Source organism: Cyprinus carpio, unplaced genomic scaffold (assembly GCF_018340385.1).
Source record: "Cyprinus carpio isolate SPL01 unplaced genomic scaffold, ASM1834038v1 S000006768, whole genome shotgun sequence".
Classification (NCBI taxonomy): domain Eukaryota; kingdom Metazoa; phylum Chordata; class Actinopteri; order Cypriniformes; family Cyprinidae; genus Cyprinus; species Cyprinus carpio.
Genome location: NW_024879362.1, coordinates 375135 through 447223, shown reverse-complemented (window position 1 = coordinate 447223; position 72089 = coordinate 375135). Strand labels below are relative to the sequence as shown.

The window sequence follows — 72089 nt, the reverse complement described above, 5'->3', positions numbered from 1 at the left end:
AGAAATCTGAAGCACCTAATGGTGTTCCCCATGGTTCATCCATTGGTGCTTCAGTATGATCTGTATTGAACACAGATTTGCGGAAATACCACTACACATTAATCTACTTGAAAAATCAGAATAAATCAAATTTAACAATTTATTATTTGTCAGGTAAAATTGTATTATGCCAATTACATAATGAAACAATTAGAAGCCAATTTAGAAAAGATAATGCAATTGTGAATCACATTGTAGCCAGTGGCAACCCACTCCTGTACATAGACAATGTAGCCATATGGGAAAACTGCCAAGAGTTCCACGCAGGAGACAAACAAATTTAACAAATTTAACAAATTTAGCTTGTCCTCAAATACTTATTTTGGTCACTTGTAGTCACTATGTGCTTTCAGATCTCTACTATCACTACTAACCCTCGGAGAGCACGCTATGTACATTGAAGGAAGGCCTGCCTGACAAATCTACAGTCTGTCCCTCTGACCTCTACTACTACGCTCTCTATTCCAGTTGGTCTCTGGAACTGCCAGTCTGCTGTTAACAAAGCAGATTTCATTTCTTCTATTGCTACTCATTCCCGTCTCAACCTCATGGCACTGACTGACTCCTCTCTTCACTCTGGAACATTTCCCTCAGCATTTAAGCAGGCTCAGGTAAGCCCACTGCTGAAGAAACCATCTCTAAATCCAGCACTTCTAGAAAACTACAGACCGGTATCACTTCTTCCATTCATTGCAAAGACACTTGAATGAGCTGTGTTCAACCAGCTCTCTATGTTTCTTGTACAGAACAACCCCCTGGACAGCAACCAATCTGGCTTCCAAAGCGGCCACTCAACTGAGACTGCCCTGCTCTCGGTTACTGAATCCCTGCGACTGGCAAGAGCAGCTTCAAAATCCTCAGTACTCATTTTGCTGGACCTGTCTGCTGCTTTTGACACCGTTAATCACCAGATTCTCCTGTCCACCCTCAGAAAGATGGGCATCTCTGGAACCACACTCCAGTGGTTTAAGTCCTACCTTTCTGATAGATCCCGTCTTGGAGGGGTGAAGTTTCTAAGTCACAACAACTTGCTACTGGGGTTCCTCAAGGCTCAGTACTTGGACCACTTCTCTTCTCCATCTACATGACGTCATTAGGATCTGTCATTCAGGAGCATGGCTTTTCCTATCACTGCTACGCTGATGACACTCAACTCTACTTCTCATTCCAACCAGATGACCCGACGGTAGTTGCTCGCATTTCAGCCTGTCTGAGTGACATTTCTAGCTGGATGAATGACCATCACCTTCAGCTCAACCTTACTAAGACTGAACTGCTGGTGGTTCCAGCTAATCCATTGTTTCATCACAACTTCTCTATACAGCTGGTTTCGTCAACCATAACTCCTTCCAGGACAGCCAGAAACCTAGGAGTTGTGATGGATCATCAGTTAAGCTTCACAGACCATATTGCTACAATGACCCGGTCCTGCAGATTTGCCTTATACAACATTAGGAAGATTAGACCCTTCCTGTCAGAGCAGGCCACCCAACTTCTTGTCCAAGCTCTTGTTCTCTCCAGACTGGACTAGCAGAACACAATTCTACAAAAGTTCTCAATCTTTCTTATAATACAAGTGACTACTGTGAAATTGAGACCAATTTACCAATCGCACAAAGACCTTAAAAATGACACCAAACATGAAAAGCTTACGATCATGAATCCTGAAGATATAGTAAATGTTTTATGTGAGCATAGAACTTTTACTTTTAGTTCCAACTTTTAGTTGCCTGGACCATGTGCCCAGGGGGGAAGGATGGGTGGAGGGACCAAAGAGCAAATGGTCTTTCTTCCAGATCTTCCTATCTGTTGTCTTGTGGCATGGCATTTGCATTGCGAGAGTTTCTGAGTGTTTGGCTTCACGAGGAGATCAAAGCCCATTGTTTTGCTGCATTTGCATTGCGAGAGTTCCTGAATGTTTGGCTTCACAAAGAATTCATTTCATAAGGAAATAATTTCACTCCTTTCAATCCCTTGTCTCCGCCTCCAGCGTCTGAGTCCCGAACTCCGCCTTGGCCCATCGACCCAGGGGCTCCACCATGACTCCTAGCTCCTTCCTCTCCACCGTAGCCCGTTGGTCCACCTGCTCTGCACATACACATATTACTGAGTCTTTTGTGGGATTATGTACACACAGCAGTGTTTGTGAAAAGTGTCTAGTGCGCATAGAGGAGAGTGTGTTACTACAGGTGGTTTGTACAGCCCCACTCACCCGTGTGTAGCACACTTCAAATTGCACAAAAAAAAAGTTTCAGACAGTTTTTCTGTGATGTTGTAAGGTTGGGGGTGTTTGGGGGGTGGAAGAGGTGAGATGGTCCATGTTTCAGAAGGTAGAGGGTTTGTTTGGGGTTTCAGAGGAGGGTGGGGTGATTTGAGTTAAGGGCTCTCACAGCCATGGGGAAAAAAGCTGTTAAGCAGTCTTGCGGAGCGGGCTCTGATGCTCCGGTACCATCTTCCTGATGGTAGGAGCTGAAAGAGACTGTGGGAGGGATGGGTGGGGTCCTTGACAATACTGTTGGCTTAGGAGCATCATGTAAGGAAAATGTCCAGGATGGATGGGGGGCATCGATGATCTTTGAAGCTGTGTGATGGTGAGGATGGGTGGGGGGAGACTTGCTCTTTTCAGCCGGCGGAGAAAGTGTAGGCGCTGTTGTGCCTTCTTGGAGAGTGACATAGTGTTGGTGGTCCAGGTGAGATCCTTTGTGATGTGCATCCCCAGAAATGTAGTGCTGCTGACTCTCTCCACAGTCGAGCTGTCGATGGTCAGTAGGGGGTGATCAATGGAGTTTCTCCTGAAGTCCATTACAACCTCCTTTGTCTTCTCCATATTGAGGCACAGGTTGTTAGTGCTACACCATTTAGCCAGTTGTGCCACTCCACACATGTACTCTGTGACCTAGTACTTCTTCAGGAACTCGAGCTGCATCGGAAAACGCTATGGGAACACCTTCAGCGAGACCACGCTCTGAATCACATGTGTAATCCGTCCAATGGAAGGGTGAGACGTCATAGGCGGGTGACGTAGCGACCAGGAAGCTATAAAAGCACGTGCAGTGGAACCGGCATGAGCTTTTTGTCATTCAGCAAGTGCTATGTGTGTGTGTCAGTCGCTTTCTGTTTGTGAGTCTCATTTAGTGTTGTTTGTCCACTTATAAGCTCCATTAAGTCAAAGCATTTGGGCGAGCAGGCAGCGTTCAGGCTGTGTGTTCCTCCCTGCCCATGCTTTATTTTGGGTGGGGAGACACACAGTGTGTGTGTTGTCTGCTTTGGTGTAAGCACGCAGAGTCAGCTCTCGAGGGAGCGAGCATTTTGTTACTGACTTGCAGTATAAGGACATCATATAAGTGATTTATTTGCGCACTAGAAAAATACAATAAGAATAATTTGAGTAATAAAAATAAATAAGAAAAATAAAAAAATAAAAGAATTAACTATGTCAACTACACTAACTGTGTCAACTACAGTACATCCTGAGATTGCTAGAAATACAGCATTTACACTGATAGATGCTCATATAGTCAATTATCACGTGCTGATGGCCAGTTATAGAGATGGTAATCATATTTGATAGCTGTGATTACACAGTAATAACATGCTGATTTGCGCTCAGATGGTAAACATGCAGATACAGCCACATTCCCCACAAAACACACACACACACACATATGAAAAATGTTGAAAAAGAAAAAAAGAAAGTATTATCGCCAATCGCTAAGTTACGCCCCCATCATATGACGTCACAGTGCACGTCATGAGCCATCACGAGAGAGCACCAGAATTCAAATTAACAATCTTCTGTCTATTGTTGGCTTTTTTTTAGTGGATAGTCTCATTCTGTTTGTGACACTGTATGCTACAAAACGATGCTGTTTTTTACTACCAAGACGCATTTTTTTTGAGCGTGAGTTATTCCATAACAGACACAAACAATACTGTCCCTCAAGAACTGAAATGTAAACAATGGAATTGCTATCCATATAACAACATTATTGCTTCGTTGGACTAAACATGCTCTTTGGGATGTCGTTCAGTGGACCCTTACCTTTCTAACTAAACCAGGATTTACAACTGTGGATGCATTCATGACTCGTTATCACGATGAATCTGGTACGTACTGCTTTTTGATTCTTCATGTTTTGATGTGTTCTGCTTACACAAATTTAGCAAATACATTCTTTCATCAGCTTTCCATTTAAAAACAGCGATATGTCATCGATGCTTGAGGCTTAGATCTTTATAATGATATATAGTTTTCAAGATTAATTTTATTTTTAATCATAACTAGTTTTTAATTATAATTATTTAGATCTGCTGTAAGCATTTACTTGACCTCTCAGTGTCAACTGTCTGTCAATTCTAAGAACGTTACTTTCCTGTTTAAGGAAAATAACTTTCTTACTGTACAATACTACTCAGAGCATGTAGCTAAAATCTGCATGATTAGGTACTTCAGTTATGAGCAAACAATGAACAACCTCAAGTGTGATACAAAAAGACTTTATTAACTACATAAACACTTAAACTAGTCCAACTTACACACACACACGCATACAGTGGGCATAGGAAAAAGGGTTTCAATTTTCAATTTCAATTTCAATTTTATTTGTATAGCGCATTTACAACAGCCTCCAGGCTGACCAAAGTGTTCTAAAGGCAGGGTATTCCAGAGTCGTGGCCCAGCCACCACAAATGCACACTCCCTTCTACGCTTTAGCCTAACGCGAGGGACCACCAACAGAGCCTGGTCACAGGATCGTAGGCTTCTTGATGGAGTATAAGGATGAAGAAGTTCAGATAAATAGACAGGAGCTTTGTTATGAAGGGATTTATAAATGAAGAGGAGAATTTTAAAGTCTATTCTCTGACAAATCAGCAACCAGTGAAGGGATCTAAGAATTGGAGTGATGTGTTCATGTTTACGACAGTTTAAAAGAAGTCTGGCTGCAGCATTTTGGACAAGCTGAAGTCGCGCAATTTTAGATTTAGATATACCACAATATAAAGAATTGCAGTAATCTAGACGCGATATAACAGATGCATGAACAGCCATTTCTAGAGTTTTTGGAGTGAGAAAGTTTTTAATTTTGGACAGTAAACAAAGCTGATAGAAACTGGATCCAATAACAGAGGAGATATGTCTATCAAATTTTAAGTGTTGGTCAATAATAATAACTAGGTTCTGCACCCGTGAGGATCTAAAAACGGATAAACTTTCTAGCTCAGGGCTTATACACTGAGAGTTCTCATTAGGACCGAAAACAATAACCTCTGTCTTGTCCTCGTTTAAGAAGAGGAAATTTTGGGCTAGCCATAATTTAACCTCCTCTAAACATTGGAGAAGAGAAGTGATTGCAGTGGAGTTGTTTTTCTTAACTGGAAGATAGATTTGAGTGTCATCTGCGTAGAAATGAAAAGACACACCATCTTTTCTTAGAATAGAACCCAGAGGTAGCATGTACAGAGAGAATAGAGAGGGAGCTAAAATAGAGCCTTGTGGAAGGCCACAGGTCAGAGGAGCAGGGGAAGAGAAAATTTTTCCCAGTTTCACTAAAAACTTTCTGTCAGATAGGTATGACTGAAACCATTTCAGTTATACCTATTAAAGCTTAAGCAGTAAAGAGATGAGAAATAAAGACATGAAGCTATGATACAATTTGATATTACGCAGATCTACAGCCTGAAGGAAACATCAGTTTCTTAGTTCAAACACACCTTTGTAAAAGGTGCATATGATACGTAATGTATCAGTTAATTAGACTAAGTTTGATACTTGCACGTCTTGGTTGTTTGAAAAAGAGTCCTGATGCACTTTGGGGCTCCAGTTGGTCTCTGTTGAATGAGAGAGACCAGTTCGAATCAGAGGATCTTGATGAATGAATAGTCAAGGCCGAAGCCTGGCACAAGCTTAGCATGGTTTTTAAGGCTCTTAGCTCAGCATCTTCTCCTGGAATTCCCGAATCTAAAAGAACTGCCTGATCTGGTGATCAGTGATCTATACAGGGGGATGATGTCACACCCTCAGGATTTGAGTGAGCCAATGAGGAATGTTACCTTTTGTAGGGAAGTTTTACAACTCTTTGTTCCTAGTATGGTGTCTTGCATATGAAATTAGATTGGGGGGTCAAAGAGAAGAATCTTTAAGATTCTTATAAAACTAATGTGTTGCAATGGCATCAACATATAATATACACTCTCATTTAGATCATGAAAATACAAACTCATAGATACCAAACATCTTATATGTAAGGTTATATTAACTAGTGATCCATCATAAGCATGTATAAAACATAAACAATACACAATATACAAGAGCAGTAACAGCATACACAATGCCCTAAAATATATGTGAATTAATTCAAAGAAAGGTTTTTCTATGAATTAATTAGAGAAGAGTCCCTTTTTATGTGCATTATGTGTCTGTTTTTTAGAGACTTGAGTTGAGAGTTGCTTAGCCACATTCCTGGGCGTCGAAAACCTAGTGTTATCAGATAGTGTGCCTATGGTTGCTATGGAACCAGACGCCTGTTCTGTCCTTTTTGAGGTGATAGTTTCCTTTTGGGGGAAGGGTCCATAGACTCTTTGGTTAGATGAGGAGGCGTTAGATATTATTTGTTAAATGTAACAAATAGTTGTGTGTCTGATTGGTCCAAATGCTACATAATTCCCCCTTTCGAACGTTGCTGTCCATCTTATAGACAACAGAGAGTGACGTCAAAGGTGCAGAGGAATTGGACACGCACTTGCCACTCATGGCTGGGAGACAGTGATGGCTGTCTGGCTGTTGGTGCCTCCAGGAGTGGCCTATGCAGCAGGTGTTAAGGCTGTGTCATCTGTCATCCTGAAGTGAGTTGGTCTAGGTAAGATGGTTGTTTGTTGATGTTGTTAGCCATGCTGACTGGTTTTAATGGATGCTCCTCCCTTGGAGGGGTCTGATGCTGTGTTGCGTCAGTCAAGGAGTCAGAAGTTTGTCCTTCCCAGTACTCCTCAGTTGACTCCTCTTTTGCTAGTGTCAGCAGCTCCTGTAACTCAGAAGTAGGTGTGTCCAGCTGTCCTTCTGTAGCCTCTGTTCGGCACCTGTGTGAAGGGTGTGGAGGAGGATGTTGTGGTGGACTGCTGTTGGACATACCGTGGTGTTTGCAGGATGAGGATGCCCTTTTCCATGGCTTCTCCCAGTGGTTGGTCTGGAACCTGGGTCTGTTGTCATGGTGATGCTCTGTCCTCCGCTGGCTAGTGGCTTTCTGCAGAAGGGCCTTGCATTATGGCAATGCTGGGTGCCTTCTGGTGCCTGCTTTGGATTCTGGGATGTGTAGTTCAGAATCAGTGGAGTCTTACAAACACCTTTAGTGGAGGCCTTGTGCTTGTTAAAGGCCTTCTGTGTCAGGTCACGCTGTTGTTGCATAGGCATTGTGTGTGGCAGGCCATAATGCTTAAATGGTGACTTACAATAGGATGGAGGTTTTGGATGAAAAGGCTCTTGAAGCTGGTGTCCTCCTCCATGCCAGGGTAATTGCGAGCTCCGAAGTAAGCTTGTCGAAGTCTGTGGTAGTAAGCATGGGGATTTTCTTGCCTGCCCGGTTTGGTGTGTAGGGCAGCGATCAATCCATGTTCAGGGTCTGAGAATTCCTTTATGATGGCTTGTTTAAGCTGCCGGTGAGGCCATTCTCAGGATCAGTTCCTTTGATGTCCTCAGGATCTCTGATGTTAAGCAAGGACTTGGATTTCAGCTCGGGCTGCTTACAGATGGCATTCACAGGCATTATTTCGGTTCGCCTGAATTAATTTTTTCATTATGCTGCAGAGTTTTTCAGGGAGCTAACTTGAAGTGTCCAGCAGAAGGCTTCGCAGCTGTTTACGGAGGGGAGGGGCTTGCACTGCTGGTGGTGTGATGTTCAGCAAGCTGTCTTTTACGTGAGTCCATGCGCAGTCGGCAGGACTGTTTCAGTTCTCTCTGAACCATGTCAAGGTCCTCTTTAATGTTGCAGAATTGCTGAGTCAGGGTTTGGACTTTATTTCTGGCTGCGTGCAGATGGCCTTCTAAGGCCCCAGCTCTGGTGTCTCTCTCATTAAGTTCCACACAGTGGCGTGTCCACAAGGGTGGCCTAAAAATTAACTTTGCCACCCCAAAGCAGCTATGGGATCGAAGTGCATTGAGAGCGGAACGGCGTGATTTTGACTGAAGTGGGGATTTTTTGAAAGTCGGAGAATTCTGGTTTTCGCTCGCTCTCAGAGTGCTCCATTACCGCTAAATCACTAGCACAATTAATGCCGTAACTATAGCCATTCTAAACTAGTTCTGCCAACAAGGATTGTACTGCACGCACACACGTACAGACACATAACGCATCACTCACACACAGAAACAAACAATATTGTCAACACTGCCCTGTTATTTGTCAATAAAAATGCTTAGAAACAGAAAAGTTATAGCGAAAATTTATTTGTGTTTTGAAGTAATCAAAATCCACAGCTTCACTATTAGTAGAGAGACGCTGCACTGACGGCAATGACTAGTTTACTCGTAATCACGCTCTCACAAATGCATTCAAATAAATGTAATTTTACTGTGCTTCTCTGTATCTGATTTAATAACCGATAAAACTGATGAAAATGTAGCCTACTATTATTTCATCCTTCCAAACAAATTTGCACTTCAAAAAGCTGCAATGACAGATTTTACTTTTAATTCTGATAACTTTTGAATCGTTTAATTCACACTTAGCCTACTTAAAGAAAAGAAAATAACACATTCTTTTTTTTTTATCATTATCATTATTATTATTATTATTATTACTATTCATTCCTTCATTCATTCATTTGGTCTTATCAGATCTGCTTAAGGGCTCTTAAGTTTAGGCTACTTTTATCCAGAGAAAACTGCACTGCATTTAACATACAGGCCTACATTTCTCGATCGAACCCATGATTCTGATGAGCAACATTTTACATATTTCTTTAATAAAAGTTTACAAATAAGCTTTGTTGTTGTCGTTTAGAATTTTAAATGAGCTCAAAATATTATTAAGTAGCTACATAAATCACTCACCCTGACATTACTGTTATAGACAGTTAATGCATTAAAATGAGGACAGCTCAACTCACATTTTGTAGAAAATTTAACTCTTCATACTCTTCATAATGTCTAATTATAAATCCAACAGCATAAGGTGAAAATAACTATATACATAAGGGAGTGAAAATGGCAAGTGAATACGTGAATCTTTGACATTTTTTCACCATTGATTTGCAGAATATTTTCTGTGAAGTTATGGCGCTTTTCCACTGCATGGTACGGTACGGTTCGGTACGGCACGGCACGCTTTGGCGCTTTTCCACTGCATGGAACGGTACGGCTCGGTTCGGTACGGCTCAGTTATGGCGCATTTCCACTGCATGGTACGGTACGGTACGGCTCGCTTCGGCACGCTTTAAATGGTACCACCTCTGTTGAGGTTCCAAACGTACCGTACCGATACTAAAATGTGACGTAAAAACACTGCAGATCACTGATTGGTCAGACAGAATCGTCACTACCAGCGTTGTATTTGCGACACGAGACACTAAAACCCGCTAGATTTAAATAGCCAGACAACAGCCAACGCGGTAGCACCTGTTTTTAGAGTATTTACTTGATAAAAGAATTTTAAAAATTTCAAAAAAGAAATGGCTGAATCGTGGTCAGTGGACGAGGTGCAGACGTTCCTCTCGTTGGTTGCCGAGGAGCGGATCCAGCGAGAGCTGGATGGGGCGACACGGAATGAAAAAAGTGTTCCAAGAAGTAGCACAGCTCTTAGCCGCACACGGCTACCACCGAACCTACAAACAGTGTAGGGACAAATTAAAAAAACTAAAAAGTGACTACCGAGCCATAAAGGATCACAACGGCCGGAGTGGTGCAAACAGAAGAACGTGGAAGTGGTTCGACCAAATGGACGCTATCTACGGTAGTCGACCTGCGAGCAATGGGAGAGAGGGTGCCCTGGACTCGGCCACCTCGTTGTTGGACAACACAATCGAGGATGGTATGTAAAGTTGTGTACAATATATTAAGTTTGAAAGCTTCACTTTATTGACCATCTATACTGTAAAGCTTTATTTTTTTTTTTTTTTTTACATGTATGCCTATTCTATTATTATGTAAATGTTCTGGATTTGTTATTGTTGCTAGTTTGATTTGTGTTGCTGTAATTTGTGCATTAACAAACATTGTACAAACTTTTTGTTTCAGATGCACTGTCTACGATTGACTCGTTAGCACTTTCTCTGTGCAGTGATGCCTCAATGTCCCAACTGGTGATAGCAGCGTCACCACCAGCAACCTCCAGCAGCACCAGCAGGACACCAGAGCGTGTGGTACCAGGTATGAAATACAGTGGTGGATTAAATTAATGAGTAGACAGACATGAATGTTTATTCATAACAGTACTGAAAAAAAGTAAATATTGTTAGCTGATGCTAACTGTCTAGCTAACAAGCTTGCTGGTGCTAAGTTGAGGTCATTTTTATAAATGATGTCCAAATATTTTTATTCAACCACCTATATATAGATATATACATATTACATCTGGGGAGAAAAAATGTGAAAGGATGTGATGTTCAGAACATGGTAACTACAGTAATTATCAAAGTGGGAAGAGATGCACCCTGTTTGGACAGGGGTGTTTTTAAATTATATTATACTAACTTCAGGCCTTATTATCATGTCATATATAACTGTGATGTTCTGTAAAACAACCAACAAACTTTAAAATAATTTTTTCTTACTGGTGAAAATCAGATGGTCATCTCTGTTTTCTCTCAGGTACATCACAGTGTAAGCTTCACAGTGAACATTACTCTCATCAACGTAGTCCATATCAACAACAAAAATATATCTTGACTCCATATAGTGGTTTATTTTGAAAAAAATCCCAGGTATTTTGAGCAGTAGGATTATAAAAAAAAAAGTATGTGCTAATATAAAATTAAATTAAGTAGCCTATATAAAATTGCAAACATCTATCTTTCAGTACTTTTTACTTAAGTACATAAAAAATTGAGTACTTTTGTACTTTCACTTGAGTAACATTGAAAAAGGAGTACTTTTACTAGAGTAATATTTTATTATATGTATCTGTACTTTTACTCAAGTACTTGATTTGTGTACTTTGTCCACCACTGATGAAAATATGACTAAAACACTTAATGTTACAGATCATATATTTAGACTAAGCTTACCTAATCCTTTTCTTATGTCGTTTTGAAAGCCTGCACTAAAATTGGATATATCATGAAATCCTGTTGCTCACCATAAATACATTATTGCTAGCTACTGTAACTTTGATTAGTTCACACTGTAGATCATAGGGTTGTTAATGAACAGTTCTTTCATAAATTAATCTATGATATGTGATAAGCTTTATTTTAACTCTCTTTTTTTTTTTTTTTGATTTTAGCAAAAACCATTAGAAAAAAAAATCACAATTATAACTTTTCTTTCTTTGTGTCCAAGCAAGAGGAAACGGAACATGCACCATCAGGAGCATCTTGCTGTTTTAAGAGAGATGCAGGTGGCTGATATTCAACAGCAGGAACTGAACCGGGCACAGAGGGAGCTACATTTGCAGATGGCAATAGATGAGGCCCGGCAAGCAAGGGAGCAGGAAGCGGCCTTAAGGAGGGAGGAAAATGTACAAACGGCTGCATTCAATCAAGCCTTTCTCAACGTCATGGGGATGCTTGTACAGGCGATGAGTAACAGAACAGAACAGTGACAGAACTGACAAGAACAGAACTCTCTGCCCGACTAAAACCTCCCTAGTCCATACTTCACGGAAATAGTTAATTTTTTAACTTGTTTTTCCTGTGAATTTCTACTACATCCGTTTGTGCACAACATTTAAAGTTTGTTTAGTGTAAATTTTTTACTTTTAAATTTGTCTTTATATATGTCTTTTATATTTTCTTTATATACATTTTTTCAACAAAAACATATTCACATTTAAAGTTTGTTTAGTGTAAATTTTTTACTTTTAAATTTGTCTTTATATATGTCTTTTATATTTTCTTTATATACATTTTTTGCACTACATACATTAGTACTTTGTTTAACGTTTGATCTGTTTACATTTTTCTTAAATAAAATTTACTTGTCAAACGTGTACTTTCCTTTTTTATGGTGCATGTGGATAAGAGCAACAGGTTTCATCACAATTTAAAAGATTAATAGTACACTTTTACTTAAAACTCACTTTAAACGCTATTGAGTATTTGTATCATATACTGCTCGTGGTTTAAAATAGTGTTTGGGCATAAAATGAACAAAAATGCTATTCTGTATGACAAAATATTTAAAAGAACATGTGATAATTATTTCTCCAAATGTGCACACAATTGGATAAGAGTCCTGATGAATGCTGTATATTGCATGTAAGTGAACACAAACCTGAGAAAACATGATTGAGTGCATTATGAGTGATAATTCCTATTCAAAATATCAAATGTTACAGATTAATAACTTTTGCACTCCTGGAATAAATTAAGAATTTAATGTCACTGCAAAGCAGATTTATCATAAACAGTGGTCAAATATCAAAGCTGGAGTCTTACATCTTTATAATGATGCTATTTATTATTAATATTATATTTATAATAAATGGGTAAATAAATATGCAAGGGGAACTTTTTCAAATACTGCACAAAAGTTTATTTACAACACACTTTACAGAACAGACAGAGTCAACTATTCAAGTAACGCATCAGAGCCTCACGGACATCCCTGCCCTCCTCCTCTACAGGCTGAGCCAGTCCCAGCACAGGCTCTGCTGCTGAAGGTGGATCCCATGCACTCTCATAGGCCTCTCCATGACTCTCACAAAGGTTATGTAGAGCACAGCATGTCAGCACCAAGATTTCACAAGGTCGACCGCACAGTCATTTCTTTTCATAAGGCAACGCCATCTTCTTTTTAATCTACCAAAAGCATTTTCAACCACTACACGTGCTCTGGAGATTTTCATGTTGTAGAACCGCTGTTCCGCTGTTAGCCGTCCAGTGTCAATGAATGGTTTTAATAGCCAGTTCTGCAAGGGATAGGCAGAGTCTCCAAGGATGTAGTAGCCAACATTCACCCCAGCAATGTTTTTGGTGCTAGCTGGTATGTGGTTTCCACGGCTTGCCACCTCCCACAGTGTGGACAGTCTCAAAACCCGAGCATCATGCAGGCTTCCAGGCAGTCCTGTGAACACATTCCAGAAAAGTCCCTTTCCATCCACAACACCTTGAAGGATGATGGAGTGCCAGCCTTTACAGTTGAAATAGACACAGTGATAGTCTTGTGGTGCTATTATGGGTATGTGTGATCCATCAATAGCACCAATACACTGTGGAAGTCCCCATCTGTTCTCAATGTAGGCAGCCATTTCTTTAAACCTCTCCTGATCTGGAAAACGAATTTGTTCTGGTATCAACAACGTCTCTGCTGCAGCACAGAACTCCTGAACACACAGACACACAGTTGAAATGCTTGCTCCAAAAAGATGTCCAACACTTCTGTACTCAGAGCTGGTAGCAAGCTTCCACAGTGCAATGGCTACTCTCTTCTTTAGAGGTACACACACGCGGAAGTTTGTGTCCCGTCTCTCCATCGCAGGACGCAGTTTGTTGCACAAGTAAATAAACATTTCTTCCGACATTCTAAAGTTCTCCAACCACTGCGTGTTTGTAAACCCAGGAACAATCACACCCCACCACTCAGAAGCTCTGTTAAATGTCCAAACAGATGGTCTGTGACGGCGACTTTGCAAAATATGATACATCTGAAAATACAGAGAGTACACATTTTAATACCTACAATTGTCAGCTAAATCCATTATATGGCTTTGTGACAATATAGCGATTGAGACCCTAAACAAGATTAGCTTACCCTCGTGCGCCGTCGGGCAAATCGAGTGATGTCGTCATCTTTGCTTCGTTGTAAGAGTTCCCAGACTCGTTTGTTTTTTTTTTGCAGTAATTTGTTTTGCTGCCATCAGCCTCATTTTAAACACATTTCTCCATCTTGAAGTTAAAAACATCCACATGCCGAGAATCAAGAACACCATTCCCTCGATAGGCTCCATTGTTTCTGTGTTGTGCGTTTGAAATATGGCACGTTTAGGATGATGTCATGACAGTAGAGGCGGCAACTATTAACGATCAGTCCCACCCACTTTGAAGCGGTACTAACTGCAGTGGAAAAAGCTAACGAGCTAAAGCGAACCAAACCGTGCCGTACCAAGTCGAGTCGTACCAAGCAGTGGAAAAGCGAAGCAAGCCGAACCGTTCCGCGCCGAGTTGAACCGTACCGAGCCGAACCGAGCCGTACCATGCAGTGGAAAAGCGCCATTACTGTTAGGCAGTGCTGGGAAGGTTACTTTGGAAATGTAATAGGTTACAGTTTACAGGTTACACTATTTAAAATGTAATAAGTAGTGTAACTATTTCAATTGGTTTATTAAAGTAATGTAACAGATTACATTTGATTACTTTTTGGTTTCTTTTCTAAATGTAAAATATTTTCAACTGTTAATTATTTTGAATCATTTAAAGCAGGCAGGGTTAAGCTTACAGTAGAACTCAACACTGATTACTGGTAGACTTTCAAAAGCCTTCATCACTTAAATTAAGATTATAATAATTTCATTTTAAACCATAGCCACCACAAAATCAGACGTTAGCACATTTTTTACTTTGAGATCAATCTGATTCTGATTAAATTATGATCATTCTGGTTAAATACAGGTTTAAAATCATAACAAGAAATAGTTTGATAGCTATGATACTGTTTTTAAAATCAAATCTTTTCACAGCTATGACAGGAAACACAATGCCTTGGGGAGGAAAAAACAGTTCATCTTAAAGCATATGCATAAACCCAAATAGGAAATAAAACAGTGTCTGAATAAGCATGTTCTGTGTACTAAACTCCTGAAACATTGGTGCCTCATATTTTAGAGCAGTCAATGCAATTAAGAAATCAATCAATCAAATCTGTATGTGCGTGTTTGTGTGAAAAAAATCAAATGTAACCCCCTTTGTAATTGTTAACATTTTCACAAGTAACTGTAAATTAATTTCACTCTCATTAACCATAAAATATAACACATTGCACTTTTCATTTATTTTGTAATTACGTAATTCCGTCACATGTAACTAGTTACTCCCCAACACTGGTGTTAGGGAATAGAGTATATGGAGAGTACAAAAACTGATCTATATTTGCCACCCCTCATTCTGCTCTTGCCCCCTCTTTGCCACCCCAAGTATAAAATCCTGGACACGGCCCTGGTTCCACATACACTGTTTTTAACAGCAACTTTGTGTGAAACAGTTCTCTTTCCAAGCACTGTCTGATGGCTTTTCCAGCTGCACTTGGTGTCTAGCAGCCGTTAGAGCCTCCTGAAGACTGGTGATTTCTGCTTCACCATCACCAAAATTTAAATTCATCCGCACACTTCCATCTCTCGTTGACCATGAGCAAGTTCCATTTCCCTGTAGAACTCTATGACTTGCAAGTTCAGTTCATTTACCTCCTGTCTGAGGCCTGTAAGGCTGTGGGCCAAGGAGTGGATGATGCTGGTCAGGGGGAGCTAGTGAGGTAGGTTGCTGTGTTTTTTGTGTTTGTGAACACATAGAGAGAGTTTGAGTAACTTTGTTGATGGGGCTGTAAGCAGGGGTCATCTAATAACCGGGCCATACATGTGGTCAAACTATTACTCAAAGCACTGATGGTTCACAGGTTTGGTCACTATGAAGGTATCAAATAAAAAAAAACTGAAATAAAATCAGAAAGAGACAGGGAAAATGACAGGGCTTTCCTTATTTAGTTAAAGCTAGGAGATATGACTACGCGGTTGTCACTTGTTCAAAGGAATGTAGCATGGTCATGAAACCTAGGGAGACTGTTAGCTGCGCTAGCAGGGACACATCAAACACCTCAAGGTAATGAACAAACAATAGGAAGTTTTTCTAGTTTGCTCAGGGGCCTGGTGTAAGAAGGGTAATAGAAGAGACAGGAATTAGGCTACTAAAACCTGTACAACTCATTAATGGGACAACAGTTGCTAGAACTGCTCTAACCTATACTGAGAGGGAAGATGGTGATGGTCAAATAACTAAAAGAAGGAAAAGGTAAAATGAAAATGTTCTAATAGCTTTAGGAAACTAAAAGGAATGATAAAAAATAAACAAATTGATTTAATTAAATCTCAGATTTAATTAGAATCAACTTAGCTGAATCTGTACCTTCAAGCTAAAAAGTAAATAAATGAAATGGAATCACAGATTGGTAGAATAAAGTCAAAATAAAAATAACACAAATAGAACCAACATATGTGAGGAGGGACAAACCTGAGTCTAAACAGTTTTTAGCACAAAAAGGAAGTGAAACCAAGAATGAGAGGGAGAGAGAGAGAGAGAGAGAGAGAGAGAGAAAGAGAGAGAGAGGAGTGGTTTGAAAGTTACACTTTACACGCACACCTATCTAAGTGTCAGTCAGATGCTGACAGCTAGCAGTTGAGGTAAAGGGCTTAGTTTGGTCTGTATGGCTGCTAAAAGAGTTAGCTTTGGCTACACACAGTTCTTTGTTTACACGAAGGTCCGTGAAGTGAGTGCTGTTATCAGCTTAACCCAGAAGAGTCTGCTCACACTTCAGGGGTCACATGTTGCTAGGAGACCAATGCAAGCTCACATTTCATTTCATTTCATTTCATTTTATTTTATTGCTCCATGGTAAAACACAAAACATTTCATTTTCTTCTTTAGATAATTTAAATTCCCATGTGCAAAAGGGATCAGAAAGAAGATAAAATCTTATAATATCTGTCCCCTATTCCAAAAGCAAAATAACCTTTCTGAATGAGAATTAGTAAACTGTTTTTTGGTTTTACACATCAATGTTGGTTTAAAAAATCAGCATTCATGCAGTATAATAACAAAACAACAGTAATCCAATACATACATACTGACCAATATTACTAAAGCCAATATATATAGAGCAAAACAAAACCAAGCAAAAACCAAAAACAACATAGACCTCACCATATTAATACTGACTGAATATACTCTGTTTATACTTATACTTAAACTGACCAATATTACTACAACTTTTAAGATTATCATGCAAGGAGTTCCACACTTTTACTCCCATAACTGAAGGGCACATTTGTTTTATTGTTGTACGTGCAAATTGATGTTTAAAATTATACCTTCTCCTACTGAACTCTTTTTCTAACTGATAAAGGTGTTGTATTTTCTCTGGTAACATTTTATGTCTTGCTTTAAACAAAATTATTAATGTTTGAAACTTAACCAAATCTCCTAACTTTAATATTCTGGATTTCGCAAATAATTACTTGTATGTTCTCGATAGTTAACTTTATGAATAATTCTTATGGCTCTCTTCTGTAGAATAGATAAAGGTTTGATATTTATCTGATATGTGTTCCCCCAGACTTCTATGCAATAAATAAAATATGGTACGATGAGTGAACTATAAAGTATTTTTATTTGTTTCCTTATTTAATACCTCCTTCACTTTGTTTAAAACAAAAAAATGTTTTGGCAGATTTTTCTTTTAATGTGTGCTATGTGAGGTTTCCATGATAACTTATCATCCATAATTACACCAAGAAAACGAAACTCAAACACTCTCTCAATATCAACTCCATCTACGGATAAGGCAACAGATTCATTTATTTTCCTATTTCCAAAGACCATAAATTTTGTCTTTTTTAAATTCAATGACAACTTATTTACATCAAACCATTTCTTCAGTTTTGTCATTTCATATTCAATAGATTCTACTAATTTCTGTATATTATTTCCAGAACTGAAAAATTAGTATCATCTGCAAATAAAACAAACTGTAATAACTTGGAAACATCACAAATATCGTTAATATATAAAAGAAAAAGTCCAAGCGGAGCAGCGATTGATCTGAACTGTCAGCGTGCATAGGAAACTCACATGTGGTCAGATGAGGTGGGCTCAGTCATGACGTCACATGCAACTCATTCACAAATCAAAACAGCACGTTCACTTTACAGGCAATGATGAATTCATAGTTAGCTACGCTAGAATAACACCATTAATTTGACGTAAATGTTTCACATGAGCGGGTCACTATGAGTACAATGATACGTAACACATAATAAGGCCTTAAATCGGTGAAATGAGGAGCATTGCTCAGATCACCTATGACAGTGCTGAAAGTGGGGATTTCTTCGCCCAAGATCAGACTGATTTATTCTGGTATCATTTATATGGGCTGCTAATCTGAGATTTCTTTGTCAGAAAAGTCATACCCTCTACTAAAAACAGAAATTAGGGTTTCTTCGTTAAAATCAGGTTAGTTACTTTCTTTTTTTGGCTCATTGAAGACAACCCTCGCTGCTGCATCCTTGATCAGTTGTAGAGGCTTGATAGTACAGTCGTGGCCAAAAGTTTTGAGAATTACATAAATATTAGTTTTCAAAAAGTTTGCTGCTAAACTGCTTTTAGATCTTTGTTTCAGTTGTTTCTGTGATGTACTGAAATATAATTACAAGCACTTACGTTTCAAAGGCTTTTATCGACAATTACATGACATTTATGCAAAGAGTCAGTATTTGCAGTGTTGGCCCTTCTTTTTCAGGACCTCTGCAATTCGACTGGGCATGCTCTCAATCAACTTCTGGGCCAAAATCCTGACTGATAGCAACCCATTCTTTCATAATAACTTCTTGGAGTTTGTCAGAATTAGTGGGTTTTTGTTTGTCCACCCGCCTCTTGAGGATTGACCACAAGTTCTCAATGGGATTAAGATCTGGGGAGTTTCCAGGCCATGGACCCAAAATTTCAACATTCTGGTCCCCGAGCCACTTAGTTATCACTTTTGCCTTATGGCACGGTGCTCCATCGTGCTGGAAAATGCATTGTTCTTCACCAAACTGTTGTTGGATTGTTGGAAGAAGTTGCTGTTGGAGGGTGTTTTGGTACCATTCTTTATTCATGGCTGTGTTTTTGGGCAGAATTGTGAGTGAGCCCACTCCCTTGGATGAGAAGCAACCCCACACATGAATGGTGTTGTCAGGATGCTTTACTGTTGGCATGACACAGGACTGATGGTAGCGCTCACCTTTTCTTCTCTCCGGACAAGCCTTTTTTCCAGATGCCCAAACAATCGGAAAGGGGCTTCATCTGAGAATATGACTTTGCCCCAGTCCTCAGCAGTCCATTCACTATACTTTCTGCAGAAGATCAATCTGTCCCTGATGTTTTTTTTGGAGAGAAGTGGCTTCTTTGCTGCCCTTCTTGACACCAGGCCATCTTCCAAAAGTCTCCGCCTCACTGTGCGTGCAGATGCGCTCACACCTGCCTGCTGCCATTCCTGAGCAAGCTCTGCACTGGTGGCACTCCGATCCTGCAGCTGAATCCTCTTTAGGAGACGATCCTGGCGCTTGCTGGACTTTCTTGGACGCCCTGAAGCCTTCTTTACAAGAATTTGTAAAAATTGTCTTTATGTGAAGAAAACTGCAAAGTCGTTGGCTGTAAGAGTCGATGAAGGAGGAGGTGGAGGCAGACTAAGCAGAGAAGAGAAAGTTTTGAAAAGTGTGTGAGAGTCAGGAACAGTTGTTAATTTTTTGTGACAGTTGAGACAGACGCATAAGATTGATTACTGGGTCTGCTTGCAAGCAATGTTTAAAATTATGCAACCATTCTAAATTACTGCTAGTACTGCATAAAGTAGGAAAACTATTATTTTCCTCGTTATGTGTTTCTGGCTAGCTTGTGAAGGTCTCTGGGGGTCACCTCATGCACTGCTGCAGGGTTGCTTGGAAGGGACCCCCTCCTCTCTGTGGTTGATGGAGGTATTATGGTTCTGTCTGCTAAGTTGTTAAGCAGAAAGTGTGGTCTCGTCCATCGTAGTTTGGCTTGTCCCTCGTAGCAAGCCTGAGGGAATTTGCACTGCTGAGCGAGGGTGAGGGAGTAGGGTATCTATCCCACTGTGGTTCATTTTGCAGCCTATAAGAGTACCTGAGTTCTCCCTGGACCAGGTCAAGTTTGTCTTGCGTGTTGTCCAGCTTTCCCAGGTCCTTTCTGGCTGCCTTTTCTAGCTGCTCTTGTTGTTCAGCAGCTGTCAGAGCCTTTTGAAGTCTGTTGGTCTCCTCCTGTAGCTCCATTATGCTGGGGTCCTTGTGGGATCTGTGAGATCCGTGATCTGTTGCTTGAGATCATTTACCTCCCTTGTTAGGGCCCGAGCACCGATGGTGCGAGGATCCTCTTGGAATTGCTCAGTTTATTATTCTTCTTCTTCCGCTTCTTCTTCTTCTCCAAAATGAATCACATTTTTGAGGGCTTAAACATGCTCCAAAACGCACCAAACTTTGCACACACATCAGAACTGGCTAAAATTTACATCTGATATAGGTTTCAGAAGTGGGTGTGGCAAAATGGTTCGATAGCGGCCACTGTTAAATTTCAACGGAGTGCGCCTCGAGCTACGTTTCACGTACATGCATGAAAATTGGTAAACACATGTAACACACCATTACCTACAAAAAAGTCTCTTGCTACAAAATCCAAAACCCAACAGGAAATAAGTTATTTTGAATTTCCTGTACGATTTTTGCCATTTCCATGCCTCGTACTTTGAAGAACTCCTCCTACAGTTTTAATTGGATTGTCTGCAAATTTAGTGAGGGTCATCATAAGACCTTTGTGACGTTAAATCGCGAAGGTTTTGAGTTTTCATCAAGGGGTGTGTCCCTGGCGGCCTGACAAATTTAGATGTTTCGCCGTGAAACAGGAAGCTGCTGTAACTCAGGCAAGCAATGTCCGATCTGTCCCAAACTTCACATGTGTGATAGGTGTTCTGTCCTGAACAAACACTCATGACCAAATTCAGTATAGTCATAGCGCCACCTGCAGGCAACAGGAAGTTACATGGTTAACACTGTTATGGACTCCTAGGAACATATTAAAAAGTGTCAACAAGTGTTAAATAGGCTGGCAACATGCTAGAAACATACTAAAACATGCTAGCAACACTTAGCTAAGTGCTAAAGCATGCTACTAATGCAGTTAAAAAGGAAGCTGCTGTAATTCAGGCCAGCAATGTCCGATCTGCCCCAAACTTCAAACGTTTGACAAGAGTCCTGTCCTGAACACATCAACATGCCCGTATTCGGTTATAGTCATAGCGCCACATGCTGGCAACAGGAAGTGGCATGTTTAACACTGTTATGGACTCCTTGCAAAATAATAAAAAGCATCAACAAGTGTTAAATAGGCTGGAAAAATTCTAGAAGCATGCTAAAACATGATAGCAACACTTAGCTCAGAGTTAAAGCATGCTATTAATGCAGTGAAATAGAACATTACTGTAACTCAAGCATACAATGTCCAATGTGCCTCAAACTTCACAAGTTTGATTAGAGTCCTGGCGTGAAGACATCTACATGTTCATATTTGGTTATAGTTATAGTGCCAGATACTGGCAACAGGAAGTGACATGTTTTTCACTGGTATGCACTATTAGCAAACAAAAAAATATGCCATTGTGTGCTAAACATGCTAGAAATATTCCCAAACATGCTAACAACATTAACTAAGTGCTAAAGCATGCTATTAATACTATGAAACAGGAAGTTGTTGTAACTCAGGCAAGCAATGTCCGATCTGCCCCAAACTACATACTTTTTATAGGTGTTATGCCCTGAACAAACACCCATTCCCAAATTCAGTTATAGTCATAGCGCCACCTGCTTGTAACAGGAAGTGACATGGTTAACACTGTAATGGACTCCTAGGAACATATTAAAAGTGTCAACAAGTGTTAAATAGGCTGGCAACATGCTAGAAACATACTTATACATGCTAGTAGCACTTAGCTAAGTGCTAAAGCATGCTACTAATGCAGTAAAAAATGAAGTTGCTGTAACTCAGGCAAGCAATGATCGATCTGCCCCAAACTTCAGACGTTTGACAAGAGTCCTGTCCTGAACACATCAACATGCCCTTATTTGGTTATAGTCATAGCGCCACCTACTGGCAACAGGAAGTTTCATGTTTTTAACACTGTTATGGACTCCTGGCAACATATTAAAAAGTGTCAGCAAGTGCTAAATACACTGGCAACATGGTAGAAACATACCAAAACATGCTAGCAACACTTAGCTAAATGCTAAAGCATCCTATCAATGCAGTGAAACAGGAAGTTACTCTATTCAGGCATACAGTGTCCAATCTGCCCCAAATTGAACAAATTTGATAAGAGTCCTGTCCTGAACACATCAACATGCCTGTTTTCGATTATGTCATAGCACCAACCTGATGGCAACAGGAAGTGGCATGATTAACACTGTTATGGACTCCTTGCAAAATAATAAAAAGCATCAACAAGTGTAGTGTGGAAAACAAGTGCTGGAAAAATTCTAGAAGCATGCTAAAACATGCTAGCAACACTTAGCTCAGTGTTAAGGCATGATATTAATGCAGTGCCTACAATGTCCAATCTGCCTCAAGTTTGATTAGAGTCCTGGCCTGAAGATATCTACATGCTCATATTTGGTTATTGTTATAGTGCCACCTACTGACAACAGGAAGTGACATGTTTTAATACTTTTATGCACTATTAGCAACAACGTAAAATATGCCATTGTGTGCTAATCATGCTAGAAATATTCTCAAACATGCTAGCAACACTATGTGCTAAAGGATGCTATTAATACTATAAAACAGGAAGTTGTTGTAACTCTTGCATACAATGCCAAACTTCACACGTTTTATAAGAGTCCTGGCTTGAACACATCTAAAGGCCAATATTCAATTATAATTATAGCACCACCTGCTGGCAACAGGAAATGACTTATTTTAAACTAACTTAAACATGAAATGTCTGATCTGCCCTAAACTTCACATGTTTGATAAGATTCCTGGTCTCAACAGATCTTAAGGCCAATATTTCAGTTATAATCATACCCCCACCTGCTGGTGACAGGAAATTACTTTGAGGATCTATCTTGAGGAACGGTAGACGCCTGTCTCCTCCTCCTCTGCCCTCTATGATGGCTAGTTGGTGGCACCTTGTCTGGAGACTCAGGCCTTGAGTCAGCCATCTTGTCTGGCGACGCAGGTGTGGATTCGGCCATCTTGTGCTGTGGCGCTGGGCTGGTGGCCATCTTGTGCTGTGGCGCTGGGCTGGCGGCCATCTTGTGCTGTGGTGCTGGGCTGGCAGCCATCTTGTGCTGTGGCGCTGGGCTGGTGGCCATCTTGTGCTGTGGCGCCAGCCCAGCAGATGTGACGTGAACAGTCTCTGGATCAGCAGACGTGACGTGAACACTCTTGGGAATCTCTAGGATTTTGGACAGCATAGAAAAATAATCCAAAAATGTTTCAGCGGCCGTCTTGTCCGAAGACACAGGCTCGGCAGACGTGACATGAACTGTCTCTGGATCGACAGACGTGTGCTTCCTCCCCCTTCTCCGTCCGTGATGGAGAGACGGCGGCTCCGATCCGTCCCTCACGAGCCCAGGGTCGAAGGGGGGCCATGGTGGAGAGCGATGCCGGACCTCCTCTCGACCACTCACTCCTCTGTGACCTCACCGGGTCCCACGAAAAACGACCAGGCGGGTTCCCTCAAAACCAATCTTTCTCTCCCGCTCGATGGCTTGGGGGAGAAACCTCAAAAAACATACCGCTGGATCTTTTGTGTGATGGAGTCCTTCTGTCACGACACGCACACAAACAGGTAGAACCAATAGCAGTGTTTTATTGGGATAATCCAAATCTCATAATCCAGCCAGGCAAAGGTCAAAATCCAGATAAGCAGTCCAAAACAAGAAACACGAACCTCCACAAGGGGGCCGAGGCGAGGCGGTGCCCGATGCGGAGGCCGAGGTGGTGCCTGAAGCGGAGGTCGAGGCGGAGGCCGAGGCCGTTCCCGAGGCGGTGCCAGAGGCTGAGGCGGGTCCCGATGCGGATGCCGAGGTGGTGTCCGATGCGGAGCCCGATGCGGAGGCCGAGGTGGTGCCCGAGGCCGTTCCGGAGACCGAGGCGGTGCCCGATGCTTTTCCGGAGGCCGAGGCGGTGCCCGATGCTGTTCTGGAGGCCGAGGCGGTGCCCGATGCCGAGGCGATGCCCGATGCTGTTCTGGAGGCCGAGGCGGTGCCTGATGCTGTTCCGGAGGCCGAGGCGGTGCCCGATGCTGTTCCGGAGGCCGAGGCGGTGCCCGATGCCGAGGCGGTGCCCGATGCTGTTCCGGAGGCCGAGGCTGTGCCTGATGCGGAGGCCGAGGCGGTGCCAGATGCTGTTCCGGAGGCCGAGGCGGTGCCCGATGCTGTTCCGGAGGCCGAGGCGGTGCCCGATGCCGAGGCCGAGGCAGTTCCCGAGGCCGTTCCCGATGCGGTGCCCGAGGTCGAGGCGGTGCCTGATGCCGATGCGGGGCCCGAGGCCATTCCCGATGCGGTGGCCGTTCCCGATGCGGTGCCCGAGGCGGTTTCCCACAAGCCTTGTCTGTATTCATCACTGTTCATTGTATTCAGCTGTCCCCACTTTATTTGCACCTGTCTATAAATACCCTGGTTGTTTCTGTCATTGTGACGGAGTCCTTGTTTAATGTCACCCTGCTTTTTCTTGTTCCCTTGTGGAGGTTCGTGTTTTCTTGTTTTGGGACTGCTTATCTGGATTTTGACCTTTGCCTGGCTGGATTATGAGATTTGGATTATCCCAATAAAACACTGCAATTGGATCTACCTGTTTGTGTGCGTGTCGTGACAGATATGGGTCCTGGCCTGAACTCATCTTTAGGCCAATATTTATTTATAGTCTTAGCGCCACCTGCTGGCAACAGGAAATTACTTCTTTTACACTAACTTAAACATGCAATGTCTGATCTGCCCAAAATGTTGCATGTTTGGTAAGAGTCCTGGCCTGAAGACATTTACATGCTGATATTAAGTTATAATCATAGTGCCACCTGTTGGCAGCAGGAAATGTGGCACAAATATGTACCTTTTTATAAGCATATTGCCCAACGTTCGCTGTTCTCCTATGGCCACAGGGTGGTGGTGAGCCCAGGTGTGAGGGCCCTTTCATCGCTGCTTGCAGCTTTAACCCTCTGGAGTCGATTAACGCGTATACGCGTTTTGGGGTATTTTCTCCTGATAACCCCGAAAAGAACTTAAATTACACTTTCAGTTTTGATCGTACAGATAAGAGCAATACATCAATCGAATCTGTAAAGGGTCTACTTTTTTTTGTATACAGACATAATAACAACAAAACTGTGTGCACTTATAAAATAAAGATAACAAACAAGGAGTTCTGTCTGCAGCCTTTGTCTGCGCTGATCTTCAGTTACAAATGCGTCATTAAAATGAACTGTAACTCAGTGAATACTCAACGAAGAGACATGAGAGAGATATCTATAGAAAGCCTGACATGTCTACTTTTAAACTAAACGAGTGCTGCTGAAAACAAATATTCTGTGATAAAGTAATCCATATGAAAACAACGCGATGTCCGTTTTTTCACGTCTCCCTTCATTATCGTCTAATGCGACCACGCCCCCCCGCGCCGAGCGCGCTATTGAGATTCAAATGTTTCACTGAAGCGCGCGGCTTTTGAATACGCCCACACAACAGAAGACAACAGCGAGACTGTTTTTCAAGTTTTTTTTTTTTATTTTACTGTTTGCTTCGCGATGAGAGGAATAAGACATAATTCACCCCAAAAAGATGTGATGTGGTTGAGGATTTGAGATTTGGATTTCCTCAGAAAAAAAGAATGAAGCACTTTATTCAGCAGAGTTCATAAACATGAGTAAGTCTCTTTTTATTAATTTATATACTTGTACTAGTTTTCACATAACGTGTAAACATTTTACTAGTTAGACTTTTTCCAAAGATTTTTTCCAAAATATAATTCCTGACTAAATGTATAATCAAGTGAAATATTATGAAGTTTCAATAACAATATACACTACTATACCATTCAAAAGCTTGATGTACATAATATAAATGTAACAATAAATGTAACTAACAAATGTAACAATCATTGCTGTTCTTTCAATTTATCCCCCCTAAAAAACCTAAAAAAAATATTCTCAGCTCTTTTCAACATTAACAAAAATAATAATAAAAATAATGATAATAATAATGATAATAATAACAATAAATGTTTTTTTTTTTTTGTAGAAAATAAGATTGTTAAAAGGATTTCTGAAGGATTGTGTGACTGGAGTAATGATGCAAAAAATTCAGTTTGAAAGTCAGCTTTGATTGTTCCTAATAAACTGTTTTAACTGCACTCACAAGTGAATATTAAAATTATGTTGTGGGATAATTAAATATATTCTAAATAAACTACAAACATAAAATTATATACATTTATTTTGTCCTCACATTCTTTCTTGTAACTCATCCCTCTCAGTGACACAGCTGACTGAATGGCTCATTATGCAGCTCATCATTATGCAGGCCTTTGTCTTCTCAGGTGTGAATTCATGATAGTTGACGCCTACTCGCATATGACTTTTACCAACAAAAAGTGTTTTAGAAAATTCAAATCAATATATTGTTTTCTGTAAGTGAGTAAACAAGATGATTTTCACATCATTTAGAAAAAAAAAATTCTAGGCTACAAGCTCCAGTTCTCCAAATTCCTGGGAACCAATTTTCTATATGTGTTTTATTGCCTTATTTCAAGTGATTTAACATTTTTTAGTTTTTTCACTAACCACGCATAACATTTTTTTTTCTCAAAAACACAATCATGTACATACATGCTGCTCACATATTATTATAGCCTAGTTTGTGCTGATTACAGTGAGATTAGACTTTAGCCATTTAGATATTTATAAGAAATTGAAAAAAGCACAAATGTCAGGGCATGACAAAACTTCTCCAGGCCCCAAAAATACCCTTAGACTCCAGAGGGTTAATTGTCTAGTTGCTTTTATGAGTAAGGGTGAGAGACTAATGCAAGATCAAACTGAATGTGTAGCTAGGTTTTACAGCTAGGTTTTGCCAGGTGTGGTTAGCTGGAGAAGTATTCTGTTATTATCTTAGCTGTTGATAGAAAATTGCTAAAATAGGTTTGGTTCAGCATATGTTTGCTGAAAGGGGCATAAGCAGAGTTCTAATTGATGACTTAAGAATGTTCTTATTGTCAAATTATCACTCAGAATTTACTGATAGTTCACAACAGACTCAATATCTGAGGAAGTGAAGTAGAGGAGGGAAAAGGAAGAGGAGAGCATTCCTATTCAGATTATGCTTATTACTTGGTGCCTGGGACTATAATTATGCCCTAGTATTTGTCTAGATAACTTGTGTAACAGGGTCATAAGATTAGAGCACATGTTGAAAATAAATAAATTAGGAATAAAATTGTCTCTGCTTCCTTTTGAGGTTCAGAGAGAATTTCAAACTAAAGTGGAACAAAAGAGGGTATAGAATGTAAATGGATTTAAAAATAGCTGCCTGCTATTATTAAAACAGGGTAATCAGTCTGATTATTAGGAACAATCAGTAGCACTAGTGATTAACTGTAAGATCTGTGTTGGGCAACACATCATGGTTGGTCACAGCTGCTGCGTGTTCAGCTCCCATGCTTAGACTATACCATGTGTGTGCCCCGCACTTCGTAGAGTGTAATTCACTGTGCTATTGAAAACCCCCAATAACTTAATAATTATTCTCTAGATAAACAGTTAAATGTAATTAAATTAAGATTTAATTAACTAGTAACTGAGCAATAGCATTACATAGGATACATCTGAGTTTGTTACATTAGCTGAGAAGAATTAAAGATAGGGAAACAGAGACTAGAGAAAGTGAAAAATCAGAGACCAGGAATTAGGTTAAATTCAAATTACTTCACACTGCATACACACATGCTGTATTTAAAAGCTTCAAGTAAAGGATGTTAAACCCTAATTGTTAAAGCTATTCGGTAGCTTAGCCTAACAATGCTAAGTCATGTTAGCTTAGCCACTTAATGTGGTCTGTTTACAACATGGCACCACCAAGTGACGTATGTGCTATGTGGAGTTAGCACTTCCTGTGACAAGTCGTTGTCATGGTAACCAATGCATGCTAGTGCAATTCAAGCAGTTTAGTGTCTGCCTATTTCAAAGAAGTTGTCCACAGTTTTAAAACACGGTGCGTTCAGTCCTTTAAGACTTGTTACATTAAATAAGCACTTCTGTGAATGCTTCTCTAATTTCACAATAAACTTTTTGCACTTGTTTAAAGAATAACAAAACAGGTTTGCTGTAAGTTAAAGCTGGTTTAAAAATATGTGTAGTTATGTGTGTCTCACACATGAATACTGAAGTACAGTATTACAGTTGTAATTTCACTCAGTGAGTGAAACACAGTAATGACCACCTGGTTGCTAGGCTTGTATACATACAGTCAAAGTGTAGATGAATTGCATCGATCTTATTATAATCTATATGGCCATGTGTTACGAAATACCCAGGAGACTGAGGATAACAGAAAGACAGTTTTATTCAGGCACAAGCAGAGGAGCGGGTAGTGCTGGGAAAAGTGATATGGAGACTGGCAGTGATGAATGGATCCGTAGTAGAGGGGTGGAGACGTCAAGGTAGGGAGGTGTACCACACACACGCACGGAGATGGCTGGGAACTTCTGGAGATCGCTGGAGAGAGGTAAGTAGAGATAGAGTTAGTCCTTAGAGTTAGCATAAAGGTAAGACTATGTTGCGAATGAGACCGGACGCTGACTGAGTGCATGGTATTTGTAGTGCAGAGGTGATTGACTGTTGATGAGGGTCAGGTGGAAGTGCTCAGTACTCAGGTGAGGGCGTGTGCTGTGATTGAATGGAGGTGGAACCTGGCGTGTCTGTAACAGTACCCCCCTCCCCACGGCCCGCTCCTGAGGGCCGAGGACCCCGACGGCGTGGTGGACGTCCTCTTCCTCTGGGAGCTGGCCTGTTAGGATGACTGGAGTGGAAGGTGTTTAGTAAGTTCGGATCCAGGATCTCGTTGCGTGGGACCTATGAACGTTCCTCTGGACCATATCCCTCCCAGTCCACTAGGTATTCAAGTTGTCCACCACGCCGCCGGCAGTCCAGGATGTCTCTTCCTTCGTAGGAAGCACTGTCTTCAAGGAGGAGTGGAGGGGGGGCTTCGCCAGGTTCTGTGGAGGGAGAAACAGAGGGATGGTGAGGCTTAAGGAGAGACACACATGGAAAGTGGGGTGAATCCGGTACTCAGGTGGTAATTGGAGTTTGATCTGCTAAAGGATGGTGAATGGGCCAATGAATCTGGGACTTAGCTTGCTGCTAAAGGATGGTGAATGGGCCAATGAATCTGGGACTTAGCTTGCGGCAGGGCAGGCGCAGGCGGATGTCCCGGGTGGACAGCCAGACCTTCTGACCGGGTTGGTATGCCGGAGCCTCAGATTGGCGAAGGTCGGCTGTCATTCTGCGCCTGCGTAGGGCCCATTGGAGTTGGTGGTGGGCCACGTCCCAGACCCTCTCGCTCTCCTGAAACCAGTAGTCAATGGCGGGGACATCCGACGGTTCCCCTGACCAGGGGAAGAGTGGAGGTTGGTAGGCAAGCACGCACTGGAATTGGAGTGAGTCCGGTGGTAGGTTGTCACAGGGAGTTCTGTGCGTACTCGGCCCACCCTAGGAACTGGTTCCAGGAGTTCTGGTGGCAGTGACAGAAGGTACGGAGGAAGCATCCAATCTCCTGAACCTTCCTCTCCGTCTGCCCGTTAGATTGTGGATGGTATCCAGAGGACAGACTGATGGCCACACCTAGGAGCGAATGGAATGCTTTCCATACCCGGGAGATGAACTGAGGACCTCTGTCTGAGACGATGTCTTCTGGGATGCCAAAGTACCTGAAGACATGGTTAAATAGTAACTCGGCCATTTCCATGGCCGTGGGCAGACCTTTCAGGGGGAGAAGACGACATGACTTAGAAAATCTGTCCACTATGACCAGAATGCAGGTATTATTATCAGAGGGAGGAAGATCAGTAATAAAATCCAACCCTAGGTGTGACCACGGGCGATTAGGGACGGGCAGAGGATGGAGCTTGCCTGATGGTAGATGGCGTGGGCTTTTAGAGATGGTGCAGTCTGTACATCCGTTCACGTACCTTCTGATGTCAGAGGCCATGTTGGGCCACCAGAAGCGTTCCCTTAGCAACGAGAGGGTTTCATTGACCCCCAGGTGACCAGTGCCAAGAGATGTGGGAGCGGAGTGAATGAGTGGAGTGCGCCGTGTCCTGGGGATGTACTGGTGTCCCGGTGGGCAACCCGGCGGGGTGTTGGTAGCCGGATCGGATGGAGGAAGAGTCTCGGCAGACCAGGTAATGGGGCTGATGATGACTTTTTCTGGGAGTATGGTTTCCGGTTCTTCTAGGTTTTCTTCAGGGGCGTGACACCGGGACAGGGCGTCAGCCTTCACGTTCTTAGCCCCTGGGCGATACGAGATGGTAAAATGGAAGCGGGTGAAGAATAGTGCCCAGCAAGCCTGTCTTGGATTTAGCCTCTTGGCGACCCGAAGATACTCAAGGTTCTTGTGGTCAGTGAGAACCAGAAAGGGGTGTTTGGCTCCCTCCAGCCAATGCCTCCATTCTTCCAGGGCCAACTTGATGGCCAACAGCTCACGGTTGCCGATGTCATAATTTACCTCCGCCGGGTTGAGCTTCCGTGAGAAGCAGGCGCATGGGTGGAGGCGACGGGATTCCCCTGCTGCTGAGATAAGACTGCTCCCACTCCGGTAGTAGAAGCATCGACTTCAACGACGAAGGGTCGGTTGGGGTCAGGATGGACCAGGAGTGGAGCGGTCGTAAATGCCTTCTTGAGGGAGTTGAAGGCCTCTGTGGCGGCTGGAGTCCAAGAGAGTAATTTTGGCTTATTCCGGAGGAGACTAGTGAGAGGGCTGGTGATGGCACTGTAGTTTTGGATGAAACGTCTGTAGAAATTGGCAAAGCCAAGGAATCGTTGGAGTTCCTTGATGGTGGTAGGTATGGGCCAATCCCTTACAGCATTTACCTTCCCCTCGTCCATCCGGATGCCACTGCTGTTGATCTTGTAACCAAGGAACTGCACTGAGGGCTGATGGAAGGAGCATTTCTCGGCCTTGAGGTAGAGCTGAAAGGCCCTCAGGCGTTGCAGGACCTCCGCAACGTGGCGATGATGTTCCGCTAGGCTCTGGGAGTAAATGAGGATATCATCAATGTAGACGAGGATGAACTTATGGAGGAACTCCCGGAGCACCTCATGGATGAAATCCTGGAAGACGCAGGGGGCGTTAACAAGTCCCATACGGCATCACGCAGTACTCATAGTGGCCAGTAGGGGTGATGAAGGCTGTTTTCCACTCGTCCCCTTCTCGTATCCGAATGAGGTTGTAGGCGCTGCGGAGGCCCAACTTGGTGAAGACAGTGGCACCACGGAGATGTTCCAGGGCAGCTGGGATGAGGGGAAGTGGGTATCGGAACTTGACAGTTATGTTGTTAAGAGCCCGATAATCAATACAGGGTCATAAGCCTCCGTCCTTCTTTTCAACGAAGAAGAAACTCGAAGCAGCGGGGGAGGTAGATGGACGAATGTAACCCTGGGCCAGCGCCTCCTTGATGTACTCCTCCATGGCCTTCTCCTCCAGAATGGAAAGGGGGTAGATCCTTCCTTTAGGCACTGGTTCACCCAGAAGCAGATCGATGGCACAGTCCCACGGCCGGTGTGGAGGCAGCTTGGAAGCCCGTTTGGGGCAGAATACGTCACTGAAGGGGGCGTAGCATGTTGGGATGGAGATGGATTGGTTCTCCACCAGGCTCTCAATTGAGGTAGTACAAACTGCAAGAGGTGCAGGGGTAGGTTTGGCTGGGACAGGACAACCGGTGATGCAGCTCTGGAAACAGGAGTCGCCCCACTTCAGGACTTTGCCCGTCTTCCACGAGATGACAGGGTTATGCTGCTCCAACCATGTGCGCCCTAGGATGACGTCAGCGGTGGATTCCTCCAGAACCAGCAGGTGGATCTCCTCTTGGTGGAGTAGTCCGGTTAGGAGGGTAATGGGACCCACACTATGACGCACACATCTTCTACTCAACGGCCTTCTGGTTATTGTGTGGACCTGGTAGGCTGACGGCGTTGCCGTGGTAGCGAGTTTGAGGTGAAGGCAGAGGGCGCCTGAGATAAAGTTGCCGGCTGACCCAGAATCGAGGAGGGCGGAAACTGGAAGAGAGATGTCAGCGGCAGTAAGTGTCACAACAGTGGTGAGTGGTTTCATTTGATACTTCGAAGGGAGAATGGCACTCACCATGGGACGAGGAGGACGGACGGGGCATACAGAGATGATATGCCCCGGGGATGCACAGTAGAGGCATAGATTCTGGGCCAGCCGTCTTTGTCTTTCAGCCGCCGTGAGTAGACTAGCATGGGTTCGTTGGCTGGTTCTGGGGAGCTGACGGCCTCTGGTCGGCAGAGTGGCGAGTTGGGATACGCCTGGCCCTGGTGCTCTTCTAGGCACGACTGCATAGGGGTGGCGAAGCGGATGGAGAGTTGAATGAACTGTTCAAGCCCGATGGTATCCTCGTATGCAGCGAGATGCAACCGCACTCGAGGTTCCAATCCCTGAAGGTAGGTAGTCAGCAAGGCCTTTTCATTTTATCCACTGGTGGCCGCTAGAGTCCTGAACTGAAGAGCATATTCATTGACAGACATTTTTCCCTGTTTAAGGTTATACAGCTTCTCACCAATAGACGAGTCCCAAGCTGGTCTGCCAAAAACTTCTCGGAAATGGTCGATGAAGCTGGAATAAGACTGGATAACTGGGTTATTCTGAGTCCAAATTGAATCTGCCCACAGAAGTGCTTTACCTTGTAGTTGAGAAATCACGAATGCTACCTTGGATCTCTCGGTCGGGTACAAGTGTGGTTGCATCTCCAGGACCAGCGAGCATTGAAGAAGAAAACCGCTGCAATCCTCCGCCGAACCAGAGTAGGGCGCCGGCCGGGCCATGGGACTGGCGTGCACGGCAGGTGAGGGAGTGCTGGCGTTGTTAGCGGAAGTGCTTGCTGGTGTCAGGGATGCGGGTAGAGTGGTGAGTGTCTGACGTAATGCGTCGACCAGGTCTTGGAAGGGATCAGTGTGACTCATGCTTGTGCCGATCAGTGTTGGTCCGGTCCAGTCTGTTACGAAATACCCAGGAGGCTGAGGATAACAGAAAGACAGTTTTATTCAGGCACAAGCAGAGGAGCGGGTAGTGCTGGGAAAAGTGATATGGAGACTGGCAGTGATGAATGGATCCGTAGTAGAGGGGTAGAGACGTCAAGGTAGGGAGGTGTAGGGAGGTGTGTGTGGTATTTGTAGTGCAGAGGTGATTGACTGTTGATGAGGGTCAGGTGGAAGTGCTCAGTACTCAGGTGAGGGCGTGCGCTGTGATTGAATGGAGGTGGAACCTGGCGTGTCTGTAACAGCATGATGCTGTAGAAAGAGGATCATCACTCAAATCTACCTTTATATAACACTGCACTGACATTTCTTTGTCAGAAACAGTTTAAACAATACTGCAATTCTGTGATTTCTTCACCAAAGCAGAGTAATTCATGATGGTACAGTTTGGACTGCTGAGCTGAGGTTTCTTCATCAGGACAGACTTAAACTTTAATACTAAAATTAGGGTTTCTTCGCTAAAATCAGATTAACCTTGCACTGATACCATTTAGCATGAAATGCATAAAGACTCTTTCAATCATAATAGTGGTACCAATTCAAGCCCCTACTTTATCTGCATTTAAACAAGCCAGCAAATAGGGACGCAAATGAGTATCTCAAGTCACGCCCTATTCTTCCCTGGAATATCAAGCACACACTTTTAGGCTGACAGTGTTTTAAACTCATAACCTTTGTTTTATCATGTCCGCATTCTCCACCATTTCTGTTGCGAATCAGCTCAAAGGGGAAATATGAATAATCAATCATAACTAGTTATGATTAGTTATAAATATTTAGATCTGCTGTAAGCATTTACTTGACCTCTCAGTGTCAACTGTCTGTCAATTCTAAGAACGTTACTTTCCTGTGGAAAATAACTTTCTTACTGTACAATACTACTCAGAGCATGTAGCTAAAATCTGCATGATTAGGGACTTCAGTTATGAGCAAACAATGAACAACCTCAAGTGTGATACAAATAAGACTTTATTACTCAATAACCACTTAAACTAGTCCAACATACACACACACACACACACACACACACACACACGCATGCACGCATACAGTGGGCATAGGAAAAAGGGTTAAAGCTTAAGCAGTAAAGAGATGAGAAATAAAGACATGAAGCTATGATACAATTTGATATTACGCAGATCTACAGCCTGAAGGAAACATCAGTTTCTTAGTTCAAACACACCTTTGTAAAAGGTGCATATGATACCTAATGTATCAGTTAATAAGACTAAGTTTGATACTTGCACGTCTCGGTTGTTTGAAAAAGAGTGCTAAAGCACTTTGGGGCTCCAGTTGGTCTCTGCTGAAGTGAGGTTATGAGAGAGACCAGTTCAAAACAGAGGATCTTGATGAATGAATAGTCAAGGCCGAAGCCTTGCACAAGCTTAGCATGGTTTTTAAGGCTCTTAGCTCAGCATCTTCTCCTGGAATTCCAGAATCTAAAATAGCTGCCTGATCTGGTGATCAGTGATCTATATAGGGGGATGATGACACACCCTCAGGGTTTGAGTGAGCCATTGAGGAATGTTACCTTTTGGAGGGAAGTTTTACAACACTTTGTTCCTAGTATGGTGTCTTACATATGAAACTAGATTGGGGGGTTCAAGAGAAGATTCTTATAAAACTAATGTGTTGCATAGCCATCAACATATAATATGCACTCTCATTTAGATCATGAAAACACAAACTCATAGATACCGAACATCACATAGGTAAGGTTATATTAACTAGTGATCCATCATAAGCATGTATAAAACATAAACAATACAAAATATACAAGAACAGTAACAGTAACAGCATATACAATGCCCTAAAATATATGTGAATTAATTCAAAGAAAGGTTTTTCTACGAATTAATTAGAGAAGAGTCACTTTTATGTGCATTATGTGTCTGTTTTTTAGAGACTTGAGTTGAGAGTTGCTTAGCCACATTCCTGGGCATCGTAAACCTAGTGTTATCAGATAGTGTGCCTAAGGTTGCTATGGAACCAGAGGCCTGTTCTGTCCTTTTTGATGTGATAGTTTCCTTTTGGGGGAAGGGTCCATAGACCCTTTGGTTAGATGAGGAGGCATTAGATATTATTTGTTAAATGTAACAAATAGTTGTGTGTCTGATTGGTCCAAATGCTACAATTCATACAGAGGGCATCGATGAACTCGCAGTTGCACAAACATCAGTTGCACAAGCATCAGTTACTCAAACAGTTACACAAGCATATTATGTCTAATATTATAATGAGCGCAGTCGGCTCTCTGAGCGCAGTCGGCTGATTGTGCTTTTCCCACTGTTAAGCGCTCCGCTCTCGCCGGGCACGCTCCAAGGAATGTGTCCATGCGGCGACTAAGATTGCAGGGATTGCATGGGATCTGGCGGTCGGGTTGGAGACGGCTCTTCCTTTCTCCACCCGCATTCCCTAGATCTAGGTCCTTTCTAGGTGCTGATCCACCATCTGGGCTGGATACATACTGGATCCGGGTGACTGCAGTGACCCTCTGACTTGGACACAGACTGGATCTGGTGGCTACAGTGACCTCGGAATAAGAGAGAAACAGACTAATATGAGCGTAGATGCCATTCTTCTAACGATGTAGCAAGTACATCGGGTGTTATGGGAAGTGTTCCCAGTTCCGATTTACCTAATTAATGCAGCCTAAAAATCCTTTAACGGATTTGGATATTAGAAGTGTATTAGTATGTTATGTGTAAGCCAGGTAAAAGAGATGGGTCTTTAATCTAGATTTAAACTGCAAGAGTGTGTCCGCCTCCCGAACAATGTTAGGTTGGTTATTCCAGAGTTTAGGCGCTAAGTAGGAGAAAGATCTGCCTCCCGCAGTTGACTTTGATATTCTAGGTATTATCAAATTGCCAGAGTTTTGAGAACACAGCGGACGTGGAGGACTATAATGTAACAAGAGCTCGTTCAAATACTGAGGTGCTAAACCATTCAGGGCTTTATAAGTAATAAGCAAGATTTTAAAATCTATACAATGTTTAATATGGAGCCAGTGCAGTGTTGACAGGACCTGGCTAATATGATCATACTTCCTGGTTCTAGTAAGAACTCTAGCTGCTGCATTTTGAACTAACTGGAGTTTGTTTACTAAGCGTGCAGAACAACCACCCAATAGAGCATTACAATAGTGTAACCTTGAGGTCATAAATGCATGGATTAACATTTCTGCATTTGACATTGAGAGCATAGGCCGTAATTTAGATACATTTTTGTGATGGAAAAATGCAGTTTTACAAATGCTAGAAACATGGCTTTCTAAGGAAAGGTTGCTATCAAATAGCACACCTAGGTTCCTAACTGATGACGAAGAATTGACAGAGCAGCCATCAAATCTTAGACAGCGTTCTAGGTCATTACATGCAGAGCTTTTAGGTGCTATAATTAACATCTCTGTTTTTTCAGAATTTAGCAGTAAGAAATTACTCGTCATCCAGTTTTTTATATCGACTATGCATTCCGTTAGTTTTTCAAATTGGTATGTTTCTCACCGTCAGGAGAGATTATTCCACCCCCCACTCGAAGCTGTGGAAGTTGTGGGTGTGGCCCCTGAGGGGGCACAGCTCATAGCTTCCGGTCATAGCTTCCGGTCTTCCGGGATTTCTGGTGGCATCGGCATTCTCATTCCCATAGCAGTTTTCCAACGCAGCCCGAGTCCCTGAAGAGGAACGCCTCTAGGTTACGTGTAACCCTAGTTCCTCGAAGGAACGAGACGCTGCGTTTCAGGGCCATACTTCCGGCATCTCTGTCAGTGCTTCCTTCACTCCTAGAATATTGAATTTGACATTCCGAATTTCTTCTTCATCTTGAAAACTGTATTTTCTAAAAAATTGATATTTTTTAGTATAAGAATTCAGAATGAAAATCTGCTGTTTGAAAATACCCATAAATACCAGTAATACATATAAATAAAAAAAGTCTTAAATTTCAAATGTTCAATATTCAATAAAAAAAATAAATCTGATCAATGTTAAATGCCACATAAAATTCTGTTTTGTTAAACGACACTTGTCAATAATTAAAATTTACACAATTCAAATTCAAATAGTTGTCATATTTTAAGCTCCATACTGACTTGAACACAAATACAAGAAATGTGTCATGTAAGTACTGTAGACAAGTGGTCAAGCACAAAGACCGCTAGTGTGGGTATTGGACAAGCCATATTATATTATATTATATTATATTATATTATATTATATTATATTATATTATATTATATTATATTATTTTTAAATTCATTAAAGTTTTTACACTTAGGGTGCCTTCACACCTGTAGATCGATTGCTTCGTTCTGAAACAGGGATTAAAATTATTACAATGTTGCTTTTTATTCTTGGTACGGTTCGCTTTCATGACAAAGTTTCTAAACAGACCAAAATTATTAATACAAGCCACATGCGAGTAAACTGTCCTCTCATTTGTCAAAGTTCCATGGTTTATTTTTCGGAAATTCTACTCACAGCTGTCATCCGTCATGATGGAACCAGCTTTGATGGAACTACAACAGATTTGAGGGCTTATTGATGTTTATATATATAGCTGTCATTATATTCATTTATCATTTTGAGCAGAGTCCAGGATTGATCGGGAAAACATTTTTAAAATGCACCTACTACGAAGAAGAGCAATAAGACGGCATTATAAAATGAAAAGGCGCACACTGATTTTGAATGGCGAAGATGTGCTCACCCACAGACATCATCTACTGTTTTTCATGGAACTTACATAATTACCCATTATACATTGTGATATAGCCTGGTTCGTTGGTCTGTTGGATCAGATTGCTTTGTCATTACAACTGAACTGCTCCAGAGTTCATTTTAAATAGACCAGACAACACCTCTCACACGATATCTCACACATTTTTTTTCGATCACTGATCCCACATATACCCAAACGAACACATATAACCAGGGATAAGAGGGGAAATGCGGCAGGTTCAGAAACAATGGGCCAGGAGTGAAAGCACCCTTAGTTAAGACTATTTAAGGGTTCATTTGGGCATATGTGAACATGGCAATCATGCTCCGCACCAAAACAATCCGAGATCGCCTGAACGAGGTGGTCTCAGCTCAATTGAAAATGAACTCTGGAGCGGTTCGGTTGTAGTGAGAAACCATTCCGATCCAACAGACCAACGAACCAGGCTATATCACAATCTACGTTACCCATTATATTATAATTAAAAACAGCAGACAATGTCTGTGGGTGAGCACGTCTTCGCCATTCAAAATCAAACTGCACCTTTTCATTTTACAATGCTGTCTTATTGCTCTTTGTAGTAGGTGCATTTTAACAATGTTTTTCCAACGAATCCTGGACTCTATATATATGGGCTATATATACAGGTCCTTCTCAAAAAATTAGCATATTGTGAAAAAGTTCATTATTTTCCATAATGTAATGATAAAAATTAAACTTTCATATATTTTAGATTCATTGCACACCAACTGAAATATTTCAGGTCTTTTATTGTTTTAATACTGATGATTTTGGCATACAGCTCATGAAAACCCAAAATTCTTATCTCAAAAAATTAGCATATCATGAAAAGGTTCTCTAAACGAGCTATTAACCTAATCATCTGAATCAACTAATTAACTCTAAACACCTGCAAAAGATTCCTGAGGCTTTTAAAAACTCCCAGCCTGGTTCATTACTCAAAACCGCAATCATGGGTAAGACTGCCGACCTGACTGCTGTCCAGAAGGCCATCATTGACACCCTCAAGCAAGAGGGTAAGACACAGAAAGAAATTTCTGAATGAATAGGCTGTACCCAGAGTGCTGTATCAAGGAACCTCAGTGGGAAGTCTGTGGGAAGGAAAAAGTGTGGCAAAAAACGCTGCACAACGAGAAGAGGTGACCGGACCCTGAGGAAGATTGTGGAGAAGGACCGATTCCAGACCTTGGGGGACCTGCGGAAGCAGTGGACTGAGTCTGGAGTAGAAACATCCAGAGCCACTGTGCACAGGCGTGTGCAGGAAATGGGCTACAGAGAAGCAGCACTGGACTGTTGCTCAGTGGTCCAAAGTACTTTTTTGGGATGAAAGCAAATTTTGCATGTCATTCGGAAATCAAGGTGCCAGAGTCTGGAGGAAGACTGGGGAGAAGGAAATGCCAAAAATGCCTGAAGTCCAGTGTCAAGTACCCACAGACAGTGATGGTCTGGGGTGCCATGTCAGCTGCTGGTGTTGGTCCACTGTGTTTTATCAAGGGCAGGGTCAATGCAGCTAGCTATCAGGAGATTTTGGAGCACTTCATGCTTCCATCTGCTGAAAAGCTTTATGGAGATGAAGATTTCGTTTTTCAGCACGACCTGGAACCTGCTCACAGTGCCAAAACCACTGGTAAATGGTTTACTAACCATGGTATTACTGTGCTCAATTGGCCTGCCAACTCTCCTGACCTGAACCCCATAGAGAATCTGTGGGATATTGTGAAGAGAAAGTTGAGAGACGCAAGACCCAACACTCTGGATGAGCTAAAGGCCGCTATCGAAGCATCCTGGGCCTCCATAACACCTCAGCAGTGCCACAGGCTGATTGCCTCCATGCCACGCCGCATTGAAGCAGTCATTTCTGCAAAAGGATTCCCGACCAAGTATTGAGTGCATAACTGAACATAATTATTTGAAGGTTGACTTTTTTTGTATTAAAAACACTTTTCTTTTATTGGTCGGATGAAATATGCTAATTTTTTGAGATAGGAATTTTGGGTTTTCATGAGCTGTATGCCAAAATCATCAGTATTAAAACAATAAAAGACCTGAAATATTTCAGTTGGTGTGCAATGAATCTAAAATATATGAAAGTTTAATTTTTATCATTACATTATGGAAAATAATGAACTTTTTCACAATATGCTAATTTTTTTGAGAAGGACCTGTATGTATGTATATATATATATATATATATCAAAAAATATATATATATATATATATATATAAACATCAATAAGCCCTCAAAGCTGTTATAGTTTCATCAAAGCTGGTTCCATCATGACGGAATTCCGGAAAATAAACTGTGGAACTTTGACAAATGAGAGGACAGTTTACTCGCATGTGACTTGTATTAACAATTGTGGTCCATTAAGAAACTTTGCAGTGTGAAAGTGAACCGCACCAAGAATAAAAAGCAACATTGTAATAATTTTAACCCGTTTCAGAATGAAGCAATCGAGCTACAGGTGTGAAAGCACCCTAAAAATATGTCAACCTGAAGAACACTTTAATGTTGAAATTGTTCTTTATGTTACAGTTTAGGGTTATTTATTTCCATTTATTTATTTATTTATTTATTTTAAATTTGTAACTGTCGAAGCCATTTTATTGTGACCAGGTCAGCTGAAGATACTTTTCTCCTTTTTTCCATGAAGTAATAGAGATATCGGATTTGTGATTGATATTGTTAGTGTGATTCATATTATTATTGCTAATTTTAAATTATTACTTAAGATAAACAGACATGCCAAGTCCATATATATATATATATATATATATACAGTTGGTACGGAAAGTATTCAAACCCCCTTAAATTTTTCACTCTTTGTTATATTGCAGTCATTTGCTAAAATCATTTAAGTTAATTTTCTTCCCTCAGTAATGTACACACAGCACCCCACATTGACAGAAAAACACAGAATTGTTGACATTTTTGTACATTTATTAAAAAAGAAAAACTAAATTATCACATGGTCCTAAGTATTCAGAGCCTTCGCTCAGTATTTAGTAGAAGCACCCTTTTGATCCAATACAGCCAGGGGTCTTTTTGGAAAAGAGTTTTTCACACCTGGATTTGGGGATCCTCTGCCATTCCTGCTTGCAGATCCTCTCCAGTTCTGTCAGGTTGGATGGTAAACGTTGGTGGACAGCCATTTTCAGGTCTCTCCAGACATGCTCAATTGGGTTTAAGTCAGGGTTCTGGCTGGGCCATTCAAGAACAGTCACAGAGTTGTTGTGAAGCCACTCCTTCGTTATTTAAGCTGTGTGCTTAGGGTCATTGTCTTGTTGGAAGGGGAACCTTCAGACCAGTCTAAGGTCCTGAGCACTCTGGAGAAGGATTTCATCCAGGATATCCCTGTACTTCATCTTTCCCTCGATTGCAACCAGTCGTCCTGTCCCTGCAGCTGAAAAACACCCCCACAGCATGATGCTGCCACCACCATGCTTCACTGTTGGGACTGTATTGGAAAGGTGATGAGCAGTGCCTGGTTTTCTCCACACATACTGCTTAGAATTAAGGCCAAAAAGTTCTATCTTGGTCTCATCAGACCAGAGAATCTTATTTCTCTGTTTTTTACCTCTCTCACCAAGGCTCTTCTCCCCCGATAGCTCAGTTTGGCTGGACGGCCAGCTCTAGGAAGGGTTCTGGTCATCCCAAACGTCTTCCATTTAAGGATCATGGAGGCCACTGTGCTCTTAGGAACCTTAAGTGCAGCAGAAATTATTCCTTTGACCTCATGATTCTCATTTGCTCTTACATGCACTGTGAGCTGTAAGGTCTTATATAGTCAGGTGTGTGGCTTTCCTAATCAAGTCCAATCAGACACAGCTGGACTCAAATGAAGGTGTAGAACGTTCTCAAGTATGATCAGAAGAAATGGACAGCACCTGAGTTAAATATATGAGTGTCACAGCAAAGGGTCTGAATACTTAGGACCATGTGATATTTCAGTTTTTCTTTTTTAATAAATCTGCAAAAATGTCAACAATTCAGTGTTTTTCTGTCAATATGGGGTGCTGTGTGTGTACATTAATGAGGAAAAAAAAAATTAACTTAAATGATTTTAGCAAATGGCTGCAATATAACAAAGAGTGAAAGATTTAAGGGGGTCTGAATACTTTTCCGTACCCATTGTATATATATATATATATATATATATATATATATATATATATATATATATATATATATATTGTTTTTTTTTTTTTTTCTTTTTTTTTCACTTAAGCAAATGGATTAGACAAATTTTACCTCTAAACTGCTTCTACTCACATGATGTAACCTCATCAGCAGAAAGAAAATGCAAATGGGTTGCAGCTAAATACACATAATGATAGACAGAAAGGCATCATAGATGATTGTGAAGATACTTTACTGAAATTTGGTCTTTATTGCACCTATTTTCTCTTTCTATTTTTTTTCTAGTTGTAGTTCATTATGTATTTATTCAAGTTCAGTGTCAATTATTATTCATTATTGTTTTCAACTAATAACTGTTGTTAGAGCATTGTAATTTTTGTTACAATTTCAAGTCAATATAAAAATAAAAGTACTTGAAACAATATGCTGTCAAGTACAGTATTTTCATGGAAAGGCTACGAGATATAAGTAAAAGTAAATAGAAGGGTAAAAAGAATATTAATAAATAATATATTTTTACAATAATATTAAAATAAAAAAATTTTTAAACACTATTAATGTCATATATATAGCATTAAAGCTGGGTTCTATTTACAGGTTCTGCTGTTGTTACAAGCCAAATAACCTTGATCTGGTACTGTGTAGAACCATTAGGAATGAAATTCTCAGTGCTTGGCTAACACGGACCCTATTACATAACACTATAATAAAAATATAGAACAACTGTCATCCAATAAGGCATTCTCAAAGGCCATCCAATACATTTTTAATGATCTGGGAAATTATTGCACAAATAAATTTCACCATGGCATATTTTAATAATACAAAATATATATAAATATGAATAGTTGTAATATTTTGTCAGAAATAGAAAGCAGATTGTCAAACAGAGGGGTGTGTTCCCTTTAGACCTGCATTTATAAAACAAAGAATTGACAAATGTCAGAACAATAGCATCAAGCATCATAGAACAACTAAAAATGACCAATATGGTAATTAAAACACAAATCAACACTCACCTTTTATTTTTCTGAGGTGTGCTGGTCTTTTCTCCTGTTAAAAAATAGATGTAGAATGTAAAGGGGAATATTTTCATAAAATATATAATAATACTGTAGGTTAAACTGTACTTACTGATGATGATGACTCCAGTCACCCCAAACTTTTTTAGTTAGTGGGTCCTGTGCTCGGACGCAGAAAGTATATGCTTTTTTGAATTTCACCTTGTAATGTGTCTCGTTGGTTTCATTTTTCTATTTTGAGGAATTAACATATATTTGGATGTTAATAAACAACAACAGCAAAACAAAAAAAAAAAAAAAATGCTTACTTCGACACGACTTCCTGTGTAGTCACAGCTATGATTGTTGGGAACCACTTTCACTTCATAGGAGAGGGGAAAGAAACTGCAGGGGGAACTCCATGTTTCAGGGGGGTGCCACTCAAATACATCATCTTGGATCTTGGTGATACTAACTTTATCTGGCTTGACTGAGGGTTTGAAATAAGAGTTTAATCAGCAATCTAGTACAGTGGGGCTGGGACCCACGAGGGGGCCTCGAGATTATTTAAAATGGCTGCCCTGAGACTGAGATTGATTGATTGATTGATTGATTGATTGATTGATGAGTGAAATATTCAATTAAAACATGTGAAATCCTGAATTCCAGTGATTTAGTATCATTTAACTATTACTAACAAACTTATTTGCCAGTTCTGTTAAATTTTTTTTCATAACTTCTTCATACCCTTGTGAAAAATAAGTGTGATTAATTGTATGTAGGCCTACTTGCAAATAACAATATTAATTCAATAAACATCCACATAAGTACGCTTAAGGAAAGTACACTTTCATAATTTAAACATACTTATGTGCGCTTTTAAAAAATGCACTTTGCAATACTGTCAAAATAAACTTTTAAACTTTTACATGTAAAGTACTAATTTAACTGTAGTGTGTTAATTTTACATTTGAATTTATAATTAAGGTATATTTTAAATGTACTAATTGGAACCTCATTATTACAAATGTGTAATTACAAATAAATTTACATATATGACATACAGTACAAGTTTCAATAGAAATGGCATTAGAGTATTTTATGAATTATGAAATTACAAATAAAATGCACTTAAGTTGTAAATAACATGCAACTCTCTGAAAACATTACATTCAGTAAATATGTATTTATATTCTTTTAACATATATTTTATTGCAATAAGTACTTTTTAAAAGTATATGCTAAAGTGTTTACAAAGGAATTTACACATAGGCTAAAATGCATGAGTTGTAATGCAGGGATGTGCACTGCATGTAGCTACCACCTGGGGGCACACAAACCTCTTACCAATGTCTTGGATGAGGAAAGTCCTGTGGTGCTCCTCCAGCCTATAAAGATTTCTGACAAACAGTGTGAGTTTGATGCTCCTAGACTCTTCGGAGTACTGACAGTAATCCTTGTCAATACAAATCAGCCCAGACATATCCGAGTCCAGAGTGCAGTTGATGGGACTAGAGTTTCTGTACAAACACAAGGCCAGTTTAGCATTGATTTGCTGTTATAAGATAAGCCTAAATAATTAGAATGCTTAGGCATATACTTCAATGATTAATCCAACCTAACTCAAAATAAAATAAAGTTTGATTAATACAGAATAAGAATAATCATTAATCACCGGATTGCTGTGAAATATACCACAGCTCTTTGGATCCGTTCCTGATGCCATTTCCAAGAGCAATGAAATTGTCCATTATAGTTTCTTGCGGTGCAAGAAATGAATTCTGGGCAAATAAAAAGTTAAGCAGTTTTATTTAAGATCAGTGGCCACAATGAGAAATACTGATAGCTAATAAAATTATATTAGCTGATAATATAATATAATATAATATAATATAATATAATATAATATAATATAATATAATATAATATAATATAATGATAGCAATTCATGTTCATGTTACATAAGCATAATGTAAATTTAAAGATTTACAAGAGCAATAAGAACAACAGTAGGCCTAGGTGGTGAGTTATTATTGGCTCATTCACAGTTCCATCAATAATTAATTAAGCAAGATAACACTGGTGAAAACTGATGAAATAAACATATTTTAATAGATATCCTCTTACTTCCCTATTAAGATCTTTAGAAAAAAATATTAAGTTTAATTAGGCAAAGATGCATTATCTAATTAAATATGCACACATCAATATGAACTTTGTATAAAGCTATCTTCAAAATTCTTGTTACATTATGTTAACAAACTAAGGATTTTTACATATCTCTTTTTATCACTCGATAAACAAAAAAAAACTAACAGTAATAACAGTAATATATATATATATGTATACAGTGGGTATGGAAAGTATTCAGACCCCTTTAAATTTTTCACTCTTTGTTATATTGCAGCCATTTGCTAAAATCATTTAAGTTCATTTTTTTCATCAGAAATGTACACACACAGCACCCCATATTGACAGAAAGACACTGAATTGTTGACATTTTTGCAGATTTATTAAAAAAGAAAAACTGAAATATCACATGTTCCTAAGTATTCAGACCCTTTGCTGTGACACTCATATATTTAACTCAGGTGCTGTCCATTTCTTCTGATCATACTTGAGATGATCTACACCTTCATCTGAGTCCAGCTGTGTTTGATTATACTGATTGTACTTGATTAGGAAAGCCACACACCTGTCTATATAAGACCTTACAGATCACAGTGCATGTCAGAGCAAATGAGAATCATGAGGTCAAAGGAACTGCCTGAAGAGCTCAGAGACAGAATTGTGGCAAGGCACAGATCTGGCCAAAGTTACAAAAAAAATTCTGCTGCACTTAAGGTTCCTAAGAGCACAGTGGCCTCCATAATCCTTAGATGGAAGACGTTTGGGATGACCAGAACCTTTCCTAGAGCTGGCCGTCCGGCCAAACTGAGCTTTCGGGGGAGAAGAGCCTTGGTGAGAGAGGTAAAGAAGAACCCAAAAATCACTGTGGCTGAGCTCAAGAGATGCAGTCAGGAGATGGGAGAAAGTTGTAGAAAGTCAACCATCACTGCAGCCCTCCACCAGTCGGGGCTTTATGGCAGAGTGGCCCGACGGAAGCATCTCCTCAGTGCAAGACACAAGAAAGCCCGCATGGAGTTTGCTAACAAACAGAGAAATAAGATTCTCTGGTCTGATGAGACCAAGATAGAACTTTTTGGCCTTAATTCTAAGCGGTATGTGTGGAGAAAACCAGGCACTGCTCATCACCTGACCAATACAGTCTCAACAGTGAAGCATGGTGGTGGCAGCATCATGCTGTGTTTTTTTTCAGCTGCAGGGACAGGACGACTGGTTGCAATCGAGGGAAAGATGAATGCGGCCAAGTACAGGGATATCCTGGACGAAAACCTTCTCTAGACTACTCAGACTGGGCCGAAGGTTCACCTTCCAACAAGACAATGACCCTAAGTACACAGCTAAAATAACGAAGGAGTGGCTTCACAACAACTCTGTGACTGTTCTTGAATGGCCCAGCCAGAGCCCTGACTTAAACCCAATTGAACATCTCTGGAGAGACCTGAAAATGGGTGTCCACCAATGTTTATCATCCAACCTGACAAAACTGGAGAAGATCTGGAAGGAGGAATGGCAGAAAAACCCCAAATCCAGGTGTGAAAAACTTGTTGCATCTTTCCCAAAAAGACTCATGGCTGTATTAGATCAAAACGGTGCTTCTACTAAATACTGAGCAAAGGGTCTGAATACTTAGGACCATGTGATATTTCAGTTTTTCTTTTTTAATAAATCTGCAAAAATGTCAACAGTTCTGTGTTTTTCTGTCAATATGGGGTGCTGTGTGTACATTAATGAGGGAAAAAAACATGAACAAATGATTTTAGCAAATGGCTGCAATATAACAAAGAGTGAAAAATTTAAGGGGGTCTCTACTTTCTGTACCCACTATAAAGGTTTCACCATTAAGATAAGAAGTTTGGGGAATGGATGGATGAATGGTTTTTAAAGATATGTATTGTACTTAAAATCTACATATGCAAATACATAAAGTGTAATAAAATAAACTTGGATGTTTTCTTTTTACAAGAAGACATATTTTGAAGCAAAATATTGTAGCTTGAATTCTCAGATAAAAAATAAAAATAATAAATTGGTATTGGCTGTAGTGTTTTGCCTTAATGAATGAAAGTCTTTATAAGTGACTCTGTGATTCATTCACTCAAATTATACTTACATGGCAAATATGACTTCTTTTGGAACAATATTCATTGATATAACCAATATCCTGAGCTCGCATGCTAGTGACCAATGTCACATGACACTGCTACCAATGTCGCTGTGAAGTAGTAAATCTACTTAGGGTAAATTTTATCATGCCATAGTTAGCTTTAAACAACAAAATTGTGGCCAGTGAAAATTCTTAGTGGCTAATGACTTCAAAAAGCCACAATCCTTGCTATACATATATATATATATATATATATATATATATATATATATATATATATATATATATATATATATATATATATATATATATATATTATATATATATATATATATATATATATATATATATATATATATATATATATATATATATATAGCTGGTCATCCAGCCTGGTCATAGCTGTTCAGCAGTCTGGTTTTAGAGGGGTTTTGGCCAATTCTTTAGCTGGTCAGGGGAGACTAGCTGACCAGCTAAAACCAGCTTGACCAGCTTAGCCAGGCTGGGATACAAGTTAAAACCAGCTATTTCCGTCTTAAACCAGCTTAGACTGGTTTTAGCTGTTTTTTTCAGCAGGGGTGGCTGATGAGCATCTAAGTTAATGTCGAGCCCTGTGCATAAGAATGACTGTCACATATACCCTGTTAAAAATAATATATTTAAAATACATTTATTTCATACTAAGTATAGTTAATATCTATTAATATATTTACTGACAGATTACTTGAGAATTACTGATATAAAAATAATAATTAAACTTTATTTGACATACTACTTCACAATGCCGTTTCTCAATATTAAGTCTAAAATATGTTTTAATGTCACTTCTGATGAGGATTGCATGATCTTTGAATAATATCAGTCTTTAAATGCAAATTATTTAAAGTGTGCCTGAAGTGTACTTGCAATAGTTCCATTTTAGCAAAATAAAATGTACTTCAGCACTAATTCCACACAATTAAAGTGTAGTAATTACAAAATTAGTTTAATATGTGATGCTAAGTTTACAATTTTTTTATAGTGAATTTCAATTAAGTTAAATGATCTGCAGTAAAAATGCCTTTATATCCAGATGTTTTAAATTTAAACTTAAGACTTAATAAACATGAAATCCAATGTAAGTGTTAACCTTCATACTTACCTCTGTCACTAGATTGTATAAGAACTCCTTTAGGAAACTCGACTGGATGGACCAGTAGTAGTGTGTAATTCAAAAGATCTCTGTTTGGTCTGTGACATGTGAAGTTTCCCCCATGCAGCCCATCTATTATAACAGTGATGAAGTTCCCTGTCTGAGAGATGCTTTCCCCATTCCTCTCCCAGTAAATTTCCTCTCCTTTATATTGCTCTTCACAATGCAGCAATACCTCAAAGCTGGACAGATTTGATACCTCCAAAACCAGAACTATAACAGTAAAGCTTATTTATCAGACTCATCATTTGATTTGATAGCACATTAAATAAATGTGTTTCACAACAAGGCATATATTTTTATTCACCAAGTATGCATTCAATTCTTCAAAAGTGACAGTAAAGACATATGTAATGTTACAAAAAGATTTACATTTTAAATAAATGATGTTCTTTTAAACTTTCTGTTCATGATAGAAACCTGAAAAAAAAATCCTCTGAAATAAACAGGAATATATCCTGTAGATTTCTTTTATAATATGTGCAGTTAACTGTTTTATTTCCTGGTTTAGCTGAGTGGGCATGGCCTTCAAAAGAAGCACAAACCTGAAGGAGTATGTTAATTTTAGCTAGTTATGGAAATGCTAGTGCGAATATCTTCATTTTATCCACCCTTTTACTGAATTTATTGATTTTTTTTAACTCTTGGTTCTTAATCATCTTTTTATGTATTTATTCATGTAGTGAGGCAAGAGTTATCTATGGTAACACAGAAAAACATGCATTTAAGATGCCATGAGGACATGTGTGTGTGTGCGTGTTGTCTTTACTGTTACTTTATTGTAAGTGTCTATATTATAAATGTTTTACTGTCACTTTTAAGCAATTTGTCCATGCTGAGTACAATACTAATAAATGAGATTTAAGCAATAGTCACCATTTGGCTTGATGAACCTCAGTGAAATGCTGCCTGCCATCTGAAGAGCAGCTTGAAGAATAACAAAGACAATCTTGTTCATCTAAAGAAAAAGTAAAAATAGTAATGATATGAACAATTGTTATAAAATAAATTAAACAGATTATAGTATTACTATGCATAGATATTTAATAAACATTCATATTAATATGATGGTCATATGCCTCTAGTTTGAGCTCCGTCACGTTATTTCTCTATCGTCTATTTTTTATTGTTGAAATCTATTTTATACACCATCATTTTCGTTTCTATAACGTGTGAATATATCCTCTATCGTATTCTACAACAAAAAAAATCAGAGCGCCTTGTTTATAACTAGTTTTATTTTTGATTTCCAGAGTCCGCTAGTAGCTTATAGCCCATTAGCATCACCAGCGTGGTTGTCGCTAAACCCGCGTGCATCGCTAATACTCTATTCACACACATTACAATTGCTTTACTCACTGATACTTGCATGAATGGCAGATGTTTGTCTACCTTTGAGTGCAGGTGATGAGACGTTCGAGCTGCATTCGGTGCAGCTCGAGCTGGAGGCCGTGGAGAAGCAGATTCGGGTCCTGGAGCAGAGGCAGGCCCAGCTGAGAGAACGGAGAGCCGCGCTGGAAACCTCCCGGGCTGACGCTCTCAAGTCCAGGGTAAGTATGCAGTGTGCTACTAACAGTCCCACCACCTCCACCCCATGTGTTTCTCTGCACAGGCCCGGTGCACCCGCAGCGGAGGACACGAACCAGGCCCCGGGCGACGACTTCTCCCCCTCTGGTCTTCGAGATCTCCACACGGAACCGCTTCTCTCCCCTCCGCGAGACGGAACGCGACGCTGTGATCGTCGGAGACTCCATCGTCCAACACGTCCATGCTACGTTAGCCGAAGGTAAAGTCCACACTCACTGCTTCCCTGGTGCTCGTGTTCTCGATGTTTCTGCGCAGATACCCGCAATCCTGAAGGCCGTGGAGAAGCAGATTCGGGTCCTGGAGCAGAGGCAGGCCCAGCTGAGAGAACGGAGAGCCGCGCTGGAAACCTCCCGGGCTGACGCTCACAAGTCCAGGGTAAGTATGCAGTGTGCTACTAACAGTCCCACCACCTCCACCCCATGTGTTTCTCTGCACAGGCCCGGTGCACCCGCAGCGGAGGACACGAACCAGGCCCCGGGCGACGACTTCTCCCCCTCTGGTCTTCGAGATCTCCACACGGAACCGATTCTCTCCCCTCCGCGAGACGGAACGCGACGCTGTGATCGTCGGAGACTCCATCGTCCAACACGTCCATGCTACGTTAGCCGAAGGTAAAGTCCACACTCACTGTTTCCCTGGTGCTCGTGTTCTCGATGTTTCTGCGCAGATACCCGCAATCCTGAAGGCCGTGGAGAAGCAGATTCGGGTCCTGGAGCAGAGGCAGGCCTAGCTGAGAGAGCGGAGAGCCGCGCTGGAAACCTCCCGGGCTGACGCTCACAAGTCCAGGGTAAGTATGCAGTGTGCTACTAACAGTCCCACCACCTCCACCCCATGTGTTTCTCTGCACAGGCCCGGTGCACCCGCAGCGGAGGACACGAACCAGGCCCCGGGCGACGACTTCTCCCCCTCCGGTCTTCGAGATCTCCACACGGAACCGCTTCTCTCCCCTCCGAGAGACGGAACGCGACGCTTTGATCGTCGGAGACTCCATCGTCCAACACGTCCATGCTACGTTAGCCGAAGGTAAAGTCCACACTCACTGTTTCCCTGGTGCTCGTGTTCTCGATGTTTCTGCGCAGATACCCGCGATCCTGAAGGCCGACGAGAGCCCCAGAGCGGTCGTGCTTCACGCCGGGGTTAACGACACCACGCAGCGGCAGACGGAGACGCTGAAGAGGGACTTCAGGAGCCTGATCGAGACGGTTCGCAGCACGACGCCTGCAGCGACGATCATCGTGTCAGGACCACTGCCCACGTATTGACACGAAAGGTTCAGTAGACTTTTTGCTCTAAATGAATGGTTATTGTCATGGTGTAAAGAACAGAAACTGCTCTTTGTTAATAATTGGAATCTTTTCTGGGAGCGTCCTAGGCTTTTTCGCTCTGATGGCCTGCACCCCAGCAGAGTCGGAGCAGAATTCCTGTCGGACAACATCTCCAGGACTCTACGTTCTATATGAGTACTTCCATATGATTTGTAGTAAGCCAATTCTCAAATAACTGCTATGATGGCTTTTGTTCTACCCGCTTAAATGTTAGAAGTACTTGCGCTGTCCAATCTATTAATACTGTGTCTGTTCCCCGAATAATGAGGTCAAAATATAAATTTAATGTAAGATCTAGAAAAAATCGTATCGTGATTAAACCAGAAAAACGTAAAATAAATGAACAAAAACAATTTTTAATGTTTGGGCTCATAAACATTAGATCACTCACACCCAAAGCAGTTATTGTAAATGAAATGATCACAGATAATAGTTTTGATGTACTCTGCTTGACTGAAACCTGGCTAAAACCAAATGATTATATTGGTCTAAATGAGTCTACTCCACCAAACTCCTGTTATAAACATGAGCCCCGTGAGACTGGTCGTGGGGGAGGTGTTGCAACAATATATAGTGATACTCTCAATGTTACCCAGAAAACAGGATACAGGTTTAAATCATTTGAAATACTTATGCTTAATGTTACACTGTCAGATATGCAAAAGAAATATATTGTATCTCTTTCTCTGGCTACTGTGTATAGACCACCAGGGCCATATACAGAATTCCTAAAAGAATTTGGAGATTTCCACTCAGACCTGTTGGTTACCGCTGATAAATCGCTAATTTTTGGAGATTTTAACATTCATGTTGATAATACAAATGATGCATAAGGACTTGCGTTTACTAACTTATTAAACTGTTTTGGAGTAAAGCAAAATGTCACCGGGCCCACTCATCGTTTTAATCATACGCTAGATTTAATTATATCGCATGGAATCGATCTTACTGACATAGATATCGTACCTCAAAGTGATGATGTTACTGACCATTTCCTTGTATCGTGCATTTTGCGTATTGATGATAATAACTATATAGCTTCGCGTTATCGTCCGGGCAGAACTATTGTTCCAGCCACCAAAGACAGATTCACAAATAACCTGCCTGATTTATCTCGACTGCTCTGTGTACCCATAAATACACATGAACTAGACAAAATGACTGGCAACATGGGCACTATCTTCTCTAATACATTAGAAGCTCTTGCCCCCATCAAATTGAAAAAGGTTAGAGAAAAACGTACTGTGCCATGGTACAACAGTAATACCCACTCTTTCAAGAAAGAAACTCGTAGTCTTGAGCGCAAATGGAGAAAAACTAACTTGGAAGTTTTTAGAATTGTGTGGAAAAACAGTATGTCCAGCTATAGACAGGCTCTAAAAACTGCCAGGGCCGAGCATATCCACAAACTCATAGAAAACAACCAAAACAATCCAAGGTTTTTATTTAGCACAGTGGCTAGATTAACAAATAACCAGACGCCCACCCAATCTAAATATTCCCTCAAAGTTAAACAGTAATGACTTTATGAATTTCTTCACTGATAAAATAGATAACATCGGAAATACAATAACAAATGTAGATTCTACAGCGTCTAATACTTTAGTTTTATCCATCGCACCCAAAGATAAACTGCAGTGCTTTACAACTATAGGACAGGAAGAGCTAAATAAACTTATCACTGCATCTAAACCAACAACATGTTTATTAGATTCTGTACCCACTAAATTACTGAAAGAGTTGTTACCTGTACAACATCTCTCAACATCACAGCAGTAATGACTTTATGAACTACTTTACTTCTAAAGTCGATACTATTAGAGATAAAATTGTAACCATGCAGCCATCAGCTACAGTATCACATGCCTTTAACTGTCATTCTGCATTATTGACACTGTTTTCCTAATTATTGTTGTTCAGTTGCTTTGACGCAATCTTTTTTGTTTAAAGCGCTATATAAATAAAGATGACTTGACTTGACCTGTAGCAGAAAAATCGCTTCTCAATATTATTAACTCGTCTTTATCTTTAGGTCACATCCCAAAACCATTCAAGCTGGTGGTTATTAAGCCTCTTATTAAGAAACCACAACTAGATCCTAGTGAACTGGCAAATTACAGACCCATTTCAAATCTTCCATTTATGTCTAAAATTTTAGAAAAAGTTGTGTCTGCTCAATTGTGCTCCTATCTGCAAAAAAAGATCTCTATGAAGAATTTCAGTCGGGTTTCAGGCCCCATCATAGCACAGAAACTGCGCTTGTTAAAATTACAAATGACTTGCTTCTTGAATCAGACCAAGGCTGAATCTCATTGATAGTTTTACTTGATCTTAGTGCTGCGTTCGACACCATAGATCAAGACATACACATAGATAGATTACAAAACTATACAGGTATCCAAGGGCAGGCTTTAAGATGGTTTAGATCCTACCTGTCCGATCGCTACCACTTTGTTTATCTAAATGGGGAGTCATCTCATTTATCACCAGTAAAATATGGAGTGACACAAGGATCTGTCCTAGGTCCTCTGCTATTTTCAATATAGATGTTGCCCCTTGGTAATATCATTAGAAAATACGGGATTAGTTTCCACTGTTATGCTGATGATACTCAACTATATATCTCAACAAGACCAGGTGAAACTTCAAAAATTATCTAAGCTAACAGAGTGTATTAAAAATTTAAAAGATTGGATGACCAATAATTTTCTCCTATTAAATTCAGATAAGACAGATATATTACTTATTGGTCCAGAAAACATTACACAGAATCTCGTAGATTACAATTTGCAATTAGATGGATGTACTGTTACTTCCTCTACTGTCAAAAATCTGGGTGTTATATTAGACAGCAACTTGTCTTTTGAAAATCATATTTCCCATGTTACAAAAACAGCATTCTTCCATCTTAGAAACATTGCCAAGCTACAAAACATGTTACCTGTTCCTGATGCAGAAAAGCTAGTTCATGCATTCATGACCTCTAGACTGGACTATTGTAATGCACTGCTAGGTGGTTGTCCTGCATTCTCAATAAACAAGCTACAAGTAGTCCAAAATGCAGTGGCTAGAGTCCTTACCAGGTCAAGAAAATATGATCATATTACCCCAATTTTACAGTCTCTGCACTGGCTACCTATTAAGTTCCGTATCAGTTAAAAAATATTATTACTTACTTATAAGGCCCTTAATGGCTTAGCTCCTGAGTACCTAACTAGTCTTCTACCAACCTACAACCCATCACGCTCCCTAAGGTCACAAAACGCTGGACTTTTGATAGTACCTAGGATAGCAAAGTCCACTAAAGGAGGTAGAGCTTTTTCGCATTTGGCTCCCAAACTCTGAAATAGCCTTCCTGATAATGTTCGGGGTTCAAACACACTTCCTCTGTTTAAATCTAGATTAAAAACACACCTCTTTGGCCAAGCATTCAAATAATGCATCTCATAATTTTGGACTGCAGTTATATCTGATAAAATGCTCATTATTATTCTTTAGCTTGCGTTAAACTAATTAATTTTACTTGGCTGGAACAGCAGGTACGCTAATTATGCCTCTATTTGTTTCTCTGTTTTGCCACGGGATTTACATCCCGTGGTAACTAGGATTTACACAAGCTCCAGTCTGGATCCAGAACACCTGAGAAGAGATGATGCCAACCCTTCAGAGGACCTCAGATGATGCTAACCCAGAGACAACATATAGAACTACCACATTTTGCTATAAGTTTGATTGCATAATTGCTGTTAATAGTGTTAATCGTCTGGTTGTTTACGTCTTTATTGATTTTTTTTTCTGAAACATTTCTGCCATATGCACATGAACTGACAGTCACCACTGATAAGCTACTACTAAATATTGTAGAAACTTAATTTTCTGTAAAGTTGCTTTGCAATGATTTGTATCGTAAAAAGCGCTATACAAATAAACAAAAAATTACATCTACATTTTTGAATATATATATATATATATATATATATATATATATATATATATATATATATATATATATATATATATATGAATGATTGATTGGATAATATTTAATTGAGATAGACACCTTCTCTTGAATCTTACCTTGAAAACGTAATGAGTTGTGGTGACTCTCTCCTCTTCCTTTTCACTGAAGTAGAATTGAACCTGAGCAACATTTATATATGTAATACAGTAGTGTGAATTTCCAGCAAGCAGAAGTATCAAGTTCTAAATAAAGGGATATGGAAACCAATGTGGTGAAGCCAGTTTTCATTTGGGATTTCCATGAGCTATGCAACAGTGCTTTTTATGTGCTAGGGGCTTTTACAGGAGCAATTGTGTATTAGAATGTACAAGTCATCTCTCACAATGAAATCATTTCCTCTGAGTAAAATATATTGTTAGATTTTTTTTTTTTTTTTTTTGGTGATTGATGTTTTGAATTTTTTTTTTTTGCTTTGTTTTTTGCACCTATTTTCAGTCACAAATTCCCATATATACACTGCTGTTAGAAGGTTTGGCATCAGTAAGATATAGACCGGGACCGTTCTCATTTCGGTCTGCAAATGGAACCTGAAGAATATTTTTATTTTTATTTTTTTAACCAAGAATGAACCGAAATAAAAACATTTAGTTTTTAATCCGTATATATATATATATATCTTTTAAGAAGTTGCTTATGGTCATCAAGGTTACCTTTATATGATCAAAAAAAAAAAAAAAACACAACGTATTGTGAAATATTTTTCTATTTTAATATACTTTCAAACATAATTTATTCCTGTGATAAAACTGAATTTTCAACAGCCATTACTCCAATCTTCAGTGTCACATGATCCTAAGGATCATGGGACACTGAATACTGGAGTAATGGCTGTTGAAAATGTAGCTTGAATTATAGAATGAATTTTATAAAGTATATTAAATCAGAGAACAGTCATTTTAAATTGCAATAATATTTCACAGTATTACTGTTAATTTTTTAATCAAATAAATGCAGCTTTAAAATAAAATAAAATAAAATAAAATAAAATAAAATCTTACTGATCCAACACACATATTTATATAGGCATGAAAGTAATCAATAAGGGCCTCACATGCTCTTTTTGGTGAAGCTAACTTTGAACATTAATTAGGTCACTGCTGCCAAATGAAAATGTAGAGCGTGTTAATTTGGACATCACTGCAACATCCAGATATTTAGGTGGTAGTGGCACTTGTGCATTACACCACATTCACTGTCCTGGTATGAGTTATACATTCTAGGGAAAAATCGCTGAACACAAGAAAGTGCACACCTTTATCATCATAATGTTTAACCACAAACCAAAACTCAGTTACAGAATTAACGGGAATTCCAAGATACTTAATACCATGACTATACGACAATGAAAATGCATAACGTGAGAAAGACACTAGTAAACTAAAGCCACAAAGCCTGTATGTATTTTTATGACATGATTAAATAGGACTAACTAGTTTTAAAATAGATATATGGTGAGATAAACGTGGTGTTAAATAAAAATAAAGGGTAAACTGCTCAGTGCCAGCATGAAGGTTTTCGCAAATTATGCAGAGTGGTCTCAATTTCTCTAACAACTATCCATTCAGACCCTTTAAGTCTGTCAAATCAAGTGTAAGTCAGTCAATGCGTTGTATCAATAAATTTCTGAAAGTTAAGTGTCTTTCAGAACCCCAAATAAGCAAGCTAGAAGGCAACAGTGGCAAGGACCATAAACCCAATCAAGTGACAGAAATGGAGAAAAATACCAGGATTTCTCGGCTTCAGTGATGCGGAAGCGCAATGATTTCAACGCGGTCAAGCAGCGACTCCGCGATATGGGTGCTCACTATGCGATGCTGTCCCCAGCCAAGCTACGAGTCAACATTGGAAGTACCTTTAAAGTCTTTGAAACGGCGGCTGCAGTCTCGCAGCACCTGGATAAGAGCGATTCAAACTCCAGCACCTGATCCGTATCTGATTTTCTGTCAGACGGGTAATGGGCTGGTCTGGCTTTTTGCGTTCTAATATGCAGTGATGTGAGTTCTAGTTTGCGTACTTTATTTTCCATTTCTCTTTTTTTGAGTGACGGGGACTGTCTCAATAACTTTAGTTTGTATTTCGGGTGTGTGTTACTGTTATGTATCGTTGCTACTGGAGAAGAGACTGACTGTTTTTGGGATGAAGAACGTTCCCTTTGACGTGGGGAAACAGCCTCTTTCTTCCTATTTTTTTATTTCCATATCGTGCTATTTTTTTCTTTAATTTTTTCCCTCTTTTTTCACGCTGCCAGTTTGGCGTGTTTTGATTTGTGTTATTGTCTACACCAATTCCATAACACAAGTAACAAAAAAAAACCCAAAACACTTCACATAAAATGATCATGGAGATTTTTGAAAAGAGGAGAGCGCCACCTGTTCTATTCTTTAAGTAATGGCTGGTAACTTAAGACTTTGTACATGGAACGGAAGGGGTTTACATGGGTGAATAAAAATTCGTAAAGCACTCACACGACTCCATAAGGAGAATATAGATGTAGCTTTATTACAAGAAACCCATTTGAGTGATAGCGAACATTTGAATCTAACACATTATAAATGGGTTGGTGAGATTCACTTTTCATCCTTTACGAAAAGTAGCAGAGGAGTAGCAATTTTAATTAGCAAAAGTATACCTCTTAGGGTCACAGACAGTATTAAGGACAAACACGGTAGATACATCATTGTTAAGGGGTCTTTGAACGCAGAGGAAATTTCACTTTTAAACATATATTGCCCCCCAAACTACTCCTCAGAATTTCTTACAAAAGCTTTCCTTGAGTTTAAAGAACGCGCATCTGGATTGTGTATTATTGGAGGAGACTTTAATTGTTTACTGAATCCATTACTAGATCGTTTTCCCCCAGGGACTCTCTCTTCACCAAACAGTCCAAAGCCCTTGCTGCACTGTTTGATGACTTAGAATATTTGGATGTTTGGCGCACTCTGAACCCGCATCAGAATAAATTCACCTTTTTTTCTCACCCACATAAGTGTCACTCTAGGATCCACTACTTTTTTGTGCCTAAGACTATAATGCATGCAATTTCACGCTGCAATATAGGAGACATTGTTATATCGGATCACGCTACAGTGGTTCTAGATGTTTGTGTGAAGGGGTTTCTTAGACCTGTTAAAAGTTGGATATTTAATAATTTATTACTCAAAGATGACAAATTTCTCTCATATTTTAATTCTGAATTTAAGATATTTTTATCTATTAACTCAGAATCTACAAATAACCCTTCACTTCTTTGGGAGACGACTAAGGCATACATCAGAGGCCTTGTTATTTCATATTCTGCAACCAAAAAAAGAAAACAGTTAGAGAAAGAGAAACACGTAGAGTCAGAGTTAAATACTGCCACTAGCAGCTACTTGGACGATCCCTATCCAGCTTTGTTAGAAAAAATAAGTGCTGTGCGGGCCTCTTTAAATTCATTACTAACTCATCAGTCTCATTCATATATAATATATTTAAAGCAAAAATTATATGAATGGGGTAATAAACCCAGTCCAGATCTGACTCACAATTTATTACTTCTATAGTAGACCCTCTGGGAGTGCGTTATTTTGATCCTCTTATTATTAACAATATTTTTAAACAGTTCTACTCTGTTCTCTATCATTCTCATTACTCTTCCCAAAAACATGATTACTTTGTATCATTCTTCAATCGCCTAACCCTCCCTGTCATTTCAGAAGAACAGAGAGAACTTCTCAATGCACCCATCTCAAGAAAGGAAGCTATAATCGCACTCCATAGTTTGAAGTCTGGTAAATCTCCTGGGCCTGATGGCCTTGCATGTGAATTCTATAAAGAATTCGAACACGTGCTTCTAGACCCTCTTTTAGCTATGCTCAATCATTCATTCTCGACTGACAGGTCACCCCCCTCGCTTCGTGAGGCTAATATTTCTCTTATTTTAAAAAAAGGCAAGGACCCAGAAAATTGCGGCTCCTATAGGCCGATTGCTCTGCTTGACTCATATTTAAAATTGTTATCAAAAATTTTAGCGCTAAGATTGGAAAAGGTTCTGCCATATATTATTCACGAAGACCAGACAGGGTTTATTAACGGCAGAATATCCACCAATAATGTAAGGAGGCTCTTAAACATTATTGAGCTTTCCCATAACCTCAGTACTAGCTCCTGTATTGTGTCCCTAGATGCGGAAAAACCTTTTGATTCTGTGGAGTGGCCGTATCTGTTTTACACACTGGAAAAATTTGGCACTGGGGAATATTTCATTAAGTGGGTACGAATACTCTATAAAGATCCCCTCTCCGCGGTTATCACCAATGGTCATAGATCTGATCATTTTTCTTTATCCCGGGGCACTAGGCAGGGCTGCCCCCTCTCTCCATTGCTCTTTGCGATAGCAATGGAGCCATTTGCTCAGGCCATTGGCTTGATCTTGAATCTTCACAGTCTAAATGCCCTTTGCAAAACTTACTATTTGTCCATAATTCTAAACTGAGGAGAGCTATGTGTGATCATCCTTTAGTACGTAACACTCTCAAGGCATGGCGCGCTATTCAAAGACTAGAAGATAGGATCGACACAACCTCTCCTCTGTTGCCAGTCCTGAACAATCCAGAGTTTTTGCCAAGTGCTATGGACCCTGGTTTTAACCTTTGGTTGGCTAATGGTATACATAGGATTGCTGACCTATTTGAGGAGGGATCACTATTGTCTTTTGATATTATAGCCTCAAAATATAATTTACCTAGGCAACATTTTTTTAGATTCTTGCAAATTAGGGATTATATATTCCTAATACTACACTTCCAAATATTAATTTTCAGTAATTGAGAGGATACTTTTAAACCCTCCTACACAAAAGTTGATTTCCTTCTTCTACAAAGCCCTATGCTCCTATTGTACAGTTAATAATTCGCACCTCAGTTTAACTTGGGAAAGAGATCTTGGGGTGTACATCCCAGAAAAAAAATACTATATTCTTTGATCATCTATAAAATAAGGCTATTTCTAATAAGCATAAAAGACGTCTTTTTGCCCTGTTAACTTTTGCTGCCAGGAAGAATTTACTTTTGTCGTGGATCAGCGATAAACCTCCCTCTATGAAGGGATGGCATTCAGTCATTGGAGAGACTATTCCTTTGGAACTCCTAACATGTTTTATTCACTCTACAACTGACACTTTTACTCGCACTTGGTCACCTTATTTGGACAACATAAATGCCTCTATTTGTGATATTCTGAGGTTTGGTATAATATAGTGCCTCCAGAGGGTCTCTTTGTCTTGTTTTTTTTTTTTTTTTTTCTTGTTCTCTGCTGGACCTGTTGTACATTTCTGTTCATAGTACAATGCCTTGTTGTTTTTTTATGTATATTTTTGTGTTTATCTTTGTTGTGTGTCGGGCAACTTATGTTACTTTGTTTTGTGTTTGTTTAATAAAAAAAAAAAAAAAAAAAAAAAAAAAAAAAAAAACCTAAATGTTTTCATCTCGGTTCATTCTTGGTTATAAATAATAATAATAATAATAATAATCTTCAGGTTCCATTTGCAGAGCGAAATGAGAACGGTCCAGCATTTACAAATAATTCTTATAAACTCTGTTATCATTCTTGATTTTTCAAACTGCTAACACTTTGCATTTTTTAATTATGCCTTTACTGTGTGACCAAAAATTGTGAATTGTGAATTTGATCACGCTGGTGCCTCACGCGCACATATTCATTGGAAACAGCAGTCATTCACCGAGCCATACGGTGCGAGCAGCGGTTCACTTTGGCATATTTTTGCTCATTATGATTTTTTTTTCGTCGATACTGAAACACTTGTGAAATCCAAAGCCTATTTTACCTAATGAATAAGAGTTTAGCTTCAAATGGGCAACATGTTTGGATTTGTCCTGAATGAGAGAGCTAAGCCCAACCTTACCTTATGTATCGCTGAAAATTATTATTATTATTTTTTTTTTATAAGCCTATATTATTATATACTGCGATTATATTTATCCATTAGAATTATATATTTGTAATTCTTGTTCTGTTCTGATAAATTTGTTAAATTTAAAGGATTTGTTGTAAAGTGAAGTAAAAATATTGTGTTGGTACATTAGCCTATAGCATTATTAGGCCTGATGTTATTATTTCTGAATGTAATAAAATGCAACTCTTACAAACTTAATTTATTTTTTAGCGTTTAAAAAAAAAAAAAAACATGCAGCAAACGAAAATAGGTGATTAATCGGTTAAAATGTGTTAGGCCTATTGTGGGTTAACAAATTTACATTATATACTTAGGAGCAGAGTATGGGCCTAACCTGCCTCTTGCGTTGCTCAACTGTGGACGATTTCAAAATGTTTGATATAAAGGTTGCTGTCACATTTTATACAGGAATTGTTCATTTAAAAAAATTAAAAATAAAAATAAGTCAAAATATATTGTTAGTTTTATGCTAACATGCAATCAAGGTCTTCGGATACTATAAGATACAAGTTCATTTAGGCTATTTAACATGCACTGTGACATTTTACCATTGCAACTTATAAACTCCTTAAGATTTTAAAGTCAGTTTAATAGTATTGAAATTCAAGTTGAATCTAGTATAAAAAGGTTCAAATTGCTTAAATTATTTCTATGAATTAATAAGTTAGCATGACTTTTTCATCATAGCATTTTTTATGAGCTGTATTCGTTTTCTGAAACCAAGCACCCACTTCCCACTTTTTTCTTTTTTAAATCTATTAATCGCTCGCATATGTCCTACAACCTTTTTTTTTTTTTTTTTTTTTTTTTTTTTTTTTTTAAGGAAGGTGCCACTGTCAGGGAGTCAACAGATAATAACATCATCATTAGAGTTGCCAATTAACTTCAGAAATGGAAAATAAGGGCTAATAGAGGTTCTATCTTTTATTATTTATTTATAATGTTTATTCTTGAAGAAAATAAATATTTATTCTTTAATGAAATAAGGGACAGAATAAGGGAAGATCCAAATATTTGTAATGTACAATAATATAGGCCTATATCTGCCTGCAGTTAAAAAGTTATCATATTGGTTTTTATTCACCCATTTATGTAGGCCACAATTATTCTAAAAATAAAAATAAATAATGTCATAAAAAATGCCATCGGCCTGAATAAATTTTACCATTATAGAATTGGGGTAGTAATTTAGGAGGTGAAAATACAGTGAAATTACAAATGGCATGGGATTTTAAAGCATAACAACTGAAGGTCTATGAAACATTTCTATTATGCATTTTTTTTTAAACAATGGCACTTAAAGTTTTCAACTAAAATATTATTTCAACCATATAGCCTGTGTATAAATAAAATGCATACTTTTCAATGAAAGAACACGGAGAGTGTTGGTTGCTTCTGGTGTTTGGATTTGTACTTCAATATAATGAGATCCAAGTTTAAGAATAGGCTACACTAGTTTTTTTTTTTTGTTTTTTTTAAATCTCTATTTAACAGCATTAGCTCAATGAAATATGTCTTCCTTCAGGCAGACTGAATGTTTTCCTGCCTTGCTAAATGTTGGGTTCATGATCAATGAGTTGTATTCACTCAAACTGATTTAGTAAAACCAATTCCGCTTGGTCTTAAAGCCTGCCTTAAATGCCTATGTTCACAAATAACAATGATTTTCGCAAAAATAATGATTAATTATCAATTGATAATTTGTCATTATTTTGGTCTAGTGAAAATAATAATATGGGCTGCGACAAAATAATGAATAAAAAGAGAACGGCTGCTGTGAGTGCAGGCATGTTTTAACCCAGTAACATAACACACCGTTCCTCGCAGCCCAAAAACAGACCCAATTCAGTCCAGCTGGAGGGGGTTGGGGGTTTTGGGGTAGTTCTGTATGGCTTGTGGAGGTCGAGATAAAGGTGTGAATTTCTTGCTCTTTCATATGGACAGTGTCTTATGAGGGTATCAAATTTGCAGAACAGGTTTTAGGACATATTGGTTTTAGAACAACTTTGAAGAAAGGTTTGATCCACTTCAAATGTTGACTACTGTATAGCGCAGTAAAGGTTATTAGTTATTATAACTTAATTTCAGAGGAAGTTGCCTTAACTCAAAAAAAAAAATGCAAACTGTTGCATTAGGGCTGGGCGATAGGCCTGTGGCGTAAAAAAATAATAATAATAATCCGATTTACAATTTAAATCAATTTTTTTGCCTCCCTACTTAAAATCAATATTCAAATGACAAAGAAATTGTTCAAAACAAGTTTTAATATAATTCTTTACCATTTACCAGTCAAATTTATAACTGAGACAAGATGATTAATAAAAAGCAGTAACGTTATTACCTTAATGCTGGAAAGACCTTCATTTTATTTTTTTTTTTATTTTTTTATACTAGCCCATCATGCATCTAACCATCCACTCGGCGTTAAGAGCTGTTCAGATTAAAACTGGCAACTCTGCAGTGAGTCAGTGTCATGGACGTAGGACAGACCAAGTGTAAATCAATTTTCTAGTCTATATTTTCATCTCGTTATGCCGCTGGTTTAGGTTATGTATTTATTTTTATTTCTTATATCAATTATTTGTAAATATAGCAGACATTGTCTAACCATGTCTACACTGGACGGTCTTGTTCATTTCGTAGTGCGAAACATGTGACTGAGCGGTGGTGGAGCGCTCTTGGAGTGAAAACCACGATGCTCCGACTTTTAAAAAATCCGCTCCTCGCTCCAGTCAGAATAACACCGCACTGCTCATACTCTGCTCTGCAGCATGTCTCAAACGCGCGGGGGAGGGTTAAGCCCAATCAGAACTACGGGAGCCCTAAGTGGAGCGTCGGCAGTTTTATTTTGTTGCGTCCATACAATATATTTTATAGGCTGTTTTAGATTTGGGAATACACATGCGTTACAGACGTGACAAAAAACACCAGAGTTTTGGGAGACATTATATTTTGTAGACTTTATGTGATTTAAAATGCACAAACCAGAAGCACAATATCTGCAGATAAGGGTTGGCCATTCTCAAAACATAAAATATTGATTTTATTTCAATTTTCATTTTTGTGTTTCAGAGGAAAAATCAGTGTTAAGACATCTTTCCATTACAGACCGTTCTGAAAGAAGAATTTATGTAAACGAGTATAAAATGCTTTAAAAACTTTAACAGAGATGTCTAGAGGGTATTTAATAGGTCTGCCTCCCATGTAAGATTTTTCTAGTTACTAGTCATTCGTTTGTCATTATTCGTTGCATTATTCAACTAATCGCAGGTTTATATTAAATTTACATCTATAATCCATAATGAGCCTAAATATATTCTGCGCTCAAGCACATGCATTAAGTTTGCCACAAAATGCAGGCAGAAGTAGCCTAATAATTGTGAAAAAGGAGACATTTTAATTATTTATTAATAAACAAATGTTTTCTTGTCGGCTGCAAGATGAAATTCACAGTGCTGACTCTCTCCACATGGACGTGCCTTTAGAGAGAAATGCAACCTTCATAGATTACATAATGCTTTCGTTTTGAATTGATTCGTTTAAAAGACATTTCAAGCTTTCTGTAGATATATTTCTCATGTATGTGAGACACCCCAATTTTCAGTTATTTCATTATTAGGAAAAAAAAATCACGTGATCTAGAGGGCGGCGCCTTCCTGTCATGCATGCACATTAATAATTTTCGCACAAACACTTGAATATGAATAATAATTCACATTTTGCATATGCATTACAAAGTAATTTTTTTTTTTTTACACGCAGTTATCCAAAATAAAACCAAACAAGATTTGTAATGAAGATAAAATATGTAGACAAATAAGAATAAATGCTGCACGCGCACTCAGCATCATGCGCGCCGAGCAAATCTTGCACTGATATTTTACGGAATATTATACAAACCTGCATTTAAATGCAGCTACAATTTATTTCTTTATTTTATTTATTTATTTTTTACTTTACTTAATTATATGAAAGCAAGTAAAGAAGACTCCATTTAAAATCACTGAAGTTGTCAATTAATGAAGCTCTTTTTTACATTGTGTGCATTTTGTTGATTATAATGAGAGAACTTGAGTTTAAACATGAGGACGTTTTATTAATCCGTCCATTCTTTAGAGTTTCAATGATTTAGTTAAATCGTGCAGGTTTAATTTATTTGTTTATTGTTTTAATTAGGCCTAAATAATAGGAGTGAAATTATACAGTGCTCCACCTTTTACTAAAATAAAGAAAATAATTAATAAAACAAGCAAGCCTATCTCACAACAGGCTACCACTTTTAATGCTCCGATGCAAAGTAAACCACAATTTCTTTTGAATAATATAACACATAATTCATATTATATAAATAATACTGCACGCTATTTAAATGTGTCAAATCTAAAATATGGTGTAGAGAAAATATAAGCACAGGCTTGCTTTACATTTATCCTGCTTGAATTCGTTCTAAGAAACGCACATATCTTCATAAGGACTAAACTTTCATCTGTGAATATTAAATATTTTAACTAGCCTACAGTGTTTTTCTTTCATTTTCCCTGACTGCAGTCAAACACAACACATAAGCAAAGCAAATCTCAATTCCATAAAATAAACTTTGATCCGCTTGTTTGAAAACTTGTGATTAAAGCGCCACTCAGAAGTCAAAAGCTGCAAATGCACTTTGCAGACGCGGTGGCGGCGGTAGAACCACCATTTTGGATGGCCACCTACTGTATATATATATATATATATATATATATATATATATTTATATTGATGAGTGTCCCGGTTCCACATCAGCATTGCACTGGAAACTCAGGAGGTGCACCTGCTCACAAGCACTAAGGGCTGATCGGCCACACCTGGGAGTCGTTAACCGCCAGCAGATAAGCAGCGTGCTCACCAACGAAGAGTGAGAAGCCTCTCCATGAGACAGCAGATCAATTCTCTATTCTGTTCCAGAGAGCACTGAGTGAACGATCAGCCCTGCCACGAGTATGGCACGGATTCACCTGCACCTGGACACAACCGAGAGGACCACAGCAAGCTAGAACACCACCACCGTTCACGTATTCACTTGCCTGCCAATAAATCCACCCTCCGGGGCCTTTACTTAAGCTGTCCTTGTCGTGTGATCCTTCCACCCCGCCACACTGGAATTCCTTGCAGATACCATTTCCTCCAAGAAGTAACATAGTTGTGAAGACACCACTCTTTCTAGTATTTTCGATAGAAAAGGGAGATTTGAAATCTTTCCATAGTTAAACTAATTCTCTAGAATCAAGCTGTGGTTGGAGGCCATGCTTGAAAGGTGACACCTTAATAGTTTATCTGACCATTACATATCATAAATGTATCCTCAGTTTCAGTAATACTTTATTTTGATAGTCCACTTTAGACATTCTACTAACAGCAAGTACCAGAAAGTGTAAGAGTAACCAGTTTCTTCTTAAAACCACTGGTTAATATCTATTGTACCTATATAACTTTTATCTTGTGCATCTTGTGTATATAAAAGCATATATTTAACTTGTGAGTTAGACCTGAGGTTCACACAAACGTGATGTGGATATTTTGTATTATTATATTAATTCATTAATATAAATACCAAACCAAATGACATATATTAAACATAAATAATTTTAATTATTAATAAATATATATTAAAATGAATGTATGTGTAAGTCCACACACATGCACACACACACACACACACACACACACACCACACACACAAACACACACCACACACACACACACACACACACACACACACACCACACACAATATTTGAAATTATATACTACTACTTCAAAAAGTTTGGGATCAGTAAGAATGGCTCATATATGCTCATCAAGGCTGAATTTATTTGATCAAAAATACAGAAAAAAAACAAACAAACAAACAAACAAAAACTGTAATCTTGCAAAACTTTATTACAATATAAAATAATGGTTTCTATTTTAATATCCATTAAAATATCATTTATTTCTGTGATGCAAAGCTGAATTTTCATCAGCCATTACTCCAGTATATAGTGTCACATGATCCTTAAAAAATTCTAATATGCTGAATTATTATTATTGGAATTATCAATGTTGGGACAACAGTTGTGCTGCCAATTTTCTTTTCATTTTTTTTTTTTTTGGAAACTGTAATACTTTTTTATGGATTTTTTGATGAATAAAAAGTTAAAAAGAACACAATTTATTTAAAATATAAATCTTTTCTAACAATATAAATCTTTGCTATCACTTCTTATCAATTTAACACATCCTTGCTGAATAAAAGTTTTGGTCCCATTTTATATTATGTCCCTAATACCTGTGTACTTACATAGTAACTAAATGCGTACATAGAATCTACAGCTGTAATATTTCTGTAACTACACACATGTAACAACCCTCAGGATGGTCTGTGTAAATACAAATGTGTAAAAGGACATTTGTAAAAAAAAAAATTTCACTTCACTAAGTACTCGTGTAACAGGAATTATATAACTACATTTTTTAACAACAATATGTATAATAGTAATTGGGGGTGGAGATGGTTATGTTTAGGGGTGGAAATGGGATCCAGGGGGTGGAGATGGGTAGATTTAAAGGTGGAAATGGAAATTCAGGAAATAAAGGAAAAAAAAACTAAACAAATTTAACATAAAACTTGTTTTGATATTTTGTTAATAAACAATACTGTAACAAAATCAGACAGAAATTACTTAAGTGTACAAATGTTTCATAAATTTTTAATTAAAAACACATTTTCTATCATTAAAATATGCAACTTTTTTTTTTTCTCTCTTTTCAACTCTCAAATCTTTTCAATAGGACAAAGCCCTGAATCCATTTTAACGGGATAGCACTTAGCGCACATACTACGGCATTGATGGAGTTTTGAGACTGGTTCCCTTCAGAAAATTTTATATCACTGCTTCTCATCATTTCCTGCCCTACTATGCCTCTTAACATAAAGGAAAACATAAAATAATAATAATAATAATAATAATAATAATAATAATAAAACATCTATACAGAATAAACTATAAGAATGTCCACATTCAGCTCCATTCATAGATTACATCTTCATGTCTTCTCCTTCCATTATATCACTTACTCATACAGTAGCTTCCCCATTCACATGTACTGCATACACACAGTTATTACATGATGACCACCGTATCACCCTTATATATCCTCAGGATGTGCGAAACAATGCATAGCACCATGGCAGCCTCGCAGAGCTGAATAAATCTGTCTAGACTGAAATCTATCTGCAAAATGTGATAACTACCACCTCCACTAAAAGCACTTTTAAAAAGAGGCAAATGTCAAACAGCTGATCTACTTGTCTACATGACTAGTAAACTTACCCTCCTTTGAAATGAAAGAGTTGAATGAATGCTGTTCAGAGAATTTATGTAATCTAAAAAAAAAATAAAAAAACTGAGATTAAAGATGCTGGAAAACCTGGATAACCAAAAACTGACATTGTTTTTGTGACATGTAACATATTTTCTTTAAAAAAAAAAAAAAAAAAAAAAAAAAAAAAAAAAAAAAATCTTTATATATTTTGGTTTACAGAGTTTCTAATAAAAAACAAAAAATAAGGAAAACAGTCCAGCAAGTGATTCTCCTGTACCTGAAAGCCAATAGCAGTTTAAAATGTCCTTTTGACCCCAATTGTCTCTGTTTTATAATTCAAGTTCTAACAGACACAGGTAGGTCCGTACTTCCGGTCTGCCTTGCATACATATGATCTCATCACAAGAAAAATGGAAAATAAACGAATATGAAGCTTATAACTCCATAATCTTAAAAATAACAAAGCATTATTAAAGTTTCCTTTTCCAAAACCATACATTTTGGACCGCTCTTGATCAATTCAGGACTCAGGTTTTCTAGACCTGAGGCTTTTTAAACAGAAAATCTGAGTCTCAACTCCTTTAGAAAAGCTATAAGTCAAAGGCAGTGTGTGTCTGAAGGGAAAAGCCTATAGAGGTTCACTCTAGACTCAAATGGCCAATCCAAAAATAGAGAAATCTTCTGAAAAACCCTTGTGGCCCATGCACATTGATATCCTCTCACATACACAACTTGGGGTTGTGGTTAATATCCCCAATGAGTCATTAGTTTTCCACAGGAGTGGGGTTTCTGCGGCAGTGGTGGGGTTGTGGGAGGCTGGCTGATGATCACCTGGACGACATAGTCTCTGGAGATCTTCAGTTCTTCCAGCTTCATCTTGTCAGTGAGTGGTCGGCCTGAGAAAAACCAGCGCTGGCTGGTGGCCACTACACCCTCCTGGGTCTGTAGACGGCGCTTCATCTGCTGGACATTGTCACTGGTGCAGACGGCCAGGCGTAGATCTCGTCCCGTGGAGAGACGCAGACGCAACTGACACTCCTGGCCTTCGCTAGCTGGTGCTTCTGGGACCTCAATGGTCTCTGACTCACTCTTTTCCTCAATCATGTTGACAGGAGGTGAGAGACAATAGACAGGCAGCTGGTAGCGGTTCCCCAGCTCATCATAGCATTCAGTCAGAGCACCTGGAGATGACACAAAAGAAGCATTAAAAGCCACATTTTCAGTCACTTTTTGTTGACTTATCTAAGGTTTTGATACAGTGTACAATGATATTGTAAAGATAGCATTTATATATGTCTAATATATAGTGCAATCAAACATGATGCAAAATGAGTAAAGATTATGTACTATTTATTGGTAATGAAAGCAGCAATTTTATGGCAATGATTATGTGAACTTGATTTATTTGCTTATATTGAAGCACAAGATGTTCTTTGAATCATTCTCAAATTGCTGGATAAAATGGGTCATTATGGAGTTCAAACAAGAAAAGAAAAGAAAAGAAAAGAAAAGAAAAGAAAAGAAAAAGAAAAGAAAGGAAAAAAAAAGAAAAGAAAAGAAAAGAAAAAAGAAAAAGAAAAGAAAAAAAGAAAAGAAAAAAAAAAATAATTAACTTTCCATTTTATTTTATGATGGGGATATGGTTATCAGTTGTTGTGCAGACGCGGTGGCGGCGGTAGAACCACCATTTTGGATGGCCACCTACTGTATATATATATATATATATATATATATATATATATATATATATATATATATATATTTATATTGATGAGTGTCCCGGTTCCACATCAGCATTGCACTGGAAACTCACGAGGTGCACCTGCTCACAAGCACTAAGGGCTGATCGGCCACACCTGGGAGTCGTTAACCGCCAGCAGATAAGCAGCGTGCTCACCAACGAAGAGTGAGAAGCCCTCTCATGAGACAGCAGATCAATTCTCTATTCTGTTCCAGAGAGCACTGAGTGAACGATCAGCCCTGCCACGAGTATGGCACGGATTCACCTGCACCTGGACACAACCGAGAGGACCACAGCAAGCTAGAACACCACCACCGTTCACGTATTCACTTGCCTGCCAATAAATCCACCCTCCGGGGCCTTTACTTAAGCTGTCCTTGTCGTGTGATCCTTCCACCCCGCCACACTGGAATTCCTTGCAGATACCATTTCCTTCCAAGAAGTAACATAGTTGTGAAGACACCACTCTTTCTAGTATTTTCGATAGAAAAGGGAGATTTGAAATCTTTCCATAGTTAACTAATTCTCTAGAATCAAGCTGTGGTTGGAGGCCATGCTTGAAAGGTGACACCTTAATAGTTTATCTGACCATTACATATCATAAATGTATCCTCAGTTTCAGTAATACTTTATTTTGATAGTCCACTTTAGACATTCTACTAACAGCAAGTACCAGAAAGTTAAGAGTAACCAGTTTCTTCTTAAAACACTGGTTAATATCTATTGTACCTATATAACTTTTATTCTTGTGCATCTTGTGTATATAAAGCATATATTTAACTTGTGAGTTAGACCTGAGGTTCACACAAACGTGATGTGGATATTTTGTATTATTATATTAATTCATTAATATAAATACCAAACCAAATGACATATATTAAACATAAATAATTTTAATTATTAATAAATATATATTAAAATGAATGTATGTGTAAGTCCACACACACACACATGCACACACACACACACACACACACACACACACACACACACACACACACACACACACACACACACACACACACACACACAATATTTGAAATTATATACTACTACTTCAAAAGTTTGGGATCAGTAAGAATGGCTCATATATGCTCATCAAGGCTGAATTTATTTGATCAAAAATACAGAAAAAAAACAAACAAACAAACAAACAAAAACTGTAATCTTGCAAAACTTTATTACAATATAAAATAATGGTTTCTATTTTAATAAACATTAAAATATCATTTATTTCTGTGATGCAAAGCTGAATTTTCATCAGCCATTACTCCAGTATATAGTGTCACATGATCCTTAAAAAATTCTAATATGCTGAATTATTATTATTGGAATTATCAATGTTGGCAACAGTTGTGCTGCCAATTTTCTTTTCATTTTTTTTTTTTTTTTTGGAAACTGTAATACTTTTTTATGGATTTTTTGATGAATAAAAAGTTAAAAAGAACACAATTTATTTAAAATATAAATCTTTTCTAACAATATAAATCTATCAATCACTACCAATCAAACACAACACATCCTTGCTGAATAAAAGTTTTGGTCCCATTTTATATTA

The 72089-nt window shown here is 39.1% G+C and overlaps 3 protein-coding genes and 1 pseudogene across 3 annotated transcripts; all 4 read right to left on the bottom strand.

Moving 5' to 3' along the window:
- Positions 1-12697: 12697 nt before the first annotated feature.
- On the bottom strand, positions 12698-14243 carry LOC122144823 (protein ANTAGONIST OF LIKE HETEROCHROMATIN PROTEIN 1-like). Its single transcript, XM_042756005.1, has 2 exons — positions 13940-14243; positions 12698-13832 (listed from the first exon to the last, which is right to left on the bottom strand). The coding sequence occupies exon 2, from the start codon at positions 13830-13832 to the stop codon at positions 12915-12917; it is 918 nt and encodes a 305-aa protein (XP_042611939.1). The 5' UTR covers positions 13940-14243; the 3' UTR covers positions 12698-12914.
- Positions 14244-28479: 14236 nt separating this feature from the next.
- On the bottom strand, positions 28480-31411 carry LOC122144827 (uncharacterized mitochondrial protein AtMg00860-like). The gene has a single exon (XM_042756018.1). It carries the CDS (start codon positions 31346-31348, stop codon positions 30707-30709), a length of 642 nt encoding a protein of 213 aa, XP_042611952.1. The 5' UTR covers positions 31349-31411; the 3' UTR covers positions 28480-30706.
- Positions 31412-42949: 11538 nt separating this feature from the next.
- On the bottom strand, positions 42950-49576 carry LOC109105362 (interleukin-12 subunit beta-like). Its single transcript, XM_042756006.1, has 8 exons — positions 49438-49576; positions 48511-48774; positions 44814-44919; positions 44486-44658; positions 43468-43628; positions 43272-43390; positions 43157-43190; positions 42950-43048 (listed from the first exon to the last, which is right to left on the bottom strand). The coding sequence occupies exons 1-7, from the start codon at positions 49517-49519 to the stop codon at positions 43160-43162; spliced, it is 936 nt and encodes a 311-aa protein (XP_042611940.1). The 5' UTR covers positions 49520-49576; the 3' UTR covers positions 42950-43048; positions 43157-43159.
- A 19963-nt stretch (positions 49577-69539) lies between these two features.
- LOC122144826 lies at positions 69540-71285 on the bottom strand (annotated as a pseudogene).
- Positions 71286-72089: the final 804 nt, after the last annotated feature.

What these genes read in the sequence shown, in the direction of transcription:
- LOC122144827 (XM_042756018.1), bottom strand. Translation starts at nt 31,348, where the DNA reads ATGGGACTTGTTAACGCCCCCTGCGTCTTCCAGGATTTCATCCATGAG.
- LOC122144823 (XM_042756005.1), bottom strand. Translation starts at nt 13,832, where the DNA reads ATGTATCATATTTTGCAAAGTCGCCGTCACAGACCATCTGTTTGGACA.
- LOC109105362 (XM_042756006.1), bottom strand. Translation starts at nt 49,519, where the DNA reads ATGAACAAGATTGTCTTTGTTATTCTTCAAGCTGCTCTTCAGATGGCA. An exon ending in GTATATTTCACAGCAATCCG is followed by an intron (nt 44,659 to 44,813) that starts GTGATTAATGAT and finishes GTGTTTGTACAG; the next exon opens with AAACTCTAGTCCCATCAACT. An exon ending in TTTCCTCATCCAAGACATTG is followed by an intron (nt 43,629 to 44,485) that starts GTAAGAGGTTTG and finishes TCAAACCCTCAG; the next exon opens with TCAAGCCAGATAAAGTTAGT.